The sequence below is a fragment of the Pistacia vera genome, unplaced genomic scaffold (genome assembly GCF_008641045.1).
Source record: "Pistacia vera cultivar Batoury unplaced genomic scaffold, PisVer_v2 Contig283, whole genome shotgun sequence".
In the NCBI taxonomy this organism is placed as follows: domain Eukaryota; kingdom Viridiplantae; phylum Streptophyta; class Magnoliopsida; order Sapindales; family Anacardiaceae; genus Pistacia; species Pistacia vera.
Window position 1 is genome coordinate 751,922 of NW_022196094.1, and position 72,089 is coordinate 824,010.

The 72,089-nt window shown below is 37.6% G+C and overlaps 3 protein-coding genes and 1 long non-coding RNA gene across 6 annotated transcripts; 2 read left to right on the forward strand and 2 right to left on the reverse strand.

Moving 5' to 3' along the window:
* Window positions 1–27,691: 27,691 nt before the first annotated feature.
* Window positions 27,692–29,363, reverse strand: LOC116134111. Its single transcript, XR_004128647.1, has 3 exons — window positions 29,314–29,363; window positions 28,927–28,968; window positions 27,692–28,204 (listed from the first exon to the last, which is right to left on the reverse strand). It is a non-coding gene; the product is annotated as an uncharacterized LOC116134111 (long non-coding RNA).
* Window positions 29,364–38,955: 9,592 nt separating this feature from the next.
* LOC116134143 (putative disease resistance RPP13-like protein 1) lies at window positions 38,956–41,187 on the forward strand. The gene is made up of 2 exons (XM_031419828.1): window positions 38,956–39,772; window positions 40,739–41,187. The coding sequence occupies exons 1-2, from the start codon at window positions 38,956–38,958 to the stop codon at window positions 41,185–41,187; spliced, it is 1,266 nt and encodes a 421-aa protein (XP_031275688.1).
* A 453-nt stretch (window positions 41,188–41,640) lies between these two features.
* On the forward strand, window positions 41,641–42,504 carry LOC116134144 (protein SUPPRESSOR OF npr1-1, CONSTITUTIVE 1-like). Its single transcript, XM_031419829.1, has one exon. The coding sequence runs from the start codon at window positions 41,641–41,643 to the stop codon at window positions 42,502–42,504; it is 864 nt and encodes a 287-aa protein (XP_031275689.1).
* Window positions 42,505–45,228: 2,724 nt separating this feature from the next.
* LOC116134108 (vacuolar protein sorting-associated protein 9A-like) lies at window positions 45,229–49,908 on the reverse strand. 3 transcript variants are annotated; one of them, XM_031419773.1, is made up of 6 exons: window positions 49,696–49,908; window positions 48,579–48,665; window positions 47,772–47,942; window positions 46,383–46,519; window positions 46,098–46,263; window positions 45,229–45,420 (listed from the first exon to the last, which is right to left on the reverse strand). In XM_031419773.1, the coding sequence occupies exons 1-5, from the start codon at window positions 49,861–49,863 to the stop codon at window positions 46,233–46,235; spliced, it is 594 nt and encodes a 197-aa protein (XP_031275633.1). In that variant the 5' UTR covers window positions 49,864–49,908; the 3' UTR covers window positions 45,229–45,420; window positions 46,098–46,232. The 3 variants fall into 3 exon arrangements, with proteins under 3 accessions (XP_031275633.1, XP_031275634.1, XP_031275635.1); XM_031419774.1 differs by having other exon boundaries at window positions 46,383–46,547; XM_031419775.1 differs by lacking the exons at window positions 48,579–48,665; window positions 49,696–49,908 and having other exon boundaries at window positions 47,772–47,970.
* Window positions 49,909–72,089: the final 22,181 nt, after the last annotated feature.

Sequence of the window (72,089 nt, forward strand, 5' to 3'; positions counted from 1 at the left end):
ACAAGGTAACCATTTTTTCCTTTTAGGCCGCTTTGCTGTTCTGTTTGTGGGTTTTTTTTGTGGTTTTTGGTGGTTGAAACTTTGGGAGGTAGGATGAAGGTTTTTTTTGAACTTTTGAGGGGGTTTATACTGGGTTTCCAAGTGTTTTCGTGTTAGGATTCCGAGAAAAGGTATAGATTTGAATTTTCCTGTGGATATCCGGGAAGAATCCGGCAATTTCGAGCATTTTCTGGGTTTTTTAGTAAAATCGGGAAGAAGAAGTCGTGCTTAGTATGAGGTCGTTCGGTCGGTCCGCCTGACCGAATAGGGTGTAACCTCATTGGAGTTAAGAGTTAGGCCGTCCCTCCATCCAACCGGATGGAGAAGGGGCGCGTGGAGCGGACTGAAGGGACGGTCGGTCATCCAGGGCGAGTAGGAGTTTTTAGGTTGGTGGGAAAGTGAGCGAGGCTGGTAGGTGACTTGGTTTGAGCTTGGAGGTGGGTCAGTCGTCTGGGGCGAGCGAAGTACTTTACCGAACCTGGTTCTAGGGTCGGTCGGTTGGAGAGGTCGACCAAGGGTAGGGTGAGGTCTGGTTATCGGGCAGGTCGACTAGTAGCGTGCCTCTTCATTAGGTCAGTTAGGTGGGGTGACTGATCTTCTAAGGTTCCATATTCTTGATAGGACGGGTCGACTGAGATTGAAGAGTGACCTTCGGGGGTGTCGGTCGGTGTTGAAGGGCGACCGGTAGCTAGGTTGACACTTGAGCGTTTCTTGTAGTTTAGTTCCTTAACAAGGAACGAGTCGGTCGGTTTGGACGGGCGAGTCATCCGATATGTTAGAAGAGACGTCAGCAGAGTCGAGTCGAGATGTGGTGGATGTTGGGGACGAGTATAAGCGTGCCCCGACTATTGTGATGATGCTTGAGGGGAGCGTTTCGGTCGGCATGCCGACCGCAGTTAGTGTTGCTGCTCCAGGGTCGAGTGGAGCTGGGCCGAGTGGCTCCGGCCGGCATGGTAGGAGTGGGGAAGACTCCGGAGGGGCCGACATGGTAGGAGTGGGGAAGACTCCGGAGGGGCTGGCAGTCCATCTTCATCCGGTAGTAGCTCTGAGGAAGAGCCGAGCCAGCAGGGCAGTGGGATTCTGACCAGGGATTATCCGCCCATGCTGAAGGATAGTGACGTGTGGCGCATCCGTACATTGTATCATATACCCGGTTCGGTCAAAATCCAGACCCCGCAGTCGTACGAGCGGGTTGATTGGGAAGCTGAAGGCTGGGTCTGTGTGTACGAGAAATGGTTTCATGATGGTTTGAGGTTGCATGTGCCTCGCCTCGTCTGGGAGGTGCTGAACCACTTCATTATCGCCCCTTTCCAACTTATGCCGAACGCTTGGAGATTGCTGATGGCCCTGGAGGATCTGTGTGTTCGGCACCAAATTGTGTTCGGGTTGCACGAGCTGCTGTACTTGTACTTCCTGAAGGAGAATGATAAGGAGAAGGGCTGATATTTGCTGAACTTGAGGCACGACCGGTCTCATCTAGTGACCGACCTGCGGTCTAGTGATAAAAACTGGAAAGACCGCTACTTTTTCTTAAGGGGTTAGGCCGTTTTCGGAGAGAGGGGCACGGGCGAGATCCCGATCGACTGGCGAGCCACTGGTGAGAATTCGTCGTTTCTTTCGTACTTTTGATTACTAAATCTTGATTGTGTTTTTTGTTTGCAGAGCTTGATTTCAATCGTGTTAGGCAGAGCGGGGACGGCTTGGACGTAGCTACCCAGAGGGTGTTAGCCATCCCGTTGGAGCAGAGGGATTGGCGAGTAGTGCTAGCAGAGTCTAATCTGAGGAGCAGTATTCTTTGGGCCGGAGTAGAGGCTATTCAGAGAGGTACTCCCTTCCCCTCGTTGAAGCAGACTTGGGATGTGCTCCTGAGTCGATACTGCAACCATATCATTTTTGGTGAGTCCGAGCTGAACCCACTAACCGTTGGAGAGTTTGCACTTGGAGAGTCGCTGATGAAGAAGTTGATTGTCCCGAGTACGAGCGAATCCATCGCCCGATGCCGCGAGAAGAGAAGGAGAGAGTCGTTGGCTAGGGCGGATGTCAGGGTCGAGGACGTACTGGTGACCCCGCCCAATCAGCAGCCGCCGAGCCAGCAGCCCTCCGCAGGAGTCAGGTCATCCTCGGCTGCCGTTGTGGATGAGGAGGCCGGGACCATCACTATTACGATTCCGGCTACTGCATCGACTTATTCTGATGCGACGTCTATGAGTAAGCTGGCCGACTCTTTCTTGTTCCCGACGGACGAGGCGCGCCTGAACCAGATGGGTGCGGTCGCTGCCGCCGATTGGGGTGTATCCCGCGCCGTTTAGGTATGACAGTGCTCGTTTCATTTTCCTGTTTGACTTTGTTCTCATTGCTGAGTTTTGTTGTGCAGGTACTCACTAGCAGTCTTCATCTGAGGAAGTCTGTCGTGGCGCAGGAGAAGCGGATACAGGATGTATCCAAGGCCAACACTGGTTTACGCCAGAGGGAGGCTGCGGCCCGGAAGGTTGAGCAGGAGAGTCAGCAGCACCTCAGGGATAGTGAGGCCAAGGTCGCGAGGTTACAGCGCTAGTTGGCCGAGAAGACCGCAAAAATCGAGTCCCTCAGGGAGCAGTGCATCTCCATTGCTAATGACGCTATCATTAAGGCCCGAGGCGAGCTCATGCTGGAGTTCAAGGAAGGGCGGACCTCTCATTGGGATCTGGATGAAGACATTCTGCTCATGCAGGAGTTGTTGGAAGAAGGAACTGATCATCCGGGGGGGCAGGACGAGGAGCGGGTGCCTGATTTTAGTCAGCCGAGGCAGTCGGGTGTTGGAGACGTGAGCGACCATGCTACGGGGCCGAGCCCTAGCGGTGCGGACATGGCGACTGATTTGGTGATGGAAGATGAGGCTCATGCTGAGGATGCTTAGCGCTTTTATTTTTGTATTTTGGGGCCTGCGAAGCCCTTTTGTCTGGCGTCTGTGCCATTTTTTGTATTCTGAACTGGGGCGTTTGATGCCATATGTACCACCTTTGACTACTCTGATTTCTAGTGTTGTCTCCTTGGATGAATGGATTGTTCTTTTATTTCTCTTGTATGTGCGTTATGTTTGTGTATGTTACCTCCGCGTGGCCCAACGGCTAAGGCGTGTAGGCCTTGTGCTGGGCTAGGTTGGTGCTTTGCTTGTCAATGGTGTAGGAATCATTCATTCGGTCTGACCGACCGAATGTGTAGTCCCCTGGATGGATGACGTTGCATCTTCAGTTCAGTTATTAGGTCGAATGGGGCCGGTCCCAAGGTACCAAGTCTTGGATTAGGCGAGATCGATCTGAAGGTGTCCGTACGTCCATCGGTCAGGGCCGATTTGAAGGTGTCCGTACGTTCATCGGGCAGGGCCGATTTGAAGGTGTCCGTACGTTTATCGGCGGGGCTGATTTGAAGGTGTCTGTATGTTCATCGGGCAGGGCCGATTTGAAGGTGTTCGTACGTTCATCGGGCAGGGCCGATTTGAAGGTGTCCGTACATTTATCGGCGGGGCCGATTTGAAGGTGTCCGTACATTCATTGGGCAGGGCCGATTTGAAGGTGTCCGTACGTTTATCAGGCAGGGCCGATTTGAAGGTGTAAGCAATTCGTCGACCGGAGTCGATTTGAAGATGAGTACTTCTGAATAATACTTCATTAAATATCTGGCCATGAGGCCAACTATCTAAGAGGAGGTGGATAGGCCCACTCATCCTTTTTATTAGACAAAGAAATGAAAAACTAATCCTCAAAAAAAAAAAAAAAAAAAATACCAGGGTTCACCTAGGAGTAGTAGCGTTTGAGGTGATCGGCGTTCCAACTGTTGTTGATGTCTTTGCCCTCGGGGGTCTGGAGTTTGTAGGCGCCCTTCCCTGCTTCTTTGATTATCTTGTAGGGGCCTTCCTAGGTGGGGCCGAGTTTGCCAGAGTTAATTTCCTTGGTGTTTTGGAAGACCCTACGAAGGACCCAGTCGCCTATCTTGAAAGTGCGGATCCTCACGCTGCGGTTATAATGTCGGGCGGCCTGTTGCTGGTAGACTGCGTTGCGGATGCTCGCCTGTTCCCGTAGCTCGTCTACAGTGTCTAGGTTCTGGCAAAGGTTTTGGCTGTTTGATTTCTCGTCCGCCCATTGGAGCCTGGTGGACGGAACTGATACTTCGGCTGGAATGACTGCTTCGGAACCGTATGTCAAGGAGAAAGGGGTTTCACCAGTTGATGATCGAGCCGTGGTTCGGTATGACCAGACGACTCCGGGTAGCTCGTCCGCCCATGCGCCCTTAGCTTTCTGTAATCGCTTCTTCAATGTCTGCATGATTGTCTTGTTTGATGACTCGGCTTGGCCGTTAGACTGGGGGTTGCGGGGTGTTGAGAAGCTCAATTTTATTCCCCACATGTCACAGAAATCCCTGAAGCCTGAACTAATGAACTGGGACCCATTATCGATGACAATCTCCTTTGGTATTCCGAACCTGCAGATCACATTCTTCCAGATGAAAGCTTTTACCTCTCGGTCTCTGACTTGAGCGAAGGCTTCGGCTTTGATCCACTTGATGAAGTAGTCTGTCACAGCCAACATGAAAACTCGTTGCCCCGGTGTAGTAGGTAACTTTCCCACGATGTCCATTCCCCACTTCATGAATGGCCATGGTGTGAGAATGGAATGGAGTCGTTCTGGTGGGAGGTGTGAGACGTGAGCAAACCTTTGACAGCTGTCGCATTTCTTTGCGTAAGCGGTCGAATCGGTGCGTATGGTCAGCCAGTAGTTCCCCACGGTGATCACCCGGTGAGCAAGACTGCACCTAGACCTGACAAAACAGGTCCAGACCCGTGGGTCGGTCTGTACCCGGGTAGAAAATATAGGGTATGGGTCCAATTTATTAGACCCGTTTCGTTTTTACCCGTACCCGGCCCAACCCGTATAGTTGAGGGGTTATATGGGTAAACCCGCAGGCACCTGCGGGTACCCGTTTTTGCAAATCCCTAAAGTGGCTAAGTCCCTAACTCAGACTTTAAAGCAAATCTTCATCTTCAACATAACAATTCTTTCTCGCAGTCCCGCCTCTCGATCTCTCATCACTGCATCACTCATCACTCATTCATCATCAGTATACCTCACGGTCCTCACCTGAACCTTATTTATTCATTCTGTAAACTCTTAATCTCTCATCCAGTCTATGATTCCCATTCCTAGTACCACCATCGCCGGTAGCCCTCACTCTGGTCATCTCCTCTCTCTCACGTCGTCGGGACTTAGGCGTCGGCTCGTCATCTCCTCTCTCTCTCCGTCACAAGACTCGCGACTCTTCTCCCCACCATTGTAGTAGATCCGTGAGTTGGGTTTCAAGATCTGTTTTTATTGTATCTTCCAGAAAAGCTGCAGCTTGTTTGATGTTTGGGTTTCAAGATCTGTTTTCAAGATCCGTGAGCTGGGTTTCAAGATCTGCTTTTATTGTATCTTCCAGAAAAGCTGCAGCTTGTTTGATGTTTGGGTTTCAAGATCTGTTTTTAAGATCCGTGAGTTGGGTTTCAAGATTTCTATAGTTTAGCTGATTCGTGAAATCTCTGTCTGTATGAAGTATGAACAGTAAATGATGAGGATTTTTGTGCTTAGAGTTAGTGAATTGCAGATTTGCAGGCACTGTTTTTAGAATAATAGTTGTCCGGCTGTCCCTGTAAATATGGTTTTGAAATGAAGCTGTTTGCCTATTTTCACAAGTAGAATTCTATAAATGTGTTATGCATATGCTACAAAATTGGAGCCATGGTTCAAATTTAGAATTCTGTAATGAATTATTTCCAATGTTCTGTACAATTTTCATAACTGTAAGAATTTTGGGGGTGTAATTGTTATAATTGAAAACTATTAGGGGTGAAACTATAAAAACTGAAACCTGGAGAGGGAAAAAACGGGTCCACCCGCGGGTCCACCCGTACCCGTATAGGGTACGGCACGGGTCCAAAATATTGGACCCGTATATATCGACCCGTATAAGGACCCGCACCCGTATGACCCGTACCCGTATAACCCGGACCGTACCTGGCCCACCCACCCGTTTTGCCAGGTCTAACTGCAACCCCCCTGCATGGTTGCCGCATTCGCCTTCATGTAGTTCCGCTAGAACACTTTGGGCCTCTTCTAGGCTTATGCATTTGAGGTAGGGGCCCGAGAACGACTTTCTGAGGAGTTGGCCCTCATGTAGGGTGAATCTGACGGCTTTTGCTTTCATTCGGTGTGCTTCGTTCTTGCCAGCTAGGAGCTCATCGTCTTCCAGGTACCTTATTATCGGGGTCATCCAACAGTCGGCTTGTTCAACGCCCATGGCTTCTACAGGAGACTTGTTTGGTGGCGGTTCCTTCTAGTTGGCTAGCCACTGCATGAATAAGAGGGGAATGGATGACTGGGAGGAACATGGGAGTGCTGAGCCAAGGTTGGCGAGGGCGTCGGCATGGTTGTTCTCAGCTCTGGGGATCTGTACTATTGAGAACTCTTCGAATTCGGCCTGCAGCTCTTTGACCATGCTCAAATAGGATGTCATTTTTGAATCACGTGCTTGATACGTACCTTGTAGTTGATTGACCACGAGTTGGGAGTCCGACTTCATTTCTAGTCTCTTGGCGCCAATTTCTCTGGCCAAGGAAAGTCCCGCTAGGAGGGCTTCATATTCGGCCTCGTTATTCATGCACTTGAACCCACACCGGACTGCTCGCTGGATGATGTCTCCCTCTGGCGCGATCAGTACTATTCCAAGTCTGCTTCCATTGACATTACTCGATCCGTCTACTAGGAGGGTCCACTTTGAGGGTGGTGCGCCGTTCATGCATAGTAATTCTCTTTCGGCCTGGGTGGTGGCGCTTGGTGTGAAGTCGGCAATAAAGTCTGCCAGTGCCTGGGACTTGACAGCGGTGCGTGGTTGGTAGGATATGTCGTACTCGCTGAGCTCTACCGTCCATTGCATGAGTCGGCCTGATAGTTCTGGTTTGTGCAATATTTTCTTTAGCGGGAAGGAGGTGATCACAACTATAGGGTGGCACTGGAAATACGGTCTAAGCTTCCTGGATGCATGGATGAGGGCGAGGGCAAGCTTTTCCAGTTGGCTGTATCGAGTTTCTGCGTCGAGGAGCGACTTGCTAATGTAGTAGACCGGTGACTACTTTGTTTCTTCTTCCCGAACTAGCACAGCTGATATGGCCGTCTCTGAGACCGCTAGGTAAGTGTAGAGCTTCTCCCCGTCCATGGGTTTGGAAAGCAGCGGGGGGGTGGTCAAATACCTCTTCAGCTGTTGTAGGGCTTCTTCGCATGTTGGATTTTTTGAGGGCATGGAAGAAGAGATGGCACTTATCAGCGGACCTGGAGATGAAGCGGCTCAGGGCGGCCACTCGTCCTGCAAGGCGCTGGACATCTCTGATGCAAGTCGGGGATGGTATGCTGAGGACCGCTCTGATCTGGTCGGGGTTTGCTTCTATCCATCGCTGAGTAATCATATAGCCCAAGAATTTACTTGATGAGACGCCGAATGAGCATTTTTCTGCGTTCAGCTTCATGTTGTTCTTCCGGAGAACGGCGAATGCCTGACTAAGGTGGTCAAGGTGTTGTTCGGCGATCAGAGACTTGACGAGCATGTCATCGATGTACACTTCCATGGTCTTCCCTAAGTGATCAGAGAACATTTTGTTGACCAGACATTGGTAGGTGGCCCCGACGTTCTTCAGTCCAAACGGCATCACTTTGTAACAGTAGGTTTCCCTCTCTGTGATGAAGGATGTCTTCTCCTGGTCGTCCGCATGCATCAGAATCTGGTTGTATCCCGAGAAGGCATCCATGAAACTGAGGAGTTCGTGCCCTGCGGTTGCGTCTACCATCATGTCGATATGTGGGACGGGGAAAGAATCCTTGGGGCAGGCTTTGTTCAAGTCACTGAAGTTGATGCAGACTCTCCACTTACCATTCTTTTTCTTTACGACTACAACGTTTGCCAGCCATTCGGGGTAGTGGACCTCTCTGATCATGCCGTTGCTTAGGAGCTTTTCAATCTCTTCATTGACGATCCAGTTTCGCTCAGGTGCGAATTTCCTCCTCCTCTGCTTGACTGGTGGGTGATCCGGATCTGCCTTGAGCTGGTGGACCATTGCGTCTGGACTAATTTCGGTCATGTCAGCATGGGACCAGGCGAAGCAGTCTTCGTTCTGTTTGAGAAATTCTATCAGCTTCTCTCTTGTTTCGGGTTCGAGGCGGGAGCCTATGTGTGTCTTTCTCTCCGGGTCATCCGGATGTATCTACACTTCATCCAACTCCTCAATGGTCGGTTGGTCAGGCTCGGTTCGAGGGGTTGGATGAGACTGTAATTGCTATGAAGAGTTTCCCTTGCCTTTTTTGTAGTAGTCCCTGGAAGCTTTAGGGTCGCCCTTGATCTCCCGTACTCCCCACTTGGTTGGAAACCTAATCGTTTGGTGGAAGGTAGATGGGACTGCCCGCATGTCATGGATCCAAGGGCTACCCAAAATGACGTTGTAGGGAGATGGGCAGTCGATCACCAGGAAGACTATCTGTTTGTTTACTCCGCCGGCATAGATAGGAAGGATGATCTCCCCGATAGTGTATTTCTGCTCCGAGCTGAATCCAACTAGCAGTGTCGGTCGTCTGTTGATATTTGCTTCTTCCAGTCCTATTGCTTTTACTGCTTCGAGTAATAGGATATTTGCTGACGAACCTCCATCTACGAACACTCTTTTCACCAGGATGTTGGCTATTTGCAGGGAGAGGACTAATGCATCGTGGTGAGGAGCGGCCAGGGTGACCGGTTCGTCATCCTCGAACTGAATCACTTGATGAGAGTATGACCTCGAGACCGGATGGATGGACTGGACTTCATGGTGGTGGTTGGTTCTAGCATACCGCTTCGCTGATGAGTAACTTACCCCACTGATTTCTGATCCTCTAGAGATTAGCGAGCAGAAACCCTTCGGTGTGGGTTCTCGCAGAGGGGGCGACTGTTGTTTGGAGCTCTTCTGGCTAATGGTGTTCTTCCCCTTGTCAGTGAGTAGATCACGGAGATGTCCCCTCTTCAGAAGTGCGGCAACCTCGAGTCGCAAGGCGATACAGTTTACGGTGTTATGCCCGTGATCATTGTGGAACTTGCACCACTTGGTTGTGTCTCTCCTTGCCTCCGGATTGAGCTTACCAGGCCACTTGACTGCGGATCCCATTCCTTTCATTATCGCTATGACCTGGGTTGGTTCAACGTTGAGGCTGTACTCTGGTATTTTGAACTAGTTTGATCTGGAATGCCTGTTGTCATTTCTCGCAGGTTGGCGATCATATGGTCTTCTGGTTCTGCCCATATTGCGTGCGGGAGGTTGGTAGCGGTGTTCTACCGATCTAGGCTCTGGCTTCCTGTCGCTCCATCTTGGTTCATATCTGGAATGGGCAGCTCGGTTCATCTCATCTTCCTCCCACCTTATCTGGATAACGGCTCGGGCCAGAGCGTCTTCCATTGTGGTGCAGCCCAGCTTTGTAAGTTCTTTGTATAGTTCTCCATTCGGGAGGAGGCCTTTTCTAAAAGCGTCCACAGCAGTCTCGGGGGGTTACATGAGGGAATAGAGATCTTCTCTTTGTTGAATCTGCTAACGTACTCTCTTAATGATTCCCCCCTTCGTTGGTATACCCGGTACAAGTCGGCCGACAACTTCTCTAGCTTCTTGCTGCTGGCAAACTGTTCCACAAAGGTGTCAGTAAGCTGAGCGAATGAATCGATGGATCCGTTCGGGAGGTTCGTGTACCATTGGAGCGCCGGGCCGGACAAACTAGAACCGAAACTTTTGCACATGCAGGCTTCTCTAAGTGGTCGGGGTATGGAGACAGTGAACATCCGCTGCTTGTATGAGGCTATGTGGTCATCCGGGTCAGTGGTACCGTCATATGGTTTCATGTTGGGGATAGTGAATTTCTGGGGCATGTCAGCCAAGGCGATCTCATCCACAAAGGGTGAATCAACGTAGCAATTCAGTCTGCTCTTCTTGGTTGGGATTGGCATTCCTGGGATGCGCCTCATTACTGCCTCAACGTCGGCCAGTCTCTTGGCCTGTAACTGTTCCATAGGGGAAGGGGATACTATCGGGTCATCCCGTCTTACTGGGTCTGGTACATTCCGTTGGGTCATCCCTCGGGGGGTAGTCTGATAAATCAGTCCGTCGTGCGCTCCTTGGTAGCATGTGTCTTCGTTCATCCCTTCTGGTTGGATAACTCCCATTGTCAGTGTTCTATTGTTCTTCCCTACATGAATGGTTAGGGGAGTTGTCTGGTAGTCGTTCGGTCCGTCAGGATGGATGGGCTCAAGTGCTAGAGTTGGTTTGGTTTGGCCGTTCAACCCGCGAGGGTGTGCCGAGCCGGATGGGGTTTGTGTTTGGGTTGACTGGAGGTGAAGTGGTATGGTGGGGATGGGTTGATCCTGCGGGTTCCCTATTGCTGGATCGTTTTGATCATGAGGCTGGGATGGGTCGACTGGACCGCGCACTATTGTCGTATCTTTATCTCCGTTAGTCAGAACAGAGTAGTCGAGCGCCAGTACGTTAAACTGACGCGGCCCTTTACCAGAATCCGATGGTCGATGCTCTGGTGTGGAGAGGGGTTGCATGGATGGGATAGTGGTGCGGAACCGATTGGAGGGTGCTTGATCGGGCAGAAACTCGAGTTCATAGAATCAGCTTACTTTCTCCTTTAGCGACTGGTTCTCGACCCTAATGGATGTGTTTTCAGCTTCCAGCGCGGCCACCTTGTCCAAGTTTTGTTGCATGAAGGCGGTCAAAGCCTCCAGTCTGGCCTCGAGGCCTGAGTTAACGTCGTCCGGATTGTCAGCCATGGAATATTTCTCCACGTAGCAAGGTTCGTCACGCCGAATGATTGCTAGAGGCCCCATGGTGGGCGCCAAACTGTAGACGTAAAAATCTACCTGTACGAAAAGGGGGGTCTGATCCCGTGAGGTTGAGGCCACTAGCGATCTGCTGTACCTGCACACGTAGAGAAACACACGCGTGAAGCGAACGGGAAACACCAGGATGATGTTTGCCGTAGGCACTCCAACGCTCAAGTCAGCAAGGCTGAAAGGCTAATATAGTGAGGGCTAGGGAATAAAAGGTTACTGGAAGTGTAGTCGGGGACTGTGACTACGGCAGTGATGTGAAGCTCTCAAGTCAGAGCTTTCGGTGTGAAGGTGTAATGTCTATCCTTTGTGAGAGGGCTGGCCTCTGCTTATATAGTGGTCGTCTGGTCTCCCGATCTTGGTGGGAGTAGGAGTCCTAGTATGACTCTGATGCCAACCCTAGAAGAATCGCCGTAATAAGCTGTCTTACCAGTGTCTGGATAGGAAGTTGATTCTGATTAGGAGAATAACTCCCAAGTGGGAAAGTCATCAGGAAAGGGGAAGGCGACCTTGAATAGGGGATTGATTAAGAATAGGAAAATATTGAAGGGGCTATGGGCTCTGGACTCGCCCATGGACCCAGGAAGTGGACTGGGATTAGAAGGCTCGTGCCCATGTGGTTTGGGCCAGCTATACCTTGTATCAAATAGGACTAATCCGAATTGGGCCTTTGCAAGACTGGGCCTGGTCATTCTTCACTAGTGGTCCTGTTTCCCTATTTGGGCCAAGGACGATTTTTGGCCCTAACAACTTTCCTATGTATGATGGTGAAAATCCAAGTGGGTCAATATACAAATATAATTGATGGTGAATTTGGAGTCAATTCATTTGGAGGGAAAAACATTATAATGGTTCCAAAGATAGTAAACTAGTTCAAAAGAATTGAATAAGGAATCTTTCTTTAATGATTTGATTTTACGATTTGGACCTGGAGAATTTGATAATTATATGGGGCAACTAGCTAAGCTCAAGCAAGTTACTACAGTGAGGCAGTACCAAGAGTAATTTGAACTATTAATGGGGAGAACTAGAGGTTTAAATGAGAAATTCTTCGTCAATTGTTTTGTTAATGGACTAAAGGATGCTATAAGAACATGCTGATATGTTTCGGTCCACTTCTCTTTCACAGGCTATCAAGTTGGCATATTAATTTACAAGAAAGAACAAAAGAGACAGTTGTTAAAAAGTCTCGAGCTACTTTAAAAATTCAATAACAAAAGAAATCATTCCTCTTATCATGTAGATATCAACAACGGAGATGCAGGAATGAAGGAATAAAAAATTGAGTTATTATTGTAATTAGAAGTACGTAACTGATCATGTTTGTAAAGAGAAGTAGTTTCGATTACTGAAATTTGATCAATCTAAAGAATTTGTAGAAGAGAATGAAACTGAAGAGAACTAAAAAGAAGATCCTATAATCTAAGTTCATGCTCTTGTTGGAGCAGTATCGCATCAAACAACGAGGATTTAAGGTAACATTAAGAAAATAATATTATCATTTTAATTGATTCGGGAAGTACACATAATTTTCTAGATCCATTGTTAGCCAAAAGAAATAGTTTTTAACATATAAAACTAGTCCATTTTGGGTAGTTATGGCTTATGGAACCAAAATTTTGAGCAATTCTTTGTGCCACCAACTAAAACGGAACATGCAAGGAAGTGACTTTCAATCAGATATGAGATTATTACCCCTAGGTGGATGTGATATAATGTTGGGAATACAATGGTTGGCTGATTTAGATCCAATGGGGTGGGTTCCAAAAATTCATAGATGGAGTGTAAGACTGATAGTAAACAACATGTGTTTAGGGGAGCTACTATAGGTCCGGTGACAATTGCTTTAGCAGATCAAATGAACAAGACTTTAAAACAGATAACCCTATTGAGTACAAAAGTCAAAGTCCAAGTGCTGCCGTTTTAATAAGAAGAATGAAGAATGAGGTGCTGCCGTTTTAAGTAGAAATGTTAGCTAAATGAATACACTGCCGTTTATAGTGATAAAAGCTACTGAATATATATACTGTTTTTGTACTCCTTCTCTGCAGTTAGTTACACTTTACCAGATCAGTAAAGATTTTTTGTTTCTTCTTGCTGTTTCTCTGTTTTTCTTCTGTTCACAATGACTTCCTTTCATGGTATCAGAGTCGTACTTGCGTCAATGGCGAACTCTGCAAGATCCTCCGATGTTCTCAACAACTCAAACGAGATGTTGAAACAGTCAATCAATCGACCTGCTGCAGCTCTAACAACAAGTTTACAAGTCATAAATCCAAAGTTAACTCAAAGTAACTACCGATTTTGGAGCTCTCAAGTTCTGTCTACAGTAGGCTCTCTTGAGCTTGAAGACCACCTTCTCAGTAGAGTTCCATGTCCCTCACCCCTCTTAATTTCTGATTCAGGAATTGAACATGACCTAGGTCAAACTAGTGGTGAAGTTAGGACAAGTAGTGTTTCTGTGAATGAGCAATTGAATCCAGCCTACATATTGTGGAAGAGAACTTATAAATTTTTAGTTAGTTGGCTTTCAACGTCAATCGCAGAAGGTATGTTTAGGAATGTGTCAAAATGTCGAAGTGCCACTGAGATTTGGTTTGCGTTGGAAAATGAGTTCATCACAGACTCAAAAGCCAGAGCCTTGCACCTCAAAAATCTTCTTCAGACAACACAAAAAGGAAACCTAAATGTAGGAGACTATATCAAGAAGATGAAGGAAATTGCTCAAAGTTTATCAGCCACCTTTCAAACTCCATATTATTTCTTCATTTACATACATTCCCACTCTCACAATTTCAGGATTCACGTTCGAGAGTATATAGTATACTGAATAATATTTAATAAAGAATTAGTCTGATAACGTAAGTATTGTTTCATCGATATCTTAATGAACAATTCAGATTATTGGAAAGAGATAACTTTATTTGTTATAAACTTTCCATACAATTTTCAATCTGTATGTATTAATTTCCATTAAAGTTCTGTGTCTCTAGCTTAAATTGTTGATAATGCTCTCTAATTATTAATTATTAGCGTGTGGAGACCACGTCCTCACTTTGATTTACTAATTTATTACGCAAATCAAAGCTACGTACGTAGTTTTACAAAATGGTAAAGAATTAGATGATGGGATTATGTGAGTAATATAATATGTGTCATCATCCATTCATTAATAATCAATCCATAACTTGGAAATTACTAGACACTGAGAGGAGGAAAGATGGGGGGTTCAGGGAGACTTTTCTTCTTATCCTTAAATCAATTCTTTTATTGGTTGAGTGATGATTTCTGCGATTTTGTGATTAATTATAATATAAATTAGTTGTATATAGTTTATTGTTATCTATGGATTGATTAGATCTCAAATAAAAGATGCTAAATCTACTGCGCCGCCAAATTAATTTCATCCATTTGCCTTAATTATACTGTATATGTTTCAACGTTCTGATAAAACAAGATGCATGCATTACATGCAACTGCAGTAATACGCAGCCTCAGACTATTTAGGGTCAAAATTATGCAACTTCATTGCAGACTACGAAGAGACTTAGAAATATATTGTTCATATCTGCCTGGAATTCTACACACATTATATTGTCATTATGCTTACGTAAGTTCATGGTGATCATCGATCGAACAGTTGGTTCATTTTCCTGCAAAACCGTGTGGAAGACCAACTTTTCTGTCTTTAATATTATTCCACGAAGAATATATATATATATATACTAATTTTGATGTTATAATTTCAACAACCAACAAACTCATGTATAATTGTTGATTGGATTATATAACAAGTTGTTGGACTTGGAAGCAGTTGAAATTTCATTTCTATTTCCTCTTTTTCTAGGTAATAAACTTAATTTATTGCTTAATCAAGAAATTAATAATCACACATTGTCTTAATCTTTCTTGGTTGTTCACCAACAAATTGACTCCGATTGTGTTAATTTTAATTAACTAAGGTCCATGACAATATCTCTTTTCTTTTTTTAACCAAAGTGTTCAGGTCAGTCTTCTACTTAAATCGGTTCATACTCGGAAGAGACTACCCCAACAACCCATCCGACAATACTCAGAATATTCGAGAGAGACTAACGCAATAACTCACTGGGTAATACTTGGAAGATATTAGCTTAGCAACCCACCGGGTAATACTCTAAGGTCTAATACTAGGGAAAGACTAACGCAACAATGATCATCGTCACTTTCTCTCATTTAAATTGCAGATACTCAAATAAAGAATCGAAATTCGTTCTAATTAACCATCTGGATTACCTATAGATGTTCAATTATAGTATCATTTGTGCTTAAGTTTCATATAATTGCTCAAAATTTAGATCATTGTAATAGTCCAGGTCATATAATATTACTAGGAAAATAATAGTCCTCCATGATCTTTCATTATAATTTACAAGCTTACTAAGAAAAACAATTAGTCTTGTTCTTAATTTTGTCTTAATATAGCAACAAAAACAAATTGTTATTTTAATTTCACAAATTATGACAAAATTGAAGATAAATTTCTTCCAAATTTTATATTAGACAAAATAATTAATTAATCACGTTGATCTTATCCAAAAGACATTGGCTTAATTGGTTATGCTATTTTCTAAAATTAATTCCGGAAAAAATCTTTAATACAAGGTAATTCAAGAGTGAAAATATATATATACACTATAAAAATTTATTAAATTAATGATGTGGGACAAATACATCTACAATAATCCTTAAATTTGTTTATATTTATTTCTTATAATCTTGAATCTTGTTATAGTTATTCTTTAATTTAAACTGAACGAATGTTTCTTGGCAATTTCCCGAAGCAACTGTGTGATTTAACTATATAAGAAGGTTTCAGTCTCATGGATGGAACGCCAATTCTAATTTTGTAGGTTAAATTGAGGTTTCTTCGGATCAGAGAGGGATGGGAATTTGTTGGTCAGGTGATGTTGAAGGAGGAAAACAGGCTGTGGGTGGGGCCCAGCTCCAGCCCACTATGTCCCACAACAATTTTGGTACCAACGACGCCATTGACTTCTTCTTCAGAGCTCGTGGTCTCACTGCTCTGTTCTCACAAATCGAGCAGGATGATGTTTGCCGTAGGCACTCCAACGCTCAAGTCAGCAAGGCTGAAAGGCTAATATAGTGAGGGCTAGGGAATAAAAGGTTACTGAAGTGTAGTCGGGGACGTGACTACGGCAGTGATGTGAAGCTCTCAAGTCAGAGCTTCGGTGTGAAGGTGTAATGTCTATCCTTTGTGAGAGGGCTGGCCTCTGCTTATATAGTGGTCGTTCTGGTCTCCCGATCTTGGTGGAGAGGATCCTAGTATGACTCTGATGCCAACCTAGAAGAATCGCCGTATAAGTGTCTTACCATGTCTGGATAGGAGTTGATTCTGATTAGGAGAATAACTCCAAGTGGGAAAGTCATCAGGAAAGGGGAAGGCGGCCTTGAATAGGGGATTGATTAAGAATAGGAAAATATTGAAGGGGCTATGCTCTGGACTCGCCCTGGACCAGGAAGTGGACTGGATTAGAAGGCTCGTGCCCTGTGGTTTGGGCCGCTATACCTTGTACAAATAGGACTAATCCGATTGGGCCTTTGCAAGACTGGGCCTGGTCATTCTTCACTAGTGGTCCTGTTCCCTATTTGGGCCAAGGACGATTTTTGGCCCTAACAACTTTCCTATGTATGATGGTGAAATCCAAGTGGGTCAATATACAAATATATTGATGGTGAATTTGGAGTCAATTCATTTGGAGGGAAAAACATTATAATGGTTCCAAATAGCAAACTAGTTCAAAAGAATTGAATAAGGAATCTTTCTTTAATGATTTGATTTTACGATTTGGACCTGGAGAATTTGATAATTATATGGGGCAACTAGCTAAGCTCAACAAGTTACTACAGTGAGGCAGTACAAGAGTAATTGAACTATTAATGGGGAGAACTAGAGGTTTAAATGAGAAATTCTTCGTCAATTGTTTTGTTATGGACTAAAGATGCTAAAGAACATGCTGATATGTTTCGGTCCACTTCTCTTTCACAGGCTATCAAGTTGGCATATTAATTTACAAGAAAGAACAAAGAGACAGTTGTTAAAAAGTCTCGAGCTACTTTAAAAATTCAATAACAAAAGAATCATTCCTCTTCATGCAGATATCAACAACGGAGATGCAGGAATGAAGGAATAAAAACTGAGTTATTATTGTAATTAGAAGTACGTAACTGATCATGTTTGTAAAGAGAAGTAGTTTCGATTACTGAAAGTTGATCAATCTAAAGAATTGTAGAAGAGAATGAAACTGAAGAGAACTAAAAAGAAGAGCCTATAATCTAAGTTCTTGCTCTGTTGGAGCAGTATCGCATCAAACAACGAGGATTTAAGGTACATTAAGAAAATAATATTATCATTTTAATTGATTCGGGAAGTACACTAATTTTCTAGATCCATTGTTAGCCAAAAGAAATAGTTTTTAACATATAAAACTAGTCCATTTTGGGTAGTTATGGCTTATGGAACCAAATTTGAGCAATTCTTTGTGCCACAACTAAAACGGAACATGCAAGGAATGACTTTCAATCAGATATGAGATTATTACCCTAGGTGGATGTGATATAATGTTGAATACAATGGTTGGCTGATTTAGATCCAATGGGTGGGTTCCAAATTCATAGTGGAGTGAAGACTGATAGTAAACAACATGTTTTAGGGGAGCTGCTATAGGTCCGGTGACAATTGCTTTAGCAGATCAAATGAACAAGACTTTAAAACAGATAACCCTATTGAGTACAAAAGTCAAAGTCCAAGTGCTGCCGTTTTAATAGGAATGAAGAATGAGGTGCTGCCGTTTTAAGTAGAATGTTAGCTAAATGAATACACTGCCCTTTATAGTGATAAAAGCTAATGAATATATATACTGTTTTTGTACTCCTTCTCTGCAGTTAGTTACACTTTACCAGATCAGTAAAGTTTTTTTCGTTTCTTCTTGCTGTTTTCTGTTTTTCTTCTGTTCACAATGACTTCCTTCATGGTATCAGAGTCGACTTGCGTCAATGGCGAACTCGCAAGATCCTTCGATGTCTCAACAACTCAAACGAGATGTTGAAACAGTCAATCAATCGACCTGCTGCAGCTCTAACAACAAGTTTCAAGTCATAAATCCAAAGTTAACTCAAAGTAACTACCGATTTTGGAGCTCTCAAGTTCTGTCTACAGTAGGCTCTCTTGAGCTTGAAGACCACCTTCTCAGTAGAGTTCCACGTCCCTCACCCCTCTTAATTTCTGATTCAGGAATTGAACATACCTAGGTCAAACTAGTGGTGAAGTTAGGACAAGTAGTGTTTCTGTGAATGAGCAATTGAATCCGCCTACATATTGTGGAAGAGAACTTATAAATTTTTAGTTAGTTGGCTTTCACGTCAATGCAGAAGGTATGTTTAGGAAGTGTGTCAAAATGTCGAGTGCCACTGAGATTTGGTGTTGTTAGATAGGAAGGACGATCTCCCCGATAGTGTATTTCTGCTCCGAGCTGAATCCGACTAGCAGTGTCGGTCGCCTGTTGATATTTGCTTCTTCCAGCCCCATTGCTTTGACTGCTTCGAGGAATAGGATATTTGCTGATGAACCTCCATCTACGAACACTCTTTTCACTAGGATGTTGGCTATTTGCAGAGAGAAGACTAAAGCATCGTGGTGGGGAGCAGCTAGGGTGACCGGTTCGTCATCCTCAAACTGAATTACTTGATGGGAGTATGACCTCGAGACCGGGTGGATGGACTGGACTTCATGATGGTTAGTTCTAGCATGCCGCTTCGCTGATGAGTAACTTACCCCACTGATTTCTGATCCTCCGGAGATCAGCGAGCAGAAACCCTTCTGTGTGGGTTCTCGCAGAGGAGGCGACTATTGTTTGGAACTTTTCTGGCTAATGGTGTTCTTCCCCTTGTCAGTGAGTAGATCACGGAGATGTCCCCTCTTCAGAAGTGCGACAACCTCGAGCCGCAAGGCGATACAATCTGCAGTGTTGTGCCCATGATCGTTGTGGAATTCGCACTACTTGGTTGTGTCTCTCCTTGCCTCGGGATTGAGCTTACTAGGCCACTTGACTGCGGATCCCATTCCTTTCATTATCGCTACGACCTGGGTTTGTTCGACGTTGAGACTGTACTCTGGTATTTTGAACTGGTTCAATCCGAAATGCCTGTTATCATTTCTCAAGGGTTGGCGATCATGTGGTCTTCTGGTTCTGCCCATATTGCGTGCGGGGGTTGGTAGCGGTGTTCTACCGGTCTAGGCTCTGGTTTCCTGTCGTTCTGCCTTGGTTCGTATCTGGAATGGGCAGCTCGGTTCATCTCATCTTCCTCCCACCTTATCTGGATAACAGCTCGGGCCAGAGCGTCTTCCATGGTGGTGCAGCCCAGCTTTGTAAGCTCTTTGTATAGTTCTCCATCTGGGACGAGGCCTTTTCTGAAAGCGTTCACAGCAGTCTCGGGATTACAAGAGGGAATAGAGATCTTCTCTTTGTTGAATCTGCTAACATACTCTCTTAATGGTTCCCCCCTTCGTTGGTATACACGGTACAGGTCGGCCGACAACTTCTCTAGCTTCTTGCTGCTGGCGAACTGTTCCACAAAGGTGTCAATAAGCTGAGCGAATGAATCGATGGATCCGTTCGGGAGGGTCGTGTACCATTGGAGCGCCAGGCCGGACAAACTAGAACCGAAACTTTTGCACATGCAGGCTTCTCTAAGCAGTCGGGGTATGGAAACAGTGAACATCCGCTGCTTGTATGAGGCTATGTGGTCGTCCGGGTCAGTGGTACCGTCATATGGTTTCATGTTGGGGATAGTGAATTTCTGGGGCATGTTAGCCAAGGCGATCTCATCCGCAAAGGGTGAATCGGCGTAACAATTCGGTCTGCTCTTCTTGGTTGGGATTGGCATTCCTGGGATACGTCTCATTACTGCCTCAACGTCGGCTAGTCTCTTGGCCAGTAACTGTTCCACAGGGGAAGGGGATACTATCGGGTCATCCCGTCTTACCGGGTCTGGTACGTTCCGTGGGGTCATCCCTCGGGGGGTAGTCTGATAGATCAGTCCGTCGTGCGCTCCTTGGTAGCATGTGTCTTCGTTCATCCCTTCTGGTTGGATGACTCCCATTGTCACTGTTCTGTTGTTCTTCCCTACATAAACGGTCAGGGGAGTTGTCTAGTAGTCGTTCGGTCTTTCGGGATGGATGGGCTCAATAGCTGGAGTTGGTTTGACTTGGCCGTTCAACCCGCGAGGGTGAGCTGGGCCGGATGGGGTTTGTGTTTGGGTTGACTGGAGGTGAAGTGGTATGGTAGGGATGGGTTGATCCTTCGGGTTCTCTATTGCTGGATCGTTTTGATCACGAGGCTGGGATGGGTCAACTGGACCGCGCATTGTTGTATCTTTATCTTCGTTAGTCAGAACGGAGTAGTCGAGCGCCAATGCGTTAAGCTGACGCTGCCCTTTACCAGAATCCGAGGGTCGATGTTTTGGTGTGGAGAGGGGTTGCATGGATGGGATAGTGGTGCGGAACCGATTGGGGGGTGCTTGGTCGAGCAGAAACTCGAGTTCATAGAATCGGCTTACTTTCTCTTTTAGCGACTGGTTCTCGATTCTGATGGATGTGTTTTCGGCTTCCAGTGTGGCCACCTTGTCCAAGTTTTGTTGCATGAGAGCGGTCAAAGCCTCCAGTCTGGCCTCGAGGCCTGAGTTAACATCGTCTGGATTGTCAGCCATGGAATATTCCTCCACGTAGCAAGGTTCGTCACGCCGAATGATTGCTAGAGGCCCCACGGTGGGCGCCAAACTGTAGACGTAAAAATCTACCTGTACGGAAAGGGGGGTCTGATCCCGTGAGGTTGAGGCTACTAGTGATCTGTTGTACCTGCACACGTAGAGAAACACACGGGTGAAGCGAACGGGAAACACTAGGGTGGTGTTTGCCATAGGCACTCTGATGCTCAAGTCAGCAAGGCTGAAAGGCTAATATAGTGAGGGCTAGGGAATGAGAAATTACCGGAAGTCTAGTCGGGGACTGTGACTATGGCGAATAAGTGAAACTCTCTAAGTAAAGAGTCTCGGGTGTGAAGGGGTAATGTCGATCTCCTTTGTGAGAGGGCTGGCCTCTGCTTATATAGTGGTCGTCTGGTCTCCCAATCCTGGTGCGAGCAGGAATCCTAGTGTGACTCTGATGCAAACCCTAGAAGAATTAGGGTCGTGGTGAGTTGTCTTACCAGTGTCCAAATAGGAAGGTGACCCTGTTTAAGAGAATTAACTGAGTAGGAAAGTGATCAGGAATAGGAAGGCGGCCTTGAATAGGAGGTTGATTAGGAGTAGGAAAGTACTCTGAAGGGGCTGTGGGCTCTGGATTCGTCCATGGACCTAGGAAATGGACTAGGTTTAAGAGGCTCGTGCCCGCGTGGTTTGGGCCGGCTATACCTCATGTCAAAATAGGACTAACCTGGCTTGGGCCTTTGTAGGACTGGGCCTGGTTTTTCTTCACTAATGGTCCTATTTCCCTATTTGGGCCAAGGACGATTTTTGGCCTAACAGACATAAAATTATATTTAAAGAGATTTTAACTATTTCAAAATTAACAAAATAGTCATGAGTAGGAAACAACAAAATAAATAATGAAATTTCATTAAATAATCATGAGTAAGATTAAAGATTAAATATTAAAACAAAAATATAAAATAGAGTATAGTGTATTTTGAAATTATATTGTTGTTTTTAGTAATTTTAATTAAAGGCAAAACTTGTCAAAATAAAAGTGGGGATTAATATAAATTATGTGGGGGTTAGAAATCACTTCCCTAAAAATTATGGATTCTTGATTTTGATTCTCCTTCAATTCCACTGTAAACAAAGCCTAGCTATGGATGAATTAGGATAAATTCCACCTCCTCTAAGTTCTTAAGATCAACTAAACGACCTCCATAATGCCTTCTTTCACGGTGATCTTCATGAAGAAATTTATATGGATCTTCCTTGGGGACTTCAACGATAGGAGGAAAATACTGTATGTTGTCTACAAAAGTCCTTATATGGATTAAAACATGTATCTAGACAGTGGAACGAAAAATTCACTGAGGCACTTACAAGCATTGGTTTCCTCCAATCCAAACATGATTATGCATTTATCTCAAGGCGTAAAGGCAATTCCTTTATTGCACTCATCATATATGTTGACGACATCCTGATCATAGGAAATGATGAAGCTATTATCAAAAACTTGAAAGAACATCTCAACAAACAATTCCATATAAAAGATTTGGGGCAGCCAAAATATTTCCTAAGGATTGAAATTGCAAGATCTCTAGCAAGAATACCTCTCAGTCAAAGGAAATATGTTCTTGAACTTGTATCAGATTCTAGATTGTCAGGATGCAAGCTGAGTGTCATCCCTATCTAACAAAATTCAAAATTGACCACTCAGAAGTATGATAAAGTGGCATCATCGACAGAAAAGGACCCACCATTGGAAGATGCATCTCATTATTAGAGACTTGTGGGACATCTCATTTATCTCATTGTGACACAACCCGATATCAGCTATCCAGTGCAAATCCTCAGTCAGTTCATGCATGGACCAAAACAGTCTCATATGGATGCAACAGTAAAGGTAATAAAGTATTTAAAAGGTTGTCCTGGCCTCGGACTCCTTTTACCATGGAATATTGATTTAGATATCACAACCAATTGTGATTCTGATTAGGGCACATGTCCAATGACAAGAAAGTCTCTTACTGGTTATTGCATAAAACTTGGAGGAGCTCTCATCTCCTGGAAGACAAAAAGAAAGTCCACAGTATCTCTTTCGTCAGCAAAAGCTAAATACAGATCTATGGGTAAAACTACATGTGGGATCACATGGATCCTTAGTTTGTCATGAGATTTGGAGGTACTAGTCAAAAGACCTGTTCAATTGTACTGTGATAATAAGACAGCAAATGATACTGCAACAAATCCAGTTTTCCATGAGAGGATAAAGCATATAAAGATTGATTGTCACTTCATCAGAGGAAAAATACAAGAAGGGATGATCAAAACAATGCACATTCGAACTTTGAAGCAGCCAATTGACATTTTCACAAAACCACTATACAGCAGACAACATTCATATCTATTATGCAAGCTTAGCGCTTATGACATATATAAACCACAAGCTTGAGGGGGAGTGTGAAGATATGAATATTATTATTAAGGAAAACGAATATTTGACATTATGTCAAATATTATGTTTTTATTACCATACAAATTTTATGCTAATTACATCCCGGATTGTATGGGATTAAGACATTAAGGCACATAAAGTGATTGCCTTCTTTAGAGATATTACACTTGTATGAATAGTCCCTCTTTGTACAAATTATGATATACAAAAATATATAATTCATTGTTCTGTTTCTCCTCTCTTCTCTTAGGTAGTATCTGGCAATATATATATACAGTAAAATCTCTCTATGGTGATACTCTATATAGGAATAAACTCTATATTGTAATAAGTTATAATTTTTCTAATTTCCACCTTAAGGAAAGTTGTCTCTATATAGTAATAATTATTTGTATATTACAAAAAAAAAAAATATATATGTTATGTAAAATTAAAGGTTTAAAATAAAATAAAAATATTTATTTAAAATTGTTTGAGACAATGATTTATGTTTTAGAGTTATTATCACATTTTTTACCTTACAATTACGTAATAGCTCGTTAGCATGAATACCTTCTTGTTGAAGCCAAAATATTTTTAGTTTCTCAAGCATGTTTAGAGCTTTATGGCACAAGACTTTTTGTATTTCTGTACTATTGTCCTTAAGATTATTTCCTTTCTTTTCTTGTCTAATTGTAACAATGATTTCTCATTTGGTTAAAGTATACACGATTTGTTGCTCATTTGGATAATCAAAGAAGACATTAATATTCATTCGATTAGTGTGGTGAATTTGTCAAATCTGATCACTCAATTCTATAGTGACTCTTTTATTCTCCTCATCAACTTTACTTGTAACTTACAATTCATTGATATTAGTGGTCCTCATTTTGCAGCACTTAAAACCATTGATCATTGTCTGTGACTTCACATCAATTGACCATACATCAACTGTATTTACAGTTCCATCAATGACACTTATTTTTGCTGGTTCTAAGAAACGATCTTTTATCCGTTTCAAAAGTAAGCAATTGAAATGCTGTATTGAAAATCTAATATTACTAAAATATGAATTGAAATCTTAATATTGTACTACTAAAACATAAATTATAAAATAAGAAATCAAAATTATTATTTTTGTAACTACACCTCTATTAAGTTATAACCTCTTTATACTAATAAAATTAGTTAGTCCTAATATTATGATTATAGAGAGGTTTTACCCCGCGTGTGTGTATATATACATACATATATATATTCTATAATATTATATAATATATATATATATATATATATATATATATATATAGTATATATATTATATATAAACAAAAACAAAAAACAAAGCAAACTGTACATCTGGAACAGAAAGCTGCAAGTAGAATTTTGAGCCGTCATAGTGAATTAGTGATATAAAATGGGCCTAAAAGCATCCTCTTCCAACGGTTTACATTTCTTCTTGATTCCAATTCTAACCTAAAATTAATTAATCATTATTAATTATTTGTTAATTAATTTCCTTCAATTTCAAGTTCTAATTAAAATTTAATTAATTATAATTAAGAATTAAAATTACTTGGGCCGGAAATCTTGATTTTCCTCGACACTTCTTATCTTCCCCTGCAGTTGGCTCAATGTTTGACCTTTTAAAACTTATAGCCTTAAATTTATAAATAAAAAAATAGAAAATCAAATTAAATAATTAATTAGAAGCGTTCTAATTAACATTATAGATTAATTAAATATCTGATTACTCTAAAAATTAAACAAAAAGAACTACATTGATTATCCCCAGTTATAAAATGTGTTCAAAATTTCCGAAACAAAATTCTTTTTAGTTTTTTCTATACATTAATTGTGATTAAAATCTAATCATACATTATTAAACAAACCTGAAAAACTCCATGAAGCTGGTGGGCAGTAAAGTTATAGAGAAAAAGAGGCAATCCAAGAGTTATTGCCCTTACAGAATCCTTATATTTCTGTGGAAGCCCTACAAACATAATTCAAAAACCGTTATCACAGTTAAAGGTTATAGAAAATGAAAAAACGTTTTTTTCTTTCTTCGTTTTTTTAATTTTACACTAATTTTAGAATTGGGTATGAAATTTTACCAAAGAGTTGGCGGCAAAGATCTTCTTGCATTGTTTCACTGTTGCACAAAAAAATGTAGCCTCTAAGAGCCTCGTTTCTAGGCAACATTTCGCTCGGGAGAAGAGTCTTGTACCATTTATGATCAGCAGCCTGTTGTTGTAGCTGCAATAATAAATTCCTTAACAAAGAAAAACTATAATTATAAATATTTGTATTATTTTTTTCTCAATGAATAAATATTTTTGTACTATCAATATTCATCCATACAAATTATGTATAAGTTAGTATTATTCATTATTTAAATTCCAACCCTGCCCATAGCAAATTCTTGGTTCACCCCTGATTATTCGTTAGCTAAGTTTGTTTAATTAATTTGTCAATTACCTGACTGTCTTCCTTCATTGGAAAGACTTTTTGTTGAGAAATGTGCAGAGTTGACGGCTTCAATCTCAAGTGTTTCATCTCTATGCAAATTAGAAATTATTGACGGCAAGGAAGTGGTGCCTAGTAGTACTATTTCTACTGAATTCCAGTCATTAAATTCTTTGACTCTTTCAAGTACTGTAAAGTTTGGAAATTGGATAAATCGAAGATTTCAAAAAAATTTAAAGATTGTTGGTTGTGAAGAGCTCACATCATCTTGATGCTCATGCTCACATCATCTCATAAACTTCACCATTTGGCATAACCATAATCCCTCCTTATGTGCGTAACCATCTTATCGGAATCGCGGGCTTTCCCATTTGCCCAAAATCCCCTTGTCCCCACAAGGTTCCCGAACTTTGCCCGAGTGCGCCACCACTCAAAATTTGACTTGTGTTGGTAAGTCACTTCATGGTATTCATAGCCTTACCTCCCTTAAAGGATTGTATTTTGTAAATCGTGTGAGTCCTGTTTTGTTTCCAGAGATCGATTTTCTTTCCAGTTTGAGTTCTTTGACCATTAGTAATTGGAAGGCTCTAAAATCTTTATGAAGGATTGAAGCAAAATAATCTAGAAAGACTTGTAATTAAAGATTGTGATTCTCAAAGAGTCTTTGAAGGAGATATACTACCTTTATCTTTGAAAAGACTTTGAGATGGAAAATTGTAAGCAATTGGAACATTTGGAGGATTTGAGTACTACTCTTGCGGAGTACCTGGACATTAATGACTGTCTTTGAAAGGAACTTAGCATTTATAATTGTCCAGAGCTTAAAACCTATCATCAAGGACATAGTGTTCTTTAAAGCTACTGTATATTTCATATTGTTCAAAGCTAGAGTCAATCCTAGAGACATATGGAAATAACATGTGGCGGCTGCTGCTGCTATCACTGCTCCTACTCCTCCTCCTACTATCTTGCTTTGCTTGTGTCCTCCTATTGCTCCTACTCCTCCTACTACCTTGCTTTGCTTGTGTCCTGCTGTTGCTCCTGCTGCTAACACTGCTCTTGCTCCTACTTCTCCCCCTACTACCTTGCTTTGCTTGTGTCCTGCCCCTAACATTGCTCTTGCCCCTACTCCTGCTCCTACTCCTCCCCTACTACCTTGCTTTGCTTGTGTCCTGCTATTGCTCCCGCTGCTAATACTGCTCTTGCTCCTACTCCTCCCCCTACTACCTTGCTTTGCTTGTGTCCTGCTATTGCTCCTGCCCCTACTCCCCCTACTCCTCTCCCAACTACCTTGCTTTGCTTGTGTCCTGCTATTGCTCCTGCTGCTAACACTGCTCCTGTCCCTACTCCTCCCCCTACTCCCCCTACTCCCCCTACTCCTCTCCCAACTACCTTGCTTTGCTTGTGTCCTGCTACTGCTCCTGCTGCTAACACTGCTCTTGCTCCTACTCCTCCCCCTACTCCTCTCCCTACTACTGCTCATCCTGCTCCTCCTCCTACTGCTACCTTGCTTTGGAGAAATGGCACAAGCCTTTAGGTTTTCTGTCACTTCATCTATACGTTCCCCAGTTGGGAAATATGCCTTCTCTTTTTCTAGTCCATCATAGTTTTCAATATCCAAAGGACAACCGTGTTCTAGTTTTTTAATTGCGCTTTCCCAAAATTCTATTCTCATAGAAAATAAATAGGAACCCGACACTTTAAGGGCCAATGGAACGCATTTGGAATATGCTACTATTTTATTTGATAGCTCAATATAATATTCAGTAGGAGAGTGTTGCTTAAAGGCATATTTATTGAAAAGTTGATGGGCTTCCTTCTCTCTGAATCCCTCAACTTTATATTTACAACCATCATCTACTCCACAATTATTCAACACTTGTTTATCCCTTGGAGACAATTTATTTAGTATATCGCCTGAAATTTCATCTACAAATTCATATTCAGACCTAAAAATAAACAACAAAACAAACTTTAATTAGTTAGAAATTATGTTTATTTAGTTTTCATTCAATTCGAGCGTTTGGAAATGTTTAATACACTAAACGAATTACAAAAAGCGAAGTATTATGGAATAAAAACCTACTTTCCATGATTATTTATTTCATAGCCAGCTAGACTAGCTGCATCTTTCAAACAAGTCTTCCATTCCTGCAGCATCTCTAAGTTCACCTTAGGATGATCCTGAAGAGCAGCAAATTCGTTTCCAAAACGATTACATTGATGCCTTACATCTGACGGAGCTACGTGATAGAAAATTGGTATAACAATCTGCTTCTTTTTTTCCTTGCAGAAAATGATTTCTTCGAGTTCTTGGAGGCACCATCTAGAAGACGCATAATTTTCTGAGAAAATAATGACCGAAATCTTTGCTGCTTTAATGGCATTTGAAATAACCGATAAAAATTCTTCTCCTTTGGCAATGTGGTCATCCACAAAAGTATTAATATTTGCACGACACAAAGCCCCATGGAGATGGCTCATGAAATTTTTGCGGGTGTCCTTGCCACTGAAACTAAGAAAAACTTCAAACTCCTTTGAAGGATTGTTGGTGGAAGACAAGAAGGAACCAGCCATCGCCTTCAACTAATGAAATGCTTTTCAGTTCTGTTTAAGTAGACAAAATATTAATGACATTCCAGGAATTGGGTTCTTCATCAATCACAAAACACTTCATTAGAAAGAACAAAACACATCATTAGAAAGAAATTGAAGTAATTGAGGAAACGTACTTCAAAATTAAATGTCATTTTCCACTACACTTTGTTGACGCTTCAGAAATTAATTTTCCACATTTTATAAAAATAAACAGGTATCATATTCGTAAATATTGTGTACAAAGTACTTGCAACAAGGAACAGTGTCAATTTTAAGTGCATAAATCATAATGAATTGCTTAACGGATGATTATTCTTCTCATAAACCCTTAAAACAAAAAAAAAAAAAAAAAAAAAAAAAAAAAAAAAAAAAAAAAAAGAGTAAAGAAAATATCAAAAACCTTTAAGGAAGATTCATGGAAATTTCAAGGCAATTATAAACTAGTTTCTCTCTGTCTCTCTGCATTTCTACTCTATCAGAAATTGTCATTCTATTTTTTTCTGTTCTCCTATTTTGAATAATAATTACAATTTAACCCATCAGTGGGTATCCCAAGTCCCAAAAATATCCTTTTTTAAAAAAAAAACCTTAGCAAAACAAGGCAAATTGATTTTTTTTTTAAATTAAAAAAACAATATTTTTTCCCATTTTAATTCTTTGAAATATTAATATCTTTTTATTGAGAATAGATTTCTACATATATACCATGAAACAATAAAGGCACTATTTACCTTTTAATTAGCCTTGGAAGTTCATATCTGACATTTCGGCCACTGGAAACAATTTTGAGGCACTATAAATATCAGTAAATCTTCAACCAAATTTGTTTAAATAGATGCTAATTTTTCATAAAATTAAAATAAAATCAAAGAAAAATCCAAGTATATATGTTATCAAACATGGATCCAGATATGAATGTTTTGGAGAGAGATGCAATTGCTCCAGACAAAGTATGTGAAGCCAGATCTGATGAATATATTAAGTAATTCAAAATTCTGTAATCTGTAAAATTATTCATCAGAGTAAATTAAATTTATATTTCTTGAACAACCATGCACTCATAAATATAGTAAGTAATATTTCAAAAGAAATTAAAAAAAAAAAATGTAGAAACTTACAGCTTTGAGGCCAGGTTCCAATGTTTCTCTCTTCTTCACTCACTCTTGACTTTGTCAAAAGTATTCTCCCTTTCTCTCACATATATAAATATTATTTATAAATATTTGAATATACAAATGCACATGGGACATGTGTACGTATGTACAAACTAAATAATATTATTTGGTTACCCAACTGCTTTGGCTTCATGCATTCGGATCTTCCTTCTACGTAATTGATTCTTCCTCATCCTCCGCTTTAAGACTGTATACGAGCTGAGCCGAGCCGAACACTATAGGACTTGACACTTGGTTCGAGAAAATTTAACGAACTCGAGCTCGAGCTTGGGTTTGACGAGCTCTGGAAACCAAGCTTAAAGCTCGGCTCGAGATTATTTGATGAGCTCGAAGCTTAACTCGTTTAACATACTTTTATCCAAAACAACCCACCAATAATCTTTAAAAAAAAAAAAAAAAATCCAAAGCTAACCCATCAGATTCTTCAAAACATTAACGATATTGTAAAAGCAACAACCTCATTTTTTAAGAAGAAAAAGCAGTTTGGAGAAAGGAGAGTGAGACAAGATTTGTAATGCCATAGATTTGAGGTAGAAGAGCTAAAGGAGAGAAGAAGGAAAGAGAAAGGAAAGGAGAAGAAGAAGGAAAGGAGAAGAAGAAGGAAGGAGACAAGAAAGGAGAAGAAGTGTGGCAGTGATGGAAAGGAGAAGAAAAAGAAAAGTGAAAAGAAAGGAGAAGAAGTGCAGTTGTGATGAAAAATGTGTTAAGAGTTTTTAGAATAAACAATTTATATGTAAAATAATAAAGTACATAGACACCTTTATACTTGAAAAACTTACACCTTATATTTAAAAAACTTACACTCATACCCTCACGAGCCTATCGAGCCGAGCACTGGGTGGCTTGGGCTCCGCTCGAAAATGCACTTAAGCAGCTCGAGCTCGACTCGAATCAAGCCGAGCCAAACTCGAGCTTTTCTCGAGCGGAGCCGAGCCGTTCTCCGCTTGTATCCAAAGCTCACTCCCTCCCATACAACAACAAAACCCCATCAATTTGATGATAATTTCATACAATAATCTCTTGCCTCTTTCAATACTAATATGTTTTTAATATTTGCTAAAAATTACATGTTATATAAAAGAAAATGCATAATTTTGTATATAAAAATTTTTTTAACCTAGTTTCGAGATGAGGAGAAAGAATTTGTTAATATAATTTCATGCGTTTGTTAGGGGTGTGCAAAAAAACCCGTAACCCGATAATCGATCCATAACCGAAAACTGAAAAAAACCGGGTACCTGAAAATTCGGTTATGAAGATTACAATTTCAAATTTATTGTTATTATGTTCATAAATAAAAATAAGTAAATAACAGTTAACAAGATTTTTATCTATGAATAATTTATATATTGATACATCTCCTATAGAGAAAAAAAAAAAAAAAAAAAAAAGCATACATATTTGAGTAATTTTCTATATTCCTAATTTCATTTATAGATGATAGATATTATTTACATTTATGAATTATTCTTATTAGTTCATTTAGAACACTTTTACTGTGTTTTAAAAAAAAAAAAATATTATTAAATATATCAATAAGGCATTATAGAAATTATATTGATTACAAATTTATTTATTTTTTATTTGTATAAAAATTAATTTAAGTAATAAGTGAGCTGAATTTATGTATAAAAGTTGTTGGGTTCAAAATAATGAACCCAAGCCCATGCAATAGAAGAGTGAAAGAGAGTCCATGCCACAAGAGGCATGGAGGCCCAGAATCCATTAAAAAGGAAGTTGCAGTCCACTCCCAAATAAAAGGGACAAGAGAAATCACTCACTCAAGACTTTATGTTTACATCCTATAATACTCGGTTAAGAATCCCGACCATAGACTTTTGTGCGATGGAACACACGTAATAAATCAGGGGTAATTGTATTTTTTACCTTCCCAATACTATCAAACCAACTCCCTATCCTCACTCCGTCTATAACCATACTTCTTTAAAAGCCCCCCAATAAATTCTATAGTGAAAAAATAATGATGATGTATAAAATTTTATGAGAATAAGTGGTGCGAATTCGAATTATAGAATTTTATTCTAAAAGAAAAAAAAGATCATTACTATAACCTTATTATTTGAAAGAGAACAGAAAACATCACATTTTAATTGTCTAAATTTCATTAATACATAAGTTGTATTGCAAACAAAATTTCAACTTATTTAGTTTAAGAGTAATACTACTCAAGAGTGAATCCATAAATTTTTGTTAGGGTGGATCAAAATAAAAACTAATTACACATTCATATTTTTATCCATTAATATTTCTATTAAGGTGTGTCAAAATCTTTGTTATTCATTAATATTTCTGTTAAGGAGTGAATCCATTAATATTTATCCATTAATATTTCTATTAAGGAGTGAATCCATAAATTTTTGTTAGGGTGGATCAAAATAAAAACTAATTACGCACTAATATTTTTATCCATTAATATTTATATTAAGGTGTGTCAAAATCTAGAAATTGTACATATTAATATATATTTTTTTTAAATTGATACTAGTATTACATCCACCCTTGACACTATTCATTCCAAATAATTATCTCAAATTTCACGTACTAAATGATGTGTCATTGTGCAAGCATTATCAATTTGTTCAATGCATCATCAATTTATTTACATATTAATGCCACATATGCTAACATATCTCTTGGAGCAGGAAATTTGGGATAAGTTTTGGAAAGAGTAGTATTATTGTTAATTTAATATAAAAAATTTATCGTGTTTTGCGGCGAAAAATATCGATAATGTACCAAATATTTTGGATCATAGAACAAATGAAATGAACCCATTTTCTTCGATCTATAAACAGTCTTATCATATAAAGCATGTTTCTTTAATCATACAAACATACATAAACTAAACTTATTTTACTCAATGTATAAATCAAAAGATACTTCAACTAAAAATACATAAAAGTAACATTAAATATTTGCCGTGGCAGAACTAGCCACTGGCTTGACCAAGACTGCAAGCCAGATCAAATTTATAAAAAAAAATTATTGGTTAAATTTTTTTTTTTAAAGAAAATATTAAAATATAGTGAAATATAAGCCACAATTTGTATTATTTTTTTTCTCAATGAATAAATATTTCTGTACTATCAATATTCATGCATATAAATTGTTGAAGAGTGATGAAATGCACATGGTTTCACAAGAAACAAAAATAGTCTTTGGAGAAAGAGACATGATCCGCCTTTGAAGGGAATTAAAATATGAAGAACCAGCTAATTAATAAGAATTGAGAAAATGTCATATATTAAGAAACGATAACCCTATAGTTTCGGTCTACTATTGTCCAATAATACTTGTTTCATGTTCTAGCATTTTGTCTGATCCATTTTAATATAACAAAAGAGCAACTAGCTTTTCTCTGGGGTAAAATTAATGAGTATTGAAGGAATCTTCAACAGCTCCCTTTTGTAATTAACTCTAAAATACTAAATTATTACTAAAAAATAGTTAATTATTATAGTAATTGTAGCTACCAAAGCCTGTGCCTTTCTTGTATCTTGAATCAAGTTTCAGCATTCTTACACAAAACTAACCATTTTCTGTTTTGCTTTGCTTTCATACACATCCATTGTTCTCTAGTCGTGACAACCAAAACCATGGCTGAACTTTTGCTCTCTGCAGCCCTTCCTTTGTTGTTTGAAAAGCTCTCGTCCCCTGAGTTGTTCAATTATTTTGCAACTGAAGAAGGGGTTCGTTCAAAGCTGAAGAAGTGGGAAAAGAAGAAGAAAATTCGGGCGGTTTTTCGCACTGCAGAAGAGAAGCAACGCATGAACGACGCTGTGAAACTGTGGCTCGATGATCTCCAAGACTTGGCTTATGATGTAGAGGATTTGCTGGAAGAGTTTGCCTATGAGGTTTCGCGGCAAAACTCCATTATTACCCCTTCTTGTTTTAATAATTTCAATCCTCACTCTATAAAGTTTGATTTCAGTATGTGATCCAAGATGAAAGATATCTGTTAAACATGAGACCAATTTCGAAAAACAAGAGTGCAGTATTCAACCCAAGCAAATAGAATCACAAGTAATAACAATAAAGTAAAAAGCAGAAAGATAAAAGAACACCAGGATTTATAGTGGTTTGGTAATCTATTAGATTATCGACATCCACTCTTTAGGATAGTAAGAAAGATTACTATGAGAAATAAGAATAACCTTACAGAGATTTCAGCTCACTCCTTTCCACATATCAAAACCCGAGAAAGGACCCTCTGTAATACACTCGAAACCCAGATGTTTCCTCTCCTCTCATACATACCAAACAACCAGAAAACAGTGAGATTTATACACAAGATGTAAGGGAAAAATAGAAAACACAGCTAAGACCCACCACCACTTTTTGATTCCATCAACGATCTTCAAGGTTCCAGCACATCCCAAAATCGTAACAACCTTTCTCTCTTTGTACCCAAGAGAGAAAGATAGAGAATAAAAACTCGATCCAACAAAACCTAATTTAGATTAGGTTTATTAATAATAGGAAAAGCCAAAAATGCCCCTTAGCTTTTAACAAATAACTTTGACCATTCCAAGTTATAGGTTGACTTCCACGTAGGCATAAGTCAATGCCACATCACAACAAATCTCTACCTTGGCATTTGATCTTTGCCATTCATTACTACCTTGGAAAAACGTCTCTAACTTTCTTCAATATGTAGAAGACTCTTAAAGAGCCTTAACTTGTCTAAAGTAACAGACTCGGTGAACATATCTGCTGGGTTTTCTTTTCCAGGAATCTTTTCCACCTTAATGACTTTATCTTCAATCAGATTTCTGATAAAATGGAGTCTGACATCAATGTGTTTTGACCTCTTATGAAAGACTTGATTTTTGCACAAAAAAATTGCACTTTGACTGTCACTCTTGATTGGAACTTGCTGCTGATTTAGTCCCATCTCATCAAGCATTCCCTTTAGCCACATTGCCTCTTTAATTGCTTCTATAATTGCCACATATTCTGCATCCATAGTTGACAAAGTAACTATAGCCTGCAAGTTAGCCTTCTAGCAAACCAGATTATCCCAAATAGAAAAACAGAAACCAGTCATGGATTTTCTATTGTCTACATTTCCAACATAATCAGCATCCACACATCCTACAATAAGATTCACCTGATTTTGCCCTCTACTATAAACAATACCAATGGACAATGTACCCCTTACATATCTAAGCACCCATTTTACAGCTTCCCAATGACTCTTTCCAGGGTTACTCAGAAACCTACTTACAGAATTGACTGCAAAAGCCAAATCTGGTCTGGTACAGACCATTAGATACATCAAACTCCCTATTGCATTTACATATGGAATGCAGGCCATTTCCCACTTTTCTTCTTTTGTTTTTGGGCATTGGACTGTACTAAGTTTAAAATGCTGACCTAAAGGTGTTTTGACAGGTTTAGAATCATTCATGTTAAACTTCTTTATGATTTTTTCAGCATATTCTTTCTGTGACAACACAAGTCTTCCAGTTTTCCTATCCCTTTCAATATTCATACCTAGGATCTTTCTGGCTTGCCCTAAATCTTTCATTTCAAATTGTCTACTCATCTCTTCTTTGAATCTAGTAATTTCAGAAAGATCTTTATAAGCTAGAAGCATATCATCCACATACAAAGCCAGGTAGATGTAGCATTCACCATACAAACACTTGAAATTAAAGCAACCATCAAAGCTACTTCGAATAAAACCAGCATTCACCATAAACTGTCAAACTTCCTATACCACTGCCTAGGTGATTGCTTTAACCCGTACAAGGATTTTTTTAAAAGGCAAACTTGGTTTTTAGACCCCATTTCAAACAACTCAGGTTGTTCCATCAAAATTTCTTCTTCTAAATCCCCATTTAAGAAAACTGTTTTGATGTCTAATTGCTCTAGTTCTAAACCAAACTGAGCTACCAAGGATAAAAGGATTCTAATAGTGGTGTATCTCACAATTGGTGAGAAGATCTCATTATGGTCTACCCCTTCAACCTGTGTAAAGCCTTTTGCCACTAACCTTGCTTTAAACCTAGGTGCTTCTACGCTTGGTATACCCTCATTCCTTTTGAAAACCCATTTGCATTTAACAACCCTACTGCTTTCAAGTTTGTTAATAAGAATCCAGGTCTGATTTTTAATTAAGGAATCATACTCTTCCTGCATGGCCAATTTCCACTACCTAAAATCTCTACTATTTATGGCTTCCTTAACTGTTTTAGGTTCCTCATCAATTTCTTCAGCAACTTGAAGAGCAAAAGCTACCATATCAGCATGCGAGTATCTACTAGGTAGTCTAGTTTGTCTTCTTTCTCTATCTCTAGCTAATTGATAATTTTGTAGGTCATTTTCATCACCATTATTATCATCTAGGCTAGGTTCATCCACCTGAGGGTTTTCTTATGGGGGTTCTAAATGAGAATTGTTGAGGTTTGAAACTTTTCAACCTAGGTCCAGGTTAAACACCTTTGTCCTATCTGTATTGTCACTCTCTTCCTGACTCAAACCACCCAGCTCATCCTCATTAAACCTAACATCTTTGCTGACAATGCACCTTTTCCCTACAACATCCCAACATTTGTACCCTTTTATGCCATTAGGATACCCTAAGAAAGTGCATCTAATAGCCCTTGGTTGCAACTTATCAGATTTATCATGAACAAACACAGTGTAGCCAAAAACTCTAAGGTTACTATAATTTGCAGGATGTCCTGACCATTTCTCCATGGGTGTTTTGAAATTAATGGCTGAGGAAGCTATTCCGTTTATTAGATAAACAGCAGTGTGGGTAGCTTCTGCCCAAAACTTGGTAGATAATTTAGAACAGGATAATAGGCTTCTAACCTTTTCTATAATGGTCTATTCATCATTTCTGCTAAACCATTTTGCTGGGGTGTGTGTCTTACTGTTCTATGCCTCAGAATTCCACTTTCCCTACACAAACTATCAAACTCTTCATTGATAAATTCTAACCCATTATTAGTTCTAAGTTTCCTGATTTTCTTCCCAGATTGATTTTCTATCATAACCTTCCAATCTTTGAATTTCCTAAAGGCCTCTCCCTTAGTTTTCAAGAAGTAGATCCAGACTTTCCTAGAAAAATCATCTATTATATGATGAAAAATCTACAGCCTCCCAAAGAGGGATACTTGTAGGTCCCCACACATCAGAGTGAATATAATCCAGAATAGAATTTGAACAATGTTTTCCAACATCAAACTTAATTCTACTCATTTTTCCATAAATGCAGTGATCACAAAAAGACAGTTTCTCTACTTTATCCCCTCCTAAAGCATTTTGCTTACTAAGCTCTATCAATCCTCTCTCACTAATGTGTCCTAATCTTTTATGCCAAATAGAGGTCTTATTAGGTTTCTGTGAGGTCACTGCTGCTATTCCAGTAACAGTTGACCCATTTAGAACATATAAGCCATTCTTTTTCTCTCCTTTCATTACTATTAAAGGTCCTTCAGTAACCTTAAGGACTTCACCTTGAGCTTTGTAGCTAAAACCATTTGAGTCTAAGTTGCCTAAGGAGATTAAGTTCCTTTTCAACTCAGGTATGTACCTAACTTCTGTAAGGACTCTGCTACTACCATCATGAAAACTTAACTTGACATCTCCAATGCCTAAGACATTACACACTGCATTATTCCCCATTAGAACCTTGCCTGATTCTATCTTCTTAAAATTCATCAAAAAACTCCTATTTGGAGTCATGTGGAAAGTACATCCAGAATCTAAAATCCACTCAGATTGAGATTCTCTATCAGAAGCTACTAGGACATCAGAACTTTCATATCCATCAGAGGCTATATCTACACTACCATTAGCCTCTTTCTCTCCTGATCTTTTCTTTCTATCTAGGCAATCTATCTTAACATGCCTTTCCTTATGACAATGAAAACACTTCCTCACAAACTTGGATTTGGACTTATATCTACCCCTAAAATGACCTTTCTTTGACATCTTCTTCTCAGACCTCTGATATTAGGCCCTTCTACATCTAGCTTACCCTCCTTTTTAAATTCAGCACCTTAACAGTAATGGCTACTACTACTTCATTTAGCTTAAGGGTTTGTCTAACATACTTAAGGGTGTCAACGAAATTTGAAAACATTTTGGGGAGAGAATTAATAAGTATCACAACTTGATCTTCATCCTCAACTTTAACACTAAGACCTTCTAAATCCTGTACTAGTTTCATAAAGTCATTCATAGTTTCTCCTAATATTTTGCTTTCATCCATTTTAAAACTGAAAAATTTCTATTTTAAAACTAACCTATTAGGAGAAGACTTTGACAGGTATAGAGATCCTAATTTTTCCCAAATCCCTGCTAGTGTGGTCATTTCTTAACCTCTCTTAGGACTTTATCCCCCAAACCTAAAATTAGAGTACTGTAAGCTTTATCTAACAGATCTTTCTTCTCCTTCTAGGATAGAGACTCTGGTAAGCTATCCTTACCCTCTAAAGTAGCAGACAATCCATCCTTAACTAAGACAGTCCTCATCATCATCTTCCATAACCCGTAATCATTATCCCCTATGAATTTTTCTACTTCAAACTTAGACATATCTAGGTTCCTAAATCTCACAGTTGCTAAGAGTGTGAAAACCCAAAATTTCCCAAGACTCAAAAAAACCTTAAGTCAAGAATTCGTAACTGTAAAAAACAGATCTAAACCTAGACAACCACAAAAATTGGAAAATCAATCTCACAACCTAGAATGAAACCTAGGTGCTAGAAAGAAACCTAGCTCTGATACCACTTGTTAAACATGAGACCAATTTCAAAAAGCAAGAGTGCAGTATTCAATCCAAGCAAACAGAATCACAAGTAATAACAATAAAGTAAAAAGCAGAAAGATAAATGAACACTAGGATTTATAGTGGTTCTGTAATCTATTAGATTACCTACATCCACTCTTCATGATAGTAAGAAAGATTCACTATGAGAAATAAGAATAACTTTACAGAGATTTCAGCTCACTCCTTTCCACATATCAAAACCCGAGAAAGAACCCTTTGTAATGCACCTGAAACCCAGATGTTTCCTCTCCTCTCATACATACCAAACAACCAGAAAATAGTGAGATTTATACACAAGATGTAAGGGAAAAACAGAAAACATAGCTAAACCTACCACTACCATTTGATTCCATCAACGATCTTCAAGGTTCCAGCACATCCCAAAATCGTAACAACCTTTCTCTCTCTGTGACCAAGAGAGAAAGATCGAGAATGAAAACTCGATCCAAAAAAACCTAATTTAGATTAGGTTTATTGATAATTTTCCAGAAATGCCCTTAGCTTTTAACAAATAACTTTGACTATTCCAAGTTATAGGTTGACTTCCACATAGGCATAAGTCAGTGCCACATCACAACAATATCAATGATAGATTCGAAGAGCTCTATAAAGAACGAGTTGAACTTGGACTAATGCACGAGACTTCTAGAGGGACATCAACATCAAGTACTGCTGCATCTACTTAGCAAGGAGCAGATCCAAGACCACCCACTTCCAGTCTACCAACTGAAGCACCTGTTTATGGGAGAGGTGAAAACAAAAAAGAAATACATAAGATGTTGTCAAGCGATAAACCAATTGATTGCAACTTTGGGGTGATAGCAATTGTGGGTATGGGAGGACTCGGCAAAACAACACTTGCTTGGGAGGTGGACAATGACAAGGAATTGAAACGTCTCAAGTTTGAAAAAAAAGCATGGATTTCTATCTCAAACAATTTTGATATTATGAGAACCTCAAAGTCAGTTCTCGAGTCAATAAATCACTCATTCAGCGGTCTAAATAGTTCAAACAAAGTTCAAGATAAGTTAAAAGAGGAAATACGTGGAAGAAAATTCTTGCTGGTCTTAGATCTTGTCTGGAACGAGAATTATAGCTTGTGGGAAACTTTCAAGTCTTCATTCAAGGATTGTGCACGGGGAAGTAAAATAATTGTGACTACACGCTTTGAAAAAGTTGCATTAACAATGAGATCCTTTGAAACTCATAAATTAAATGGTCTATTAGATGAAGAATGTTGGAATTTGTTTTTGGAGCACGCACCTTCGATTGGTATGGATATTGATGCTCTTGGAAAATTTCGTGAAAGCGTTGTTAAAAAATGTGGAGGATTGCCCTTGGCAGCAAAGACTCTAGATGGTCTTCTACATTATGAACAGAGAGTTAATGCTTGGGAGAATATATTAAACAGCAAACTATGGGATTCATCTTCTAGAAACGATATACTTCCTGTGTTAAGGTTAAGCTACCTCCATCTTCCTCCACATCTTAAAAGATGTTTTGCTCATTGTGCAGTTTTTCCAAAAGATTATGAGATCGATGAGAAGAAACTTGAGCTTTTGTGGTTGGGAGAAGACATTATTCAACAATCAAGTAAGCACTTGAATTTGGCTAGTGAGTATTTTCATCACTTATGTTCAAGGTCACTTTTTCAAAAATCAAGTAGCAATGATTTTAAATATGTAATGCATGACCTTGTTCATGATCTAGCACAACTGGTTTTTGGAGAAATCAGCTTTAGATTTGAGGAAGCCAATTCTATGCTACCAAAAAAATTTGAAAAGACTTGTCATTTTTCTTATATTTCTAAAAATTATGATGGAAAAAATATGTTCAAGGACTTGCAAAAAATGAAAAGTCTAAGAACATTCTTTCCAATGTTTATGAGTCCTTCTAGTCGATATGACCGTAAGTACATAGATGCTACAATTATTTTTCATTTGTTGCCGCATTTCAAGAAGTTAAGAGTTCTATCCCTAGGAAGATACTAGATCACATATTTACCGAATTCCATTGGAGGATTGATACATCTAAAGTATCTCAATTTGTCCAACACGATGGTGAAAAGTTTACCTGAGTCAACAAGCTCATTACTTAACTTGCAAGCTTTGCTACTAAAAGATTGTTCTCGTCTATTGAAGTTACCTTCTAGGATGAGGCATTTGACCAATCTATGTCATCTTAATATTAAAGGTGCAAAGTCATTAAAAGGGATGTCATCTAGGATGAAAGAGTTGATAAACCTCCGAATGTTGTCTAATTTTATTGTGGTCAAAGGGAAAAAATTTAATTTGAATGATTTGAAGAATTTAAGATTTCTTCAAAGAGAGCTTCACATTTCCAAATTAGAGAATGTTAGTCATCAAAACCAAATAAGAGAGCCCATACTAAAAAATATGGAAGATTTAGAAATATTGTTGTTGGAATGGGGATCCCAATCCGATGGCTCACCGAATGAGGAAGTAGAAAGACATGTTCTTGAGATGCTAAAACCTCATAGCAATTTGAAAGAACTCTTAATTAAGTGCTATGATGGTGCATGTTTTCCATCCTGGTTAGGAGATTTGTCATCACTTTCCAATGTGACAATTCTTAAATTAGAGAATTGTAACAACTGTGGAAGTTTCCCTTCACTTTGGATGTTGAGCTCACTTAAAGACCTAACCATTGAAGGGATGAAGAGACTAGAAAAAATAGATGTCGAGATGCCTTTGAAGCCACTAGAGGTTCTTCGTTTTCAAAATTTGCAAGAATGGCAATGTTGGAACACTAAGAGAGAAAATGAGGATGTCGAAACATTCCCTCTTCTCCGAGAGCTTTCCATTGTTAAATGTCCAAAACTTACTAGAGCATTACCTTACTGTCTTCCTTCATTGGAAAGACTTTTTATTCAGAAGTGTTCAGAGTTGACGGCTTCAATCCCAAGTGTTCCATCGCTATGCAGATTAGAAATTAATGACTGTAAGGAAGTGGTGTGTAGGAGTACTATTTCTACTGAATTTCAGTAATTAAATTCTAAGTCTATTTCAAGTACTCCAAAGTTCAGAAATTGGATAAAGCAAGGATTTCAAAAAGTTTTAAGATTGTGGGTTGTGAAGAGCTCACAAATTCATGGCAAAATTTGACCTGTGTTGGTAAGCCACTTCACGATATTCATAGCTTTACCTCCCTTAAGGAGTTGTATTTTGTAAACTGTACAAGTCTTATTTTGTTTCCAGAGATCGATTTTCTTTCAAATCTAAGTTCTTTGATGATTAGTAATTGGGAGGCTCTAAAATCTTTACATGAAGGATTGAAGCAAAAAAATCTAGAAAAGCTTGTCATTAAAGATTGTGATTCTCTGACAGTCTTTGAAAGAGGTATACTACCTTCATCTTCGAAAGAACTTAGGATAGAAAATTGTCACGAAGTGGAACATTTGGAGGATTTGAGTACCACTCTTTTGGAGTGCTTATACCTTAATGACTATCCATCTCTCACCCCGCATCTCATCAGATGGTTGGTTGCCTGACACACTGAAAAAACTTAGCATTAGTGGATGTCCAGACCTCACAATGCTATTATTAAGAACTTTTCCTAAGGCACTTGAACGTCTCTCTATTATCTCTTGTTCAAACCTAGAGTCTACAATAGAGACATTTGAAAATAATGAGTTTCTCAAAGTGATTAAGTTTGTGGACTGTGATAAACTTACATTCGTGCCTTCAGACCTACACAATCTTACATTTCTTGAAAGTATTTTGATATGGAATTGTCCAAATATGGAAATATCCTTCAAATTCCCGAACTCTCTTCAAGAATTAGATATAAAGGATAGTCCAATATTGTTTGTAGAAGAAGGCGTTCCAACCAACCTTAAACTACTCTATGTTGCAAATGAGGCCAAAATCTATAAGCCACTATTAAAGGGGGCATTGCAGAAAATCACCTCTCTTAGACGACTTGTTATTGCTAGAACGCCCGCCTCTCTAGCTTCTCTATCTAGTTTGTGTCTTCAAAGCCTCACTTCTCTTGAACGGTTGGAGATCGAAAATTTTCCAGAGCTAAAAACCATTCCAAACTTGGGAAGCCTCATCTCTCTTGATAGTTTGTGGATCAAGAATTTCCCGAACATCGAATACATTCCAGATTTGGGAAGCCTGACCTCTCTTTTATTTTTGAGTATTGAAGAATGCCCAAAGCTCAAATCCATCCCAGATCTGGGAAGCCTAACCTCTCTTGAATCTTTGTGGATTGAGGAATGCCCAAAGCTAAAACCTTTGCAAAGCCTGTCACCTCCTCTTACGAAGTTACATATTGCCCGTTGTCCACTGTTAAAAAGATAGTGGAAAAGTGGCAGAGGAAAATATTACTCAAAGATTACTCACATTCCTGAAGTTCGTATAGATGGAAAATTAATCTTCAATTCAAAGGAGGAAGAGGAGCAAGAATAATTCAAAGGAGGAAGAGGAGCAAGAATAAACATAGTTATTTGATTTTACAAAATCCAATTAGAGAATCATCTCACTTCAAGCCAGGTTGGTCATTTTCTTACACGAATTTCTTTTATCCTCCGCCTAAATTGACTTGTTTTTTACTGCAATTTGTCTATCACTTGTTTTATTTAATAACTTTTCTGTCTTATATTTTGTTTGGTTCACTAACTAACTATATATATATATATATATATATTCAAGATGAAGCAAGTGGATAGCTGAAATCTCAAATTTGGAGTACATTCTTCAATTTGAATGGTAACTAAAAGAATTTTAAATTATGATTTAGTTTGGTAAGTGAGTTTTGATATTAGAGATGTAATTTGAATTATATTCCTCATCTTTTTGTGTCTCAGATGAGTTGAGCTTCTACCACTCAGAAGAGTAATATTTGTATGCAGAATCTGAGTCATTTAGATCCCAAAATGAAGAACCAATTAGAGAATCATTTCATTCCAATTTCAGGTTTGTCCATTTCAAACATGTGAATTGTTTTCCATATTATAATCATAAAATAGTGTTGAATATATCCCATTTCGTTGCTCTACAGTTTTCAATCCAGGAGTGGAGTAGGACATTTTGATACAAGGAAGCTTGAAATTTGAAGTTTTTATCCACTTTCTTTTTTAAGTCATCAGTTTCTTCTACTCTTGTGGGTGAAAGGTAACCAAAAGAAAGTCTTCAACACAAATTTCAATATTTTCAAGTATTTTCAATAATATCTACCAAAGTTCCTTCACAATCTATGGTTGCTAGATTTGAGATTCTTTGTTGAGGTGAAATGAAATCTGACTGCGATTGCAATGCCATAAAATTTAAAACTATGCAGCTGCATGTAAGCATATTTGACATACTTTTTATATTTAAACTCCAAGTAAATGGTAATCCTAGATCATCTTTGATTCGCAGGATCAAGCTGCCCTCAGCACAAGACTGACTTAGCCCTTAAGGTAGTTCATATGGTATAAATGAAGAGGACGATAACAGTGGATTCTTCTGTCTACATATGTGGCGTGCTCTATACATAAAGTAACTCTTTGCATGGATTGAAAGGCTGGAAGCCTGTAAAATTCAGTTTTTCAAAAAGAGGCCAAAATCCATGTAAAAAGGTTAATAATCTTCATTATTAATTTTTTAGTCTTAAATTTTATTAGTCCAAGCTTGAAATAAGACCTTTCTTCAATTTAGTTACTTTGTTGTCTTATTTATTTTTCAAAGGAAGAAATGATGAGTGCAAAACCCAGAAATGGACCTCTACACATTCTTGCTGAGTCACTATAAGTCGCTTAATAAAGCATGTGAGACATTCTTTCTCCACTTATATTGTAGACTTATTCTTATGTTCTCTAAAATCATTACTTTTTTTCTTGGACAACATCTATACACAATTTGTATATATTAATGTTCAAGGTGAATATATCCTGTGAATGGAGTGAGTGAAGCAATGTTTGTCGATAAGAAAATGTTTTGCAGTACGCTTATGATCAATTCCTATGATGGTATGACATTTCCAACTTGGATAAGAAATTCTTTGTCTTTTACTGAAGTGTAATCCTAGATCATCTTTGTCTTTGATTCACAGGATCATCTTTTAGTGAAAAGGAAGACAATAGTGGATTCTTCTGTCTACAAATGTATAATGTATGAAACAACTTCTTTTCCGTTATGATTTTACAATTTTAATCTGAGAGCATTTTATAATAGTTTAATGTTGGATTATAGCTTTCTTGGTGACTACTTTGTATTGAAAGTAACTCTCTGAAACGGTTGGAAGGCTAGATAAGATAATCTCTCAAGTACATGCCAAATGAACTTCTTATTAAAAATCTTCTCAAATTTGCATTTGTTGTTGTTGTTTTGCCTAACTGCAACCCAAATATTGATGGCTGTCCCTTGACAATTCACAGCTTGGTGCAAGAAAGACAAGGGAAGCCTATTGTCCCTATGTATGATACAAATTCTATTCATTCACCATGGCACCGTGAACTTATTATGATGGATAAAAGGAATAAGAAGTCTGAAAAACCGCAGTGCCTTGACAACAATGTAAGCATTGGATTTGAAACGGTTTCTTTGTCCAAAGAAATTAATATGCTCATCTCCTCTTCTTCTTTGATTAAATATAGGCTTGTGGGTGCTGATGTTAAGAAAATGTATGGGTGAAGAGTGAGTGTTGTGAGGTCTTGTTAAATAATAAGAGCCACAGATTGCAGAAGAAAATTTCAGCTTTTGGGATTTGTGTGCATAAAGTGGCAAAAGTGTTGAGAGAGATAAAAGAGCCTCAGGTTTCGAGTTTTGGTTTGGGTGTAATGTGAGTGTATTACTTATACTATCATTCTCTATTTTAGTCATTTGACACACATCCGTGAATGTAAGCAAAGTTTTGCCGAACCACGTAAATTCAGTGTTGTGTGATTGTTTTTCTATCTTCCTTATTTTTCATATCTTACTAACCCCATCGGAGTCCTAGTTTCTAAACAAAGTATGCATTCATGTAAGGTGTGGCGAAGTCATTACAATATTTATTGCAACATGGGTTTACAAACTATAACAGGGCATTATTGCTCTGTTCTGTTCACAGCATTAATCATCATACATAACTAACAAAGATTGACATATATTGTAGTGTCACTTTCACATTTCATTGGAGCCATATATATTTTGCCAAACCTAAGTGATGAGTTTGTTAATGGTAAGTCAAGGATATAATTGTCTTTTCACCCTTTACATTTCTTCCTCTTTGAACAAGTCGAATAATGCAAGTGCCTGCAATATATCCAATTGAAACATTAATCAACTATATATGCAAAAAATTATAGGGGAACCTATGCGTGACACTATCCAAATTATTTTTAAAATTCGAATAATTTATTCACAACAAAATATGTGAAATTCCATGTATGTCTCTTTTTCACTATCTCACTCTTCTTTTAACACATGCAAAAGAGAATAGACCAAGGAGGAAAGTGTTTTTCGCATTTCTCTTTAAAATACCACAGAGTTTTTTCAGATGCCGGTCGAACACTACCCCAATTAACAACATCGATTTATTATCAAAGTCAATTTGCATATCTAGGTTTTTTTTTTTTTTTAGTCAATATTATGAAAGAAAGAACACTTTGTGAATCAATTATAAGTAAACAAAATTAACCCTAAGAATTGATAATATATATATATATATATATAATTATATATATATATATATATAAACAAAGGCAAAGTGTACCTCTGAAACAAAAAGCTGCGAGCGAAATTTTAGGCCGTCAAAGTGATATAAAATGGGCCTAAAAGCATCTTCTTCCAATGGTTTACATTTCTTCTTGATTATAATTCTAACCTGAAATTAATTAATTATTTGTTAATTAATCTCCTTCAATGTCAAGTTCCAACTTAAAGTAATAATAATTAAAATTTAATTAATTATAATTAAGAAATTAAATTACCTGGGCTGGAAATCTTGATTCTCCTTTGCACTTCTTGTCTTCCCATGCAGTTGGGTCAATGTTTGACCCTCCAAAACTTACAGCCTTTAATTTATAATTAAAAAAAAATAGAAAATCAAAATTAATTGTTAATATTCAAGGAAGAGTGTGGAATCCTATGGAAGCCCTACAAACATAATTCAAAAACCGTTATCAGTGTTAAAAGCTATAAAAAATGAGAAAATGTTTTTTTTTCTGCGCTTTTTAATTTTACACTAATTTTTAGAATTGGGCCTGAATTTTTACCAAAGAGTTGGCGGCGACTGGCGAAGATCTTCTTGAATTGTTTCGTTGTTGCAAACAAAAATGTAGCCTCCAAGAGCCTCATTCCTTGGCAACATTTCGCCCGGAGGAAGAGTCTCGTACCATTTATGATCAGCACCCTGATGTTACAGCTTCATTGATAAATTCCTTAACAAAGAAAAACTATAATTATAAATGACAAGACAACCACAATTTGTATTATTTTTCTCAATGAATAATATTTCTGTACTATCAATATTCATCCATATTATAATTCCAACCCTTTCCATGGTTTCACAAGAAACAAAGTAATGCTGCATCTAATGTTCAATCATAATAGTCTATTCTGTGAACTTAAGCATATGAATACACAGATAACAGTTGATTTCATTTTATCAAATTCTGATGCGATTGAAAAATTCATCCTGTTGTGAACATTATAGAGGATAGCATACAATTACCGAGATAAAACTTTATAAAACTAAAACCTCTAAATTTAAATCAAACTTAAAATTAAAAAAAAAAAAAAAAATGTGCAACAAGATTGTAAGCCCCGTTCAGCTGGTTGAAGGACAACCATGTGAATGACTGTGTTATCGGCCAAGTGACCATGACAGAAATTCAACGGCCCCACACGTGTCTCAGCCGCTCACACAAGTGAGAGAATTTCCTTCATATGACGCTGCATCTCTGCAGAAGAAGGACCGGGGACTTTCCTGGTCTGGGTCAATGAATTTGGTCCAAGTCTCTTGTGGCATGATGTGCATTGCTTGCTCACTTTATATTCCACAATTTCCCATGTTAACTGAAAGATGTGGGACTAGGGACATAATATTTATAAGACACAACGAAATGCGGCGTTATTTAAACTCGAAATGAGATGGCCGGTGGAACATCCATGCAGCCAGACATTTCCCTTTCCTTTGGAGCCAAAGTAATGCTGCATCCAACATCTAATCATAATAGTCCGATTGAGTGTGTGAATTTAAGCATATGCCCCATCTCTGTAACTTCATCTAGTGTTTTCAAGATATTGCCTATTCTAACATAATTATCATTTTGTTTATCACATTCTGAGGTCAGGGTTTGGAACTGTAAAATTAGAACCATAAAAACAGGTGACCAGTCTTCCCCATATGGGTTTTCTTTTAATTCTAGAACCTATATTTCATTTGTTGAGGAACAATCAAAAATATTTATTTATTGAAGTTCACAATTTAAATGGAACAAAAGGCAATCATAATATGAAGCGCTAAAAATATCAATTACACCACCACCATCACATCAAAAACACTTAGAAAACTATACCTAGTCCTACAATAAGCAGTGTAAGATTAATTTCAATCCAGATAAAATAAACTTTCCACAATAAAAGAAGGTCAGTTGCCATACCAGCCATGAAGCTCCATTTTGAAGTACCGCCTGTATATCCAAATGCTCAGGCCTCAAGAAGGTTTGCAGCAGGCATATCTTCTCAGAGATTTTCTGATCAATCTTCACATCCTCAGGAATTGAAGAAAACGTCTGAGAAAACAGCTCTGCCATGACATACTTCTCCAATCCCTGCAGCATATAGCAAAGGGGATGAGATACGCCTAATTGTGTATGAGATGGTAAATTTCCAGAAAATTTTACAATAACATAACTTTGAAAGAGGTTCATGACTATTTTCAAAAACCTTTGAGAAGGTAAATTAAATTTTCACATCGTTAGCATCACTTGAATTTTCCATAGCTATACATTACACAGCCGGTCATGGTGACACATTATATATAGATTACTACAGTAAAGTGGCGTTAGAATTCATATTTCATTACACTGGTTTCATGATAAATTTTCCCATGGTTATACTATACATTAACAGCTAATTATTTTGAAACATGCTACATACTAAAAAAATAAAATTGAATTATATTCATCAAGAACCTCGATGAATCTACAAAGTCTATCATTACGCAATAGTATCAAAATTATGAAAACCTGATCCCTTAGTTACTGTGTCACATCTCATTACAATTAATTGGGTACTCTTGGACCCAAGAACATACTTAAATTCCATAGTCGTTCAATATTTTCAAAAACTAATAAAGACCGACCAGCCTAGTTATTATGTCACACGTGAGATATTACTAAAACAAACTTGAGTTATACTTTATATCTCATACTAAAAAATTATCAAAAACCACAAGCAACTTTTACCTCCAATGCAGAGTCAATTTCTTCCTTGGAAGCACCAACCCACAAGGGATGATCTCTAATAGCACCTTCCACTGTGAGGAAGAACTCCTGTATACTCTTCCCATCATTCTCAGGATTTGCAGTATAAAACAAAAACAAAACTATAAAGCTGAAATAAACATACAAAACCCACTTGGATAAACCAAACCTAAATCACATAAAGCAAGTTTGCATTGGCGCAACGGTATTCAGTCATCAATATTACTGTACCTATGTTTTCGTTACAAGAGGTAACATTGTTTTAGTATTCAAAAACAATTTCTCCAATACCATTTATTTACATGAAATATCAGTTTAGTAATGTTACAGGGGTCTGCTCCGGTACTGGACCTTGTAATGTGACTGCACCTATATTATGGTTAGGATTGCTCATGATTTAGCATCCCAAAAACGATTTTTTTCAGTCCAATTATTTAAACATTGTCACCAAAACATCAACTTAGTATAGTTACTACAAAAAATCTTTCAAACGGGAACTTGCTACAGTGCCGGGTCTGGTAAGGTTACCATTTCTTTGTTTCAGTTCGGTGAACCATTGTTTTAGAAACCAAAAAGAGAGATTTTTTCCATAGAATTATGAAACATTGTACACTAAATATTAGCTTAGTAACATTATCGCAAAAATCTCTCAAACAAGGGTTTGCTACCGTACTAGACCTGGTATCCTTACCGTATCTATGTTTCAGAAATTTTCGGTAATGTAGCCACAAAATGGTACAAAGACCCACCAGAACATTGTTACTTAGTAACCAAACTATCACCTTGGCCACTTACGGCACCGGTACCTATTTGCTACTGTACTGAACGCGGTATCGTTACCGTATCTAAATTTTGGAAATTTTCAATGGTGTAGTAACAAAATTGTACTAGACCCACCAAAACATCGCTACTCACTACCAAAGCATCACCTCGGTAACGTTACTGAACCGGTACCGGCCAGATTCCACACACAATCAAACAAATAAACTAAATTTAAAAAAAATTAAAAAAACCCACATAAATAAACAATTAAACAACAAACCCAAATTCACAAAATTAAACAAAAAAAGAAAAGTAAAATGAAATTAAATAGCGAGACCTTTTGATGGATCGAACGAGATCGAGGGAAGCTGGGTTTCGCATGCGACCGAGAAGTCGTAGAAGGTGACGGATTGAACGGAGGATGGCGATGAAGGGTCCATTGGGAAGAGCGACTGTTTAAGTGGACTAGGAGAATTGGTGGAAGAGAAGAAGAACAAGAAGCCATCAAAAAAGACAAAAAGGAGAGTAATTTATTAAGATGGTGGGTGAGTTTAGATCGTTTCGAGAATTTTAAGATTTGATTTTTTTTTAAGAGAGAATACCGTTAGGTTGTGCACTTTCTAGAATATTATAAAACAAAAATTACTTCCAACTAAAAATACATAAAATTAACGTTAAAATGTTAAATTATTCGCAGTGGCGGAATTAGTCACTGGCTGACCGAGACTGCAAGCCAGATCAAAATTTTAAAATATATTTAGGCCAAACGCGCATGCACCTACCCATAGTTTGTCATAACGACACTCAAAAGGTTTGAAAATGATAATTATCGCATTTTTTGTCTAACTCTGTTAATAAAATCTGTTTAAATAAGGGTAATATAGTAATTTTATATCCATTAATTTTAAATTAATCAATAAATCCCTAAAATTTTTTTATTTCATTTTTCTCTTCCCTCTCTTATCTTCTTGTTCATCTCTCCCTTCTCTTTCTTTCTTTTTCTCCGTCTTTTCCCCCTCCCCTTCTCTTTTTTAACTTTTCTTCTCCCTCTTTTCCGTTCTCTTTCTCTTCTTTCTTCTCCGTCTTTTCCCTCCTCCCCTTCTCTTTTTTCCTTTTCTTCTCCCTCTTTTCCCTTTGGTCGCTAGGCAAGAACCCGTATTTTCCTCCAGTTTTTTAATTTTTAACTTTTTTCAAATTTTTATAATTTTTTACAGTTTGAGTTGGAAGTGTTTGAAATTTGTGGTGGTTTATAGGGGTGGTGATGGTTGTATTTGGTGGTCTTTCCTCTTCAGTTTTTTAATTTTTAATTTTTTTTCAAATTTTTATAATTTTTTACATTTGGGTTGGAAGTGTTTGAAATTTGTGGTGGTTTGTTGGTGATGGTGATGGTTGTATTTGGTGGTTCTAGTGGCAAGTTTGGAGCTGGTGGAGGTCCTGACCGAGAAGAAAGGAAGAAAAGAGAAGGGGAGGAGGGAAGAGACGGAGAAGAAAGGAAAGACGAAGAAGAAAGGAAAGAAGGAGAAGGGAAAAGAGGGAGAAGAAAAGGAAAAAAGAGAAGGGAAAAGGGGGAGAAGAAAAGTGAAAAAAGAGAAGGGGAGGAGGGAAAAGACGAAGAAAAAGAAAGAGAAGGGAGAGATGAAGAAGAAGATAAGAGAGAGAAGAGAAAAATGAAATAAAAAAATTTTAGGGATTTATTGATTAATTTTAAATTAATAGATATAAAATTACTATATAACCCTTATTTAAACAGATTTTATTAACAGAGTTGACAAAAAAAAGTGGGTAATTGTCATTTTCAAACCTTTTGGGTATAAAATTGTTGTTATGGCAAACTATGGGTGGGTGTATGTCGCTCGGCCATAAATTTATTGGTTAATTTTTTTTTTTTTAAAAGTAAAATAGTAAGAGTAATAGTACATTTACACTATCCGTTACACCATTTTTATTACACTATGACCATTTTACTAATAATTATTTTATTATAATATTAAAAATTAAAAATAATTAAAAATTTGTATTGTGCCACATTTTGATGTAATAGGTGATGTAAATGTAGTATTACTCAAATAGTAAAGTATAGTAAAATATAAAATATAAAATGAGCTTTACAATTTACATGTTTATCAGATAAAAATATTAATAGATTTACAACTGTACAATTTACAGGTTTATATCTAAAATTTTAGTATATGGTAATCCCTAGGGGTGTTCAAAAGAACCGGTTGGAACCGGAACCAACGGGTACCTTGAGTTTGGTTCTGGTTCCTACCCAGAACCAATCATCAATGGGTAGGTTTTGATTCCAAATTTTTGAAACCATTACTGTGCGGTTTCGGTTCTGGTTAGGAACCAGGAATCGAGATTAATATAAAATAAAATTAAATATTACGGGGGTTAATAAAAAATTTTGTAGAAAAAGTAATGTGAATACATTTATATTTATATTTCATGACATTTAAAGTAAGTTGGTTTGACTTTTGAGAATCTACCTTTATAAAGTAATGGAGTTTGTAATTTTGAATTTATAATTTGTAATTTTATTTTTGTTAACAAGTGCCAAATGGAGTGGTATTTGTAAGTTTTTAAGGGTTTTTTTGCCATTTTAAAAACTTTTGAGGGTCATATAATTTTGCAGGGTACCTAGAACCAGAATCGAAACCGTTGTTATAGGTTCTGGTTCTGGATACCTAGGAACCGGAATCGTCAGTTCAGGTTCTGGTTCCAAATTTCAAGGAACCGTCGGTTCCGGTTCCGGTTTCGGTTCCTTCAAAAAGTGCAGGGTACCCAAAACCGAACACCCCTAGTAATCCCACATCATCTTTGGTTTGCAAGATCATCTTTTAGTGAGGAGCATAATGATCATTATTTTAAAATCCGGATCAAAGGGCAAGTTGTTTTGCTGGCTGGGTCACGGGTCAACCGTTTCATTCATTTCAATCGGTTGGACCAGTGACGTCAGCAATAATTTTATTTGTTAAAAATTATTATTAATCCCTTAATTTTTTGTACATTACAGATTATCCCTAAAAATTTTATTTATTTCAAAATGCCCCCAAAAAACATCAAATTAGTCCCTAAACTTTTAACATATCTCTAACCACCCTAGAATATTACATTAGTCCCTATAAATTTAAAATATTACCAAAACCCTACTAAAACCTGAATCAGACCAGAGAAGCTGTTGAGTCCCGGTCGGACTAGTCCGACTGACCGATCCAGTTCGGGTTTTAAAATAGAGATGATGACAATGAATTCTCCTATCTACGTATGTGTAATGTATGAAAACTTCTTTCCCGTTATGATTTTACATTTTTTATATGTGATAGTATTTGACAATAGTTTAACGTTTTATTATAGCTTTCTTGGTGACTGCTATGTACAGAAAGTAACTTTCTGCAATGATTGGAAGGCTAGAAGCCAGAAAATTACAGTTTTTCAAAAAGAGGTCAATACCCATGTAAAAAGGTTAATAATATTCATCTTCTTCTTCTTCATTATTATTGTTATTATTATTTTGAATTTCTTATATACAAAAAGGAGATTGCCTTATATTTAATAGAGTAATACTACACCCACAACATCTTCTCACAACCTCAACGTGGCAGCTTGCAATTGGTCAACTCGTAATGAGTCCCACCTGATAAATTACGGCTAACTAATTGCGAGTTGTCACATCGGGATTGTGAGAAGAGGTTATGGGTATAGTATTACTCATATTTAATATTTCCTTCATTACATGCTATTCATAAGTTTTCATGAGTTATGTCACTATTAGTCTATTGTCTTATTTCATTTGTTAAAGGAAGAAATAATGTCAGCAAACCAAGCGATGGACCTCTATATCTCCTTTTTAAGGCAGAATAACTTGCTTAATACAAGCATGTGAGATATTCTTTATCCGTTTATGTTTTCCCAAAGTCATTGCTTTTTTTATTGGGGGAGCATTTCTACATAATTTGTATTTATTAATGTGTGTATCCTATGAATGGAGTGACTGAAGCAGTGTTAATCATAAAATGTTTCGCAGTACTCTTGGATCTTAGTTCCGATACTGGTATGACCTTTCCAACTTATATTATAAATTCTTTTACATTTTGAGATCTTCGTAACGATGAAAAGCTCATTACATTTCTGCAGGATCAAAGAGTGCAAAAATCTCCAATATTGCATCTCTTGAACTTCTGGAGATCATCAAGAGAAGTTCTCTTCTTGAATCATTTCGAGAGATGGCTTGCTTGATAAGATAATCCCAAGTACTTACCAAATGAACTTCTTACTAGGGGTGATCGAGTACGAGTACCCTAGAATTTTTTAAGGAACTAAAACCAAAACCGGAACTAGTCAATTCCTGAAATTAGGAATCAGAATCGGAACCGGTCCGTTCTGGTTCCAGCTTCGGTTCCGGTTCCTCAATAGCTGGAACCGGAACCTGTGAGATAGGTTCCGGTTCCAATTCCAGGTACCGTGGATAATTAATTGGTCCCTATTAGGTTACAAAATGACAAAAATACCTTTAAAATTTACAAATACACCCTCACTTGTTTACATATTCTTTAACTTTTCTCTTATTAATTAATTTAAATATTTCAAATAATTTAGATATATAGTCTAAGACTCTAAGACACATCGATCATGCATAAACGCGTATAGTTCATATAGTGTATAAACACGAGATTAATCATGTCATGTGTAAAAAAGCCAATTTGACCATGTGTTATTTATGTGTGAAGACAAGTGATAATTAAGACTTAAGATGGGATCTGTTGACTTGGTATAGATTGATATCAAGTTCCTAAATAAATGTCAAGATACATTTAAAAAGGAAAATTTCTAGCCGGAGTATATAAAATGTTACCTAAAAGGTTTTTTCATGGTGACGCGTTCCATATGTATTGATTGCCAATTTGATATAAGATTAAGGAAAAGATTTTGACATACCATGAATCCATTCTTAATTGGGATTAGACAACGGAATGATTTAATTATACAACGCATATGATTATAAAAGGGTTCGTTGGAGTATATCTTCATTGTGACTTAGGGGTTATGGATTACTAATTGCCTGCCATAATCGGTAGGAGTTTCGGTCACAAAAAGTTATGACGAAACATATCGAAATAGGTATGATATTGGATCCACGGCTAAGCCACAGTGAACGTAAGAGGTCACACATAAAAACTAAGAAGAATTGAGAAATAACCAAAAAAAAAAAAAAAAGTTGATTATCCAAGGTTGGCTAGCACCTGCTAAGGGTAATAAAGTTATTTATATCATTATCATTGAATTAAATTCAATTAAGGGTTATATTAGTTATTATGAATAATTTAAGAGTTAAATTGCTAATTGGAATTAAATAGAATTCCAATTCATAATTAATCATTTTCTTTATATTAAATTGGATTTAATAATGGGTTGTAATTGTAAACATATAAACAATTTAAGGGTTAAATACAATTTAAGAGTTAAATTTTAATTATGATTAAATGTTAATCCAATGTTATTATTTAAAAAAGTTTAATAACTTCATAATAACTATGGAATTATTTCAACTCCAAAACAATTATGGAATTATTTAAGGAAGTCCAAAACAATTAATGAATTGTTTACAAGGCTACATATATAAAGAAAATGATATATCCATTTTAGTATAGAGATAAAAAATTTCTAAAAACCCTAAATATCTCTCTTAGCCTAATTCTTCTTTTACCTTAATATGATACTCTTTTGTTTAATTTCTCTTGAAATTAAAAGTCTCCAAAGTTGCTAAGGACTTAAGGTAACAAGTTATACCTTACTTGTTTTCAATTTGATTGATTTTTTTTTTTTTTTTTTTTTTTTTTTTTGCAAAATACTAATATACATATTATAGATCACTTGCATCATTCATACATTTCAACTTTCAATAGAGTCATAGTTACTGAAGAAAATTTCAGCTTCTGGGATTTGTGTGCTAAAGTTGCAGAGCGTTGAAAGAGATATAAGAGGAGGGTGTACACAAGTTTCGGGTTTGGTTTGGGTGTAACGTGAGTGTATTAGACTTATACTATCATTCTGTATTTTAGTCATTTGACTCACATCTGTGGATGTAGGCAAGGTTTTGCCGAGACGTTAATTTGGTGTGTGTGATTGTCTTTCTGCATTCCTTATTTTGCATATCTGACCAATCCTTTGGAGTCCTAGTTTCTAAACAAAGTATGCCTTCATGAGGTATGTCGAAGTACATATTTATTGCAATATGGGGCACAAATTATAACAGGTATTAATTCTCTGTTAGTTCCAGCATTAATCATCAACATAAGATTGACAGGGATTGTAGTATCACTTTCACATTTCATTGGAGCCCAATTAATTTTGCCAAACCTAAGGGATTACTTTGTCATTATACCAGAGATCCCGTAATACGGTTTGAATTTTATCATAATATCAAATACACCCCCTATTTGTGAATTAGTTTTTATAAACATGGATAATAATCAAACTAACCAATTTTTTTAACCTTAAAAGCAAAATGAATATTACTTTTTATATACTTAAGAAATTTTAAATTAATAACAAAAAATAAATGCACGCCCTTATTTGTGAATTAGTTTTTATAAACATGGATAATAATTAAACTAACCAATTTTTTAACCTCAAAAGCAAAATGAATATTAGTTTTTATATACTTAAGAAATTTTAAATTAATAACAAAAAAAAAAAAATTAACTGGTGTTGTTCATTTTCTTGCATAAACTTCTAACTTGTGTATTACAATTTCCAAACAATAATATTTTCTAGTGGTTTTCTACATTAATTTTTATTTTATAGTCAAGGATATAGTCCTCTTTTCACCCTTTACATTTCCTCCTCTTTGAACAAGTCCAATAGTGCAAGTGCCTGCAATATATCCAATTGAAACATTAATCAATAATATTATAAAACCAAAATATTTTTATTCACAACCAAATCCTAAAGTTTGACTCCGTCCGACGAATATCAATCATTCAATTGACATTCAAAATATGTGAAATGCTAAGTATCGTCACTTTTTTACTTTCTCAATCTCCTTTTAAAACATATACAAAAGACAATAGATCAAGGAAAAAAGTATTTTTCGCTTTTCTCTTAAAGTACCGTAAAGTGTACATGAACAAAAACAAAAACAAAAACAAAAACAAAGTGTAGCTCTGGAACAGAAAGCTGCAAGCGAAAGTTTGGGCCGTCATAGTGATATAAAATGGGCCTAAAAGCATCTTATTCCAGTGGTTTACGTTTCTTCTTCATTCTAATTCTAACCTGAAATTAATTAATGATTCTAACTTAGAGTAATAATAATTAAGAATTTAATTAAAAATTTAAATTACCTGGACTGGAAATCTTGATTCTCCTCTGCACTTCTTATCATGCCGTTGGGTCAATGTTTGACCCTCCAAAACTTACGGCCTTAAATTTATAATTAAAAAAATTAAAAATTAAAATTAATTGTTAATATTGTAGAAAAATAATTATCCCCAGCTATAAAACATGTTCAAAAATTTCAAAACAAAATTATTTTTAATTTTGTCTATATATTAATCGTGATTAAAATCAAATTATACATTACTAAACAAACCTAAAAAACTCCATAAAGCTGGTGGGCAGTATAGTTATAGAGAAAAAGAGGCAATCCATGAGTTATTCATCATGTGCATATATATGAGTAATATCTATATTGAATTACATAGTTTTAATAATTAAAATGATTATGTCAAAGTCTATTCTTATGTTGGATTTGTTTTCATGAAATTGATGTCTTTGAGCCGTGATAATTGGTTTTTCCAACCTTTCTTCCACAACTTGACCCTACATTAAATAAATTTTGGATAGACTTCTTGTCTCATTGGAAAATCAAGTATGGAAATTGCATTAAGTTTTAGGAGTTAGGATGTTTGAGTCAATCTTCATGAAATAGATGTTTATGAGTCGTGACAATTGATTTTACGATTTTAAGATTCAGAATTTATGATGTGTACTATTTTGTTTAAAAAAAAAAAAAAAGGATTTGAAACTAAGGAAATTTATGAAAGTTCAAAAAGAGATTAGTTTTTTGATACTCATACACGACTCGTCTTGGTCTCTTGAGTCTTATAAGAACGCCTAGATTCTATGAGATAGAAAAGGTTGGGATGAGTCCTATCAATATATTCTTTTACTTGGAGCATTTTATAAATTATAGATATAATAAGCTTTATTTATATAAATGATATAATAAATGTTATTTAACAATTGAACAAATATAAAACCATATTATTCATCATGTGCATATACATGAGTAATATCTATATTGAATTACATAGTTTTAATAATTAAAATAAGATAAAACGATTATGTCAAAGTCTATTCTTATGTTGGATTTGCTTTCATGAAATTGATGTCTTTGAGCCGTGATAATTGGTTTTTCCAACCTTTCTTCCACAACTTGGCCCTACATTAAATAAATTTTGGGTAGACTTCTTGCCCCATTGGAAAATCAAGTATGGAAATTGCATTAAGTTTCAAGAGTCATGATATTTGAGTAAGTCTTCATGAAATAGATGTTATGACTTATGAGTTGTGACAATTGGTTTTTCCACAACTTGAACATTTTTTCCACAAGTTGGTCCTATAAGAATTAAAAACCATTTAGAAATTGAAAATTGTAAGAGCCAATACCCACAAGAACAAATAGCAATAAAATTAAGCAAGAGAGGATAAGATAATTTGAGCTTACTTCATACACAATGGAAACAAGGATATAAACTTATAATAAATCTTTGGGAAAAGGGAGCAAAAGATCTCATGAACACAACAGTGGAAGCAGTCTCAAACCGCGTAATGGAAGCTGTCTCAAACCGCGTAATTTGACTTTTCCAAGCTAGTTGCAGTCAATAGGAATTTTCCTTCCACAATAGTGGGGACCAGCATTAATTTTGCCCTTATTGACCTTTTCTGTGTCCTACACCAAGTGAAGTTTTTAACTGAAAAGGCCCCCACTATTGTGGAAGGAAAATTCCTATTGACTGCAACTAGCTTGGAAAAGTCAAATTACGCGGTTTGAGACAGCTTCCATTACGCGGTTTGAGACTGCTTCCACTGTTGTGTTCATGAGATCTTTTGCTCCCTTTTCCCAAAGATTTATTATAAGTTTATATCCATGTTTCCATTGTGTATGAAGTAAGCTCAAATTATCTTATCCTCTCTTGCTTAATTTTATTGCTATTTGTTCTTGTGGGTATTGGCTCTTACAATTTTCAATTTCTAAATGGTTTTTAATTCTTATAGGACCAACTTGTGGAAAAAATGTTCAAGTTGTGGAAAAACCAATTGTCACAACTCATAAGTCATAACATCTATTTCATGAAGACTTACTCAAATATCATGACTCTTGAAACTTAATGCAATTTCCATACTTGATTTTCCAATGGGGCAAGAAGTCTACCCAAAATTTATTTAATATAGGGCCAAGTTGTGGAAGAAAGGTTGGAAAAACCAATTATCACGGCTCAAAGACATCAATTTCATGAAAGCAAATCCAACATAAGAATAGACTTTGACATAATCGTTTTATCTTATTTTAATTATTAAAACTATGTAATTCAATATAGATATTACTCATGTATATGCACATGATGAATAATATGGTTTTATATTTGTTCAATTGTTAAATAACATTTATTATATCATTTATATAAATAAAGCTTATTATATCTATAATTTATAAAATGCTCCAAGTAAAAGAATATATTGATAGGACTCATCCCAACCTTTTCTATCTCATAGAATCTAGGCGTTCTTATAAGACTCAAGAGACCAAGACGAGTCGTGTATGAGTATCAAAAAACTAATCTCTTTTTGAACTTTCATAAATTTCCTTAGTTTCAAATCCTTTTTTTTTTTTTTTAAACAAAATAGTACACATCATAAATTCTGAATCTTAAAATTGTAAAATCAATTGTCACGACTCATAAACATCTATTCATGAAGACTGACTCAAACATCCTAACTCCTAAAACTTAATGCAATTTCCATACTTGATTTTCCAATGAGGCAAGAAGTCTACCCAAAATTTATTTAATGTAAGGCCAAGTTGTGAAAGAAATGTTGAAAAAACCAATTATCATGGCTCAAAGACATAAATTTCATGGAAGCAAATCCAACATAAGAATAGGTTTTGACATAATCATTTTAATTATTAAAACTATGTAATTCAATATTGATATTCTCTATCAAATGCGTGATGTGATATACACACTATATTACTAGGTTATGAAATTTGCTATTCACTATACACAAATTGTTTCACTTTTATTCTTTACTGTAAATATTATATTATAAAACAAAAGTGAATTTATTTGATTATACGTAAACATGGATTACTAGACCTTAGAGATGTCACACGGATTACTACACATGGATTACTAGACCTTAGAGATGCTATCAGAAAATCATGGAGTTTATGCATGTGGGAAACTATGATAACCAACCTAAGCGGAACCAATCAACACAACGATCGGTCGAAATGATGGTCTAGGCCCTCCTTTTATCCCACACACACGTACACGCACACAGCTTCTAACATCATCTAAAAGGGCTAGTGAATATTAAACAACCATATAAATAGAGAACATGAATATAAATGAAGAACAAGAACATAAATGAAAACATAATTATTAAACATGTTAAAGAACATAAATTAAAAGCATATATGAGATCTTTTGCTATCTATAACATTATCAGAGTATTACAACATCCTTGAGATTGAGGGAAAGTTAGCAATATGAAAGAAACATGGAAGAATTATAGTAAAGATGTGTAGAGAAAGTTTGGAAGTGTAGAGAAAATATGGGAGAGAAAAGTGAGAGAAATAAACCAAAGTTTTATAAAGTTCCTCCTCTCCCTCGATAATGTAAAATGCTTTATTTATAGATAAAATGGATACAACCACTCATAAAGGAGACATTAAATACAAGACTAACCTTTTTTTTTTTTTTTTTTTTTTGAGTTACATTAAGTAGCTACAATTTTGACAAAACAAAAGCTTACAATACTTGACTTTTTACAAAGAATCCGGATATATTAATTGAAATGACAAATTTCATTTAGTCCACTCCTATTTTACATAAAAGACACAACTATTTATTTTAGGGCACGCCGGTCTTTAATCATCTGACAAGTTGGTAACTGCCAGAGTCTCCATCTGGAAGTCAGACAACCCATTGACTGAATCCAGTTAGCAGGGATGTGTCGGGGAGATGTATCTAGACGAGTATCCGAAGAGATGTTGAATCTGAATGTTTGCTTTGCAGATTACTTGGTGCACGCATGTATGTTGTCACCTAGATTTATGGAACAGTAATTACGAGACTACTGAAGTTCTTCTTCTGCAAAGTATCTGACTGTGAGTCTGGTACCACCATTCTGGATAATCTGAAGGTATCGAATGAGCATTGAGGAACGTGTGCATGTCTGTTTGGCTTGGAGTAATTTTTTCGTGTTGTCTGGAGAAAAGAGCTCCCACGAAGCATCATTGTGAAAGGATGGTCATATTGCATCTAGAATGATCTGATTTTTTTCAAAAAGGATTTTTTGAATTGATCTGGTTTCAATAGTGATTAAACATATTATGGACAGGTCATAGGATAAGACCAATGAAATGTGACTTGAGCTGTGAAAAATATAGGCCATCAGACTGATGGAGTGATGTCTGTGAAAAAACATTATAGACCATGTCATTTTGGTAGACATAAGACCTTGTATCGGGCAAGTTGGTAAGCAAACGCAGATTTCTATTTGTCTAGGGTTTTGAACCATTAAGAAAAGTTATCAAAGAGCGTAATTCAGGGGTTGAGGTTGAGGTATTGGGAAATTATTTTCAACATATGATGGACGAGAATGAATAGCAATGTGTATGTGTGTAACATATACCAAAAGAACCATAATAATTCTTCTGGAAATATGATATCAAGACCTGGAGATAAACAAAAGATTTTTGAAAAATGTTAATAGGAGGACCCCTAACATATCATGCATAGATGACACTTTTTTCAATGCATTGAAGTTGGTAAGAAAACATGAGGGTGGTAGCATTTTTATCAATGGTACGCTTGAACAAGTCATCGAATTTAGGGGTACTCTGGAGTATGGGTGGTGAAAAGGATGTGAACAGGAACTGGACTGGGTAATGGTTGGAAGTAAAACAGGAAGAGGTTTGGATCTAGGGTTCATGAAACCAACTTGTTCAGTTTTAGGTCTGGATAAATAATCTGCAATGGTGTTGATGTGACCTTTGATATGCTGGACGGTGAAGGAATATTTACTGAACCATTCTCCCAGCGAAGTAACTACTGATGTGGAACCTTTTTCTTATGGAAATGTAGCATTTGATCAAAAGACTTTATATGTTTTCAACAAAGAAATGATGTCCAACAAGGTGGAATTCAAACCGTTCAATGGCATTTTTGACCTAATACTTCCTTGAAAGTAGAATGATAATGTTCAGTGTGGTTTGAATTGTCCACTCTGGTATTCGCATAGAGTCGTACCTTGTCCTCATCTTGTTCAAAAAGCACTCACCCAATGAGGGTCACTAGTATCCGTCTGAAGAAGTGGTTTCCCTGAAGAAGGAATCTTCAACGCGTGTATGGAAAGATGCGCATTGAGACTCTTGACTGATTTGTATCTTTTCAGACCACTCTGAGGATTCTTCTTAAGCATCTGGGAAAGTTGGTAGTGAAACAAGAAATGTGGAATGAAATAGCGCATGTAATTGGCAATTCCCAAGAATGTTGTATCTTTCTTGGTTATAAGAACATCTAGGAATTTTTGCAATTCATTAGCAATATGAGGCTGAAGATCATACTTGCCATCAGCAATCACCATACCAGAAAAACAATCTTTGTTGTCCTAACTGCATTTTCTTTAGAGAACGATACCATAAGTGTGATATATCAACAACGAAGAAGAAGGTATATGGTTTCTCATCTTTTGAAAAGAGAAGGATATCATCGATATAAATGAGACATGTATGCAGAAGGGGAGCAAAAATCTTCGTCATGGCTTTCTGAAAAAGGGAAGAAACGACTTTAAGTCTAAAAGGCATGACTGCCACTGGTAGTGTTGATGGGAATGTAGAAAGCATCTTGACGATCATCCGATGAATTCCAAGTTGCCAAAATCAACTTTGAGATCAAATTTTAAAACATCTTTGCATTATGGAGATTTGCAAAAAGAACTTGTATGTAAGGCAGAGGAAATCATATCACGGAGAAAGAAATTCAAGGGCTGATAATTGTAACAAGTCTGAGTTTTCCCTAGTCTGTTCTGCCTTTTATTGACATAAAAAGCTTCACATGCCCATTGAGAGTCTGTGGGTTCAATCAACTTGAGATAAAAGCTTAGTACATTCTTGTTAGGAGAGATTGAGATGTTCCAGTGACATGCCAGAATTCTGCTTTAGTGAGATTGATATCTTCGCTCTTGATGATGGAAGACGGATAAGAATTCGAATTTTCCATATGGATGAGCACATTTAGTGAGAAAATCAGCCGAGAATCTGCGCAAGAACGGGAAATAGCTGGGTCTTGATCTGCTCACTAGGATTGCCTTCAAACTGGAATAAATTAGGCTGTGTGGTCCAGGATTGGAAAAACATCTTGTACCCAACACCATCAGGAGGATTCTAAGTTTATTGAGTTAGAATAAAACATCAAAACCTAGAACCAGTCTTTGCCCGTTAATCAGAGCCAAAACTTTATGAAAAGTGAAACATCTTAGAAAAATTTGGATTTAATGGGTTTGCTGATCGATGTAGGTGAAGTCTCACTATTAGCCGTGTAGAAGACCTCTTGATGAGGTTTCCACTGAGGGCTGGGAGGATTAGGGTTGATAATGGTCGAGGAGCACTATATCAAAAATGCTAACTGAAATGGGCTTGGAGTATTTGGTGAGAAAGATCTGAACTTTTGCTATAGGTATGTAACATGAGAAGGCTAATGATGGAAGGGATGTGGTACTTGTTGGATATGGTAGAAATAGTGACAATATCTGAATCAGAGAAATCAGTATCAGTGGCGGCAAACTGGAAAATGGTGTCTGAAGAGGGTTCTTCATTCATTAAACCATTTCAAACATCATCTCAGAAAAATCGATATCTGTGAGGTGAGAAAGTTGTTGCATCATTTTGGCTCATGTTGGGCTGTGGGACATTTTTGGCAAAATGACCTAGGCGGTTGCACATAACAACGATTAGACGTTTGCCTTTGCGTTTCCTTTTCCAAGGAACTTGCGGTGCTTGAAACGTCGAAATTTGCATCTAGTCAGGCATTAGGTGGAGAAAACTGGATGCATCTAGAATGAAACTTTTTCTTGGTAGATAAGAACATGAGCGATTTGATTTGCATTTGATCTGCAAGTTTGGTCGTTGACAAACCTTTGTCAGCTATTTAGAACACTTATATAATCGTCAAAAATGCTTTTGAGAACAGAGCTTCAGGGCAAGAATAACAAACTGATAAATTTTGCCAAGAGAAGTGGATTCAAGTTTTGATCTGGGACGCATAAGTTGGTTGCTTCATGACTTAAGGATTCAGGAATTGATGCCAAAAAGGCTTGCTTCATGTTAGGATCATCCATACCCCTAAGTATATGATATCTTTTTACCATCTCTTTGTAATGCCTGTCAGATCTTCTTTTTTAGAAAACAGCATCGCATCTTAAAATATTCTTCTCTGACCGGTTTCTAAAAGGTGAGGTAATCCACATAATTCTTATACAGGAGATACAAGGCTTGGTTAATATCTGGCATTTGGATGAACAAATTTGTTTATACTCCTGAAGACTTATCCACCCATCACGGAGAATGCCACCAAATCTAGCTGTAAACTGCGTAAGTACCGTAGAGACTTGGGCATTAGGTTTCAGTATCTCACTTGTAACCTGTCTAAATTCATACATTCAATTTCTCCATTTGTGGTAGGAAGAACTCGACAGTAAAAGTATGGAGCTTTGTTGAGGTTGTATAAGATACGTTCAGCCATAGTATGACGAGATTGTCGATACATACGGAGAGTCTAGAATGGAATCTCACATTCAGATCTCATCATCGACCTTAGAAACAACAGGTGGTTTGGACGATTCAGGTTGATGGGTCATCAGTGGGGATAAACATTGGAATTGATCAGAAGTATTACTGTCAGAGTCAAAGTCACTTTCAAATGATCATCAGTCGAAGGTATATCAGCTTTTATTCCTTTAGAAGGTAGATAGAGAATCCTGAGAAAGACCCGAAGCAGCAAGATGTTGCCTTTCTACCTATCTCTAAAAAAAGAGCTCATAAATTGGAAGAGACGAGATTTTCTAAAGAGTCAGGATTAGCAGAAGGTTGGCGTCTTCCATCATCATTATGTGCATTGGCGCCTTATCCTTAGATAAAGGACGATGAGGCTTAGAGATGAAGGATCTGAGTGACTGGAAGAGAAAGAGTCAGGATATCAGCAGATGGGGTCTGCGGTCTAGCAGAATACTTTTCTCACTTCTTTTGTTCTGTTCCAGCTTGATCTTTTCATCAGTTCTTTCGGAGCTTGGCATATAACTATTCAGTGTTGCCAAAAGCTTGAACAGCACTAGAAGGTATATGAGGTGAGACCAGGTTGGCTAATTTTGGGAAAGAGGAAAAAGAGGGTTGTGGCCATGCTGTGTGGAATCAAAAGGGTTTGGTACCAATGACATATCAGGGAAAGTCTTGGTTGTCTGAGTTTTTGCTTAAGATATTCCTGTTGAAGCGATGCCATTTGGGTTTTTAATGACTTCATTTCTGCTTCCTTTTGGAGAAACTGAGCTGATAGCCATGAGAGGTGCTGACAATATGCATTAATTCCTGATGGAATGATCAATTCGGTTTTGGAGATGACAATTTGTTTTTTATAGCCGAGAAATCAGCATAGTTTGGTTTTGAGACTGGAGTCCACCTAATGAGCTACTAAATCCAGTTTTTGTTCAGTCTAGTAATGGTTTTGTTTTGGGCTAAAGCATTTTCAGTCTACCAATTGAGAACTGTTCAGCTTGGGAGAGTTGGGTGTGGATCCATGTGCTGTATAGCTTTGGAAGGAACAACTCTTGGTTGTTGAGTGGCAGTTTCTAAAGAGAAGGAAAATCTGTGTCATAATGAAATGTTGTCCTGTCTTTGAGGGCTCAGGGATTGGATCATCATAACGGCTGAACGGGGGAGTATGAGCAAGGGGTGAATGGGTTAGTTTATGTTCTTTTGCAATCCACCGCAGAGACTACTGATAACATGGTTGAAAGGCTTTTGAAGTAAGGGGATTTGGCAGGTTTGGATAATTTTAAAGGTGTTTGGGTTGAGGTCCGAGGGATGCCCCATGAGGGATTAATGGATGGTGAATCTTTCCTGGCTGAGGGAGAATATTTGAAATAATAGTCAAATTTACTAGACGTTGACCAAAAGGACCAACTTTAGGATCATGGTCTTCAAATCGGGAATGAAGATCTGTTTGACTGTAGCGAGCTTTCTGTTTTTTCTGGTTGGAATAGTTTCCTTTGGAAGATAATGCTCATCGATTTCCCAAATAAGATCATCACGACATTTCAAACATTGGCAGTCAAAATCAAATGGAGTGTGACCAGTGACTAGATCATATTGATGATAGACAGGAGCACTAGATATTGAAATGAATGAATGAAAAGTCCAGGTTAAGTTACTGTAGTGGGTATGACCGGAGTAATCATGAATGAGTTTGTCGAAAACTCAAAAGTGGAGCACTGGGAGCTGCTGGATCTAATCTAATAGTTGTTATTCCATCACTGTTATCATTCATGGTGGATTCTGTAGAAACCACGGAGTTTCTTTTTTGTTAAGACTTGTAACTCGTCACCTAAGAGTCGGGTAACAATTTAATCAAATCATCTTAGAAATTTGTTGGGAATATTGATGTAGTGAGGTATTCTGAGAGTCAACCGTAAGGAGCAGTGCATCAGTAGTTAGGGATAGCGAGATCAAGAGCATGGTCTTGGATTCGCCAAACCATTTGATAATGCAAAGTAGCTGCAATACTTCTGGATTTAAATCTGCATCAACGATCTGTAAATGAACTTTAAGAGCCTTGGAGCAAAGAAAATCAAAGAGAGACATGTTGAAATTAGGAAACAGTGTCATAAAACTGTCCAGCATTCAAAGTTTTCTTTGCTGTCCCATACAAGCATGTTGATATTAGACAAATCTGGTGTCCAATAAAGCAATTCGAACAGAGTTGGGAGTCATTTTCTACCATGACAAGATAGAGCGAGCCGATAGCGCCAAAGTGCACATGAGAGTATCCTTCACGGATCTATTGAGAAATGGATTCTGAGGGATTTCCAAAATAACATATTGTTCTTGGGATGTGACTGGAATTTGACACTTGTCAAAAGTACTAGTCTGGACATACTCTTTGATTGGCTTTCTGAAAGGACAGCAAGAGTTTTAAAGGTTTTAGACGAAGAGACGAAACTTGGAAAGGCTGTATAAGGTTTACAATGGGAGGGATAGTATCTTGGATTTTTTGATTTTCTGGGATATAAGATATTTCATACAAACTGTCACTTTATAAAAATATCTAGATAAGCTAGATTTATGGGAGCAGTAAACGTAATAAAGCTGAAGGAATTCCATGTGCGTAAGTTCAATCTCTTGGATGTGTAATATCACTTCAAATGATAAGGATAGCACTAGACCGGAATATTAACATAAAATAAAACATAACTTATTAAATAGATAAATAAAACATAATCAAAACTAAAGGAGCCAATATCGAGGGGAGGTAATCTTCGCACACGCAAGATTGAACCAATAAACAACTTAAAGAAGCCAATATCGATGGGAGGTAATCCTCCGCACACGCAGAATTATTCGTAAGTAACTTTGTTAAATAATCAATGGGCATAAAATTGTCGTGAGTGAATGAGTTATGGAGTGCAAAGGCATAGAAATTAAGGTGTTCAATTTAGTCAAATATTGGTGGGCGTGTATGCAATGAATGCTCATTTAATGCCAATTTTTAACATGATTACGATATGCTTAATTTTATTTAAATTTACAATAAATAGTTAAAGAAAGTTAAGAAATGTGACTAAAGGTGGAAAGTAACGCCCGGCCTAGCCCACGGCGGGTTACTTTGTTTGGCGGGCCGGCCTAACCCGCCCGCCAACAAAGACGGTCGGGTTAGGCCTGTCATTTTCTCCAAAATGGCTGGCAGCCGGCCTGCCAGCCCTAACCCGCCGGGTTAGGTGGCGGGTTAGCCCGATTTTCTTTTTTGTTTTGTGTTCTTTTGTTTTTTTATTAACTTTTCAAAAAATATAATTGTTTTTAATAACTTTTCTAATATCAATAATTCAATTCAATTTTTTGTTTGTTAACATTTCAAAATTAATCAATTTTGATACAAAAATATATAATAAGAAAATTAGACTATGAAGTATGGAAATTGGAATTTGGAAAATTGGAAATATGAATTAAAAATGGCAAAAACTAATAAAAATTAAATAGAGCAAATTGCAAAAACTAATAAATGAAATTGAGAGATTAGAGATTAGAGAATATGAGAGAATGAGAGAATTTGAGTTGTGAGAAAAATGTGAGAACTTAGGGCCAATTTATAGGAAAAAATGGGAAAGGAAAAGACGAAAAAGCCCTTTCACGGCATATTTCAGGGTAAAAAGGTAATAAAAAATAAAATAAAATTTTTATTTTTTTCGGCCAACCCGGCGGGTTGTAATGCCAACCCGCGGGTGCACACAACCAACCCGACGGGTTGCCGAGTCTCTTGTAAAAGAGACAAATAGCAACCCGTGGGTTGCGGGTTGCCATTGTGCAGCCCGGCCCGCGGGGGTTGCTACCGGGTTAGGGTCAACCGGACGCCATCTTGGCGGTCCGGGCTTAACCCTCATTTTCCTGGGCGGGTTAGGTTGACCCGCCTAACCCGGCCCAAATTTTCCACCTCTAAATGTGACAACCATTTTAATGGAAATATAATGATAAATTAGTAAAATCTTATAGTAATTGTTGCTACAAGTCCTGTGTCTCTTGTGTTTTGAAACCAAGTCTTGCATTCTTACACAAAAATCTATAATTTCTGCTTGCTTTGCTCTCATACTCATTCATCGTTCTCTAGTTGTGAAACCAAAAACCATGGCCGAAAGTTTACTCTCTGCAATTCTTCTTGTGTTGTTTAAAAACTTGCGTCCACTGAGTTGCTCAACTTTCCATTGAAGAAGGGGTAATTTCAAAGCTAAAAAATGGGAAGGAAGTTGGAGAAGATAGAGGCGGTTCTCGGCTCTGCCGAAGAGAAGAACTGACGAACAAGGCTGTGAAATTGTGGCTGAAGATCTTTAAGACCTGGCTTATGATGTGGAGGACATCTTGAAGAGTTTGCCTATGAAGCTTCGCGCCAAACTCCATTATATCCTTCTTGTTTCAAGAATTTTACTCCGCGCTATAAGTTTGACATGCATGCGACCAAGGGTTAAAGCATCGATGGCAGATTTGAAGAGCTCTATAAAGAAAGAGCTGAACTTGGATTGATGCACGAGACTTTTGGAGGGACATCAAATAAGACTGCATCGCAGCAGGATCAGATCCAAGACACCCCTTCAAGTCCGCAAACTGAAAGAGCCGTTACGGGAGAGGTGAAGACAAAAAAAAAAATACTAAGATGGTGTCAAGTGATAAACCAAGTGATGCTAACTTTGGTGTGGTAGCCATTGTGGGCATGGGAGGACTTGGCAAACAACACTGTGTCGGGAGGGTTACAATGACAAGGAACTGGTACGTTTCCAGTTCGAGAAAAGCATGGGTTTCTGTCTCGGATGATTTTGATGTAGTGAGAATCTCGAAGTCAGTTCTGGAGCGGTAACTCTCAAAACCAGCAAGCTAAATAGTTTGAATGAAGTACATGAGGAACTGAAAAAGGAAATACATGGAAGAAAGTTCTGCTAGTTTTAGATGATGTCTGGAACGAGAACTGTAGCTTGTGGGAAACCTCAAGTCTCCATTAAAAAATAGTGCATGGGGAAGTAAAATAATTGTGACTACACGAAGTGAAAGAGTGGCAGAAATGATGAGATCATATGAACCTTATAAATTAAAAGCTCTTTCAAATGAGCATGTTGGAAGTTGTTTTTGGAGCATGCACCTTCGACTAGTATGGTATTGATGCTCTTGGAAAATTTCGTGAACGTGTTGTTAAAAGTGTGGAGGATTGCCCTGGCAGCAAAGACTTTAGGTGGTGTTCTACGCTATGAACAGAGAGTTGATGCGTGGGAGAATAATTACACAGCAAAATATGGACATTTGAAGGAAATGACATCCTTCCTGTGTTAAGGCTAAGTTACCATCATCTTCCTTCACATCTTAAAAGATGTTTGCTTATTTGTATTTTGCCAAAAGATTATGAGTTCGATGAGAAGGAACTTGGGCTTTTGTGGCTGGGAGAAGGCATTATTCAACATCAGATAAGCACCTGGATTTGACTGGTGAGTATTTTCGTCAATTATATTCAAGGGCATTTTTTCAGCAATCAAGTAGCAATAATTCTAAATATGTAATGCATGACCTTGTCATGATCTAGCACAATCAATTTTTGGAGAAATGGCTGTAGATTTGAGGAAGCCAATGCATGCTACCAAAAAAAATTGAAAAGAATCGTATTTGTCTTATATTTCTAAAAATTATGACAGTGAAAATATGTTTAAGGACTTGAAAAAAATGAAAAGACTTAGAACATTCATGCCAATATTTATGAGTCCTTATAACAAGTATAGCAGCAAAAGGTACATAGCTGCTATACTTCTTTTTGATTTTTTGCCCGGTTCAAAAGTGGAGAGTATTATCATTAGAAAGATATTACATCCCTATACCGAATTCATTGGAGGTTTGAACATTAAGGTATCTCATTTTTCTTACACTAGTATCAAAAGTTGCCAGAGTCAACAAGCTCATTATTCAACTTGCAAACTTGTTGTTAAAGGTTCTTGTCTTATGAAGTTACCTTCCAAAATTAGATATTTGACCAATCTATATCATCTTGATATAAGAGTGCTCATTCATTAAAAGGGATGCCATCTGGGATGAAGAATTGAAAAATCTTCGGAGGTTGTCTAATTTTATTGGGATAGGGGTATGGATTCAAATTTGAATGATTTGAAGAATTTAAATTTTCTTCAAGGAGAGCTTCACATTTCCAAATTAGAGAATGTTGCTCATCAAAACCATAAAGGAGAGCTCATATTAAAAAATAAGAAAGATTTAGAAGTGGTGTTGTTGGAATGGGGATCTCAATCAGAGCGCTCACAGAAAGAGGAAGTAGAAAGTCATGTTCTTAGCATGTTGAAACCTCATAGCAATTTAAAAGAACTCATAATCAAGTGCTATGGAGGTGCGTGTTTTCCATGTTGTTTAGAAGATGTGTCGTCACTCTCCAATTTGAGAGTCCTCAAATTAGAAAATTGTTACAACGGGAGAAGTTTGCCTTCACTTGAGGTGTTGAACTCACTTAAAGACCTAACCATTGAAGGGATGCCAAGTCTAGAAATAATAAATGTTAATATGCCTTTCAAGTCATTGGAGGTTCTTAGTTTTCAGAACTTGCAAAAATGGAAGTGTTGGAACACTAAGAGACAAAATGATGATGCCGAAAAATTCCCTCTCTTTCGTGAGCTTTTTATCGACGAATGTCCCAGTCTTACTGGAGAATTACGTTGTCGTCTTCTTTAGAAATACTTTCTATTAAGAAGTGCGTAGGGTTGGCGGTTTCCTGATCAAGTTTTCCTGTGCTATGTAAATTAGAAATTGATGACTGCAAGGAAGTGGTGTGTAGTAGTAATAGCACTTCCACTAACTTCCAGTCATTTCATTCTATGGCTCTTTCAAATTCTCCAAAGCCTGGAAATTGGATAAATCAAGGATTTCAATCTTTTTTAAAGATTATCAGTTCTTGGCGAGAATCCACTTATGTTGGGAAGCCACTAGATGGTATTCATGGTCTCATATCCCTTAAAGACTTGTCAATTGTAAATTGTAAAAGTCTTGTTTTGTTTCCAGAGACTAATTTGCTCCCCAATCTCAGTTCTTTGAAGATTGTAAATTGTAACTGGGAGGCTCTAAAATCTTTACAAGAAGCATTGAAGCAGACAAATATAGAAAGCTTAGTAATTGAAGATTGTGATTCTCTGACTTTCTTTGAAGGAAGCATGATAACTTTATCTCTGAGAAGGCTTGAGATAAGAAGTTGTGAGAAATTGGAATATTTGGAGGATTTAAGCATTACTCATTTGGATTACTTGGACATTGATGATTGTCCATCTCTCACGTTTATATCATCAAATGGTTGGTTGCCTGGCACACTCAAACATCTCTCTATTAGCTCTTGTTCAAAGCTAGAGTCAATAATGGAGACATTTGAATATATCACTCGTCTTGAACAGATTGAGTTTTTGAAGTGTGAAATCCTTCAATCCGTACCTTCAGACCTACAAAAACTTACATGTCTTCAGAGTATTGTCTTACGGGATTGTCAAGTATGGAAATATCCTTCAAATTTCCGATCTCTCTTAAAGAATTAGAGATACGGAATTGCCCAATATTGTTAGCAGAAGAGGGTGTACCCACCAACCTAACAGAACTCAATGTTTGGGTAGGTGCCAAAACCTATTGGCCACTAGTAGAAAGGGGGTTGCACAACCTCA

Excerpts from the sequence above, each read along its gene's own strand:
- LOC116134108 (XM_031419773.1), bottom strand. The coding sequence starts at position 49,863 with ATGGCTTCTTGTTCTTCTTCTCTTCCACCAATTCTCCTAGTCCACTTA. Across the intron at positions 48,666-49,695 it reads CTCGTTCGATCCATCAAAAG|GAGTTCTTCCTCACAGTGGA; the intron begins GTCTCGCTATTT and ends AAGAGTATACAG. Across the intron at positions 47,943-48,578 it reads AAATTGACTCTGCATTGGAG|GGATTGGAGAAGTATGTCAT; the intron begins GTAAAAGTTGCT and ends TATATGCTGCAG.
- LOC116134144 (XM_031419829.1), top strand. The coding sequence starts at position 41,641 with ATGACTATCCATCTCTCACCCCGCATCTCATCAGATGGTTGGTTGCCT.
- LOC116134143 (XM_031419828.1), top strand. The coding sequence starts at position 38,956 with ATGTTGTCAAGCGATAAACCAATTGATTGCAACTTTGGGGTGATAGCA. Across the intron at positions 39,773-40,738 it reads AGACATTATTCAACAATCAA|GAGATTTGTCATCACTTTCC; the intron begins GTAAGCACTTGA and ends CATCCTGGTTAG.